The sequence below is a fragment of the Rousettus aegyptiacus genome, unplaced genomic scaffold, assembly GCF_014176215.1.
Source record: "Rousettus aegyptiacus isolate mRouAeg1 unplaced genomic scaffold, mRouAeg1.p scaffold_m13_p_4, whole genome shotgun sequence".
Classification (NCBI taxonomy): domain Eukaryota; kingdom Metazoa; phylum Chordata; class Mammalia; order Chiroptera; family Pteropodidae; genus Rousettus; species Rousettus aegyptiacus.
In genome coordinates, this window is record NW_023416307.1 from 132,986,447 (window position 1) to 133,038,390 (window position 51,944).

Sequence of the window (51,944 nt, forward strand, 5' to 3'; positions counted from 1 at the left end):
ACTTGTTAAGGCTGATTGCATTACTGAACACAAAGTGTGTGGCCAACTGAGCCCACACACTGTTCCATGTGCAAAGCAGGTGTGACCATTTAAAAAAATTGAGTCCTTCTTACTTTGCAATTATAGATTTTCTGCTTTCCTAGCTCAGTGGTTCTGAGCTTTGGCTACACATTAGAATCAACAGGGAGAGTTTTTAAAAATCCCGATGCTCTAACTGCACCCAGATCTATTAAATCAGACTCTCTCTGGGGGACCAATAGTTTTAAAGCTCCTCGGGTGCTGCCAAGTTTGAAAACCAGTTCTAGGACACTTTAGCTGCATCAGAATCATCTGGAGGGCCCCAGAGATATTCAGTAAGGTGTGGGCATGTCCAGTACTTCAAACTTCTCATATTCATTCAATGCTCAAAACAATGTTGAATTCTTTTTAAATTAGAATCTTTCTCTGCACATATGACAGGCATTGTGCTAAATATGTTATAGTCATTCACTTGTTTAGTCATTTTCATAGGCTTCCATTCTTACCCTTTAGGTTGGACCTGAGACACTTTCTGTTTATTTACCCTTTACAAAGGCACCTGCTGCAGCTATCACATTACCTGGTTTGTTTCCTTCTGGGCCCAAACCAGTCTGTAATCTTATTTCCTCTGTTCCAGTTGCACACAAGCTCCACAATGACAGAAACCCTGTGTGTCCTCACCTAGTGCCTAGCAGCTAATAGGCACTCCACACTTACCGAATGAATGAACCCACAGAGCAAACATAAACCTAGGAAAAGAGATACTAGCATGGTATTTCCCAGAGTAGGATCTGGTGCTACAAAAAGATTAAGGAACTTGTCCGAGATTTTAGTGGAGGAACTGAGACTCAAACTGACCAGGGCTGGGCTTTCAAACCACTGCAGGAATTGATCATCAGCCTTAAATATTTCTTTCCCAACACACACACACACACACACACACACACACACACACACACACACACACACACGCAATACCCCAAAAAGCAGGTTGGAGATTTCTATCTCACATACAATTACCCCAAATTTCTTAAATATAAAATGTTGGCATTTCAGGGAAGAAAAAAACACTTGAAAACAAATGGATCTGAATGATCTGACTTTATTTAGCCTGCCAATACAATTATTTTGGTAATAAATTAATATTTACAGTTACAAAAATGTCAAGTGGTAGGAAAATGCTTCTAAATGTGGAAAGGATATGTAAAATGCTTTAAACAGTTGACTTTATAATTTTCAAACTCAGAAGTGTAATAATATCAAGTTACTGAAGAATGGAGTCTCTGTAATTCATAATTGTTTTGAGTTTATAAAGGTTTCAATTACCACTTCAGCTCCTGCAAGTTACAAAGCCTGAAATTATGGAACTAACATTTTAGAAATTACCTGATCCAGTCTTATAAGTGTACAGATGAAGAATCCACTGGCCTTGCCAAAGATTATAAAGCTAGTAAGAGACAGAGGTTGGATTATAAATCAGTTCTCTGAGGTGGTCCAAAAATATCTGCTGAGCTAAATAAGGCACATATATCACACAGAACTCTAAAAGACCCTGCCTGGTTTTACTTTCTGCTTGACAGAAGTTTAAATTTAAATCCTGATGTGTTCTTTTGTAGTTAACAAATTTAGTGATTCAGTTGCTTTGGAAACAAAATCATTGCCATGATTGCAGCTCATCGCTGATCTCTGCTGTTTATGCTTCTTTTCTGCTGGGATGTTTGGACTAAGGCAATTTGTCTTCCTGTTCTTCTGTGCTCATTGACCTATATCAAGGGTGTCTGTTCTTGGTTGAAATTCATCATCAGCTGAAGGAGCCAATGTCATCAATACCTACAAAACCATCAACATTTGTGTATGGGACAGTTTGTTCCTCTTTGCAGCTCATTCCCACCAGGGTCAGCACCAGCTCTGTTCATCGGAGCCATCACTGGCTCCAAAGCAACTGTGGATTACTTCTAGGATGTAAGTGTCCCGAACAATGAGATTTCTCACCACATTAAGAATATGCCATATAATGCTTCATATCATGCACCAAGCACTTCTAGCACATTTTTAAATGATTTATGTCTTAGCCTAATGGCTGTGCATAGCCATGCTAGTAGGTAAAAAGAGGGCACTCATTTTAATTTAAACCTCGATGAGTGTGTGCAGCACATTTATCAATCAATAATAGAATGTTCATATTCTGGCAAGCTATTTTTCTTTCTAATTATAGGAGCCATTCCCAAAATAAACTGCCATTTTTTTTTTTGAAACTTTATATACACACAGCAAAATTATAAAGTGAATTTCCATGTAAGTGATTCTCATTTCTTGCTACTCTCAGCACTGCAGCAAAGGAAGACTGCTAGCCTATATTTATATATTTCTTTTTCTCCAGGGCAACATTTCTCTGTAAGAGCAAATGTTTGGTTTGGTTGCAATTTACAGAGGCTTATCAGATGTTCTCTCAGGGCCATACTTATTTAGAACAGGCATCTCATTTTCAAGTTCATCTTCAGCAAATACAAGAGTTTTGCCTTTTAGGAGTAGTGACTTGATTTTGCGATAATGCTAAAAGCACTACCACCACCCATGAAGACTTGTCATTACCTCTGATCTAGAATGCAATTTTATTAGCTATATCTAAAAATTAACGGACAAACAAGAACTCAGACACAGAAACATTTGCTCTGATCTGGCAACGACGTTCAAGCATTTAATTTACTACACTGGCATGCTTTTCACTTATTCTGTTACCAATTTCACTTCCTTTGGCTGCTTTGTTTGTTTGTTTGTTTTATCCTGTCCAGATTTTCAAGAAGCATGCAGAATATTGACAGAGAAATGCCATGCTCTTTGACCATTTCACTTTTTGACTTTTCTTTCTCACTAATTTTTAGCTCTGGAAAAATTGCGAGCTCAGTATATTTCCTAATACCATGACCAGAACACAAAGCATGAAGTACAACAGAAAAGGCATGCTTAATAACGGGAACATTCTAATAACGGCAAGACTGAGAAGACCGGATTGGAGTGGGAACTAATATTCCTAAGTTCAGAACAGCAAAGCTGATGCCAAATTTCAAAAACGACTAACTTTAATAATCTTAATAACCAATTCAAAAATAAAAATCCTTTTTTATTACGGAATCCTAATGACTTTGAGGTAGATGATGCTGTTATGAGATGATAATAATTAGTTATAAGATATAAAAATTAAACTAAGAGGAAAAAAGCACTGATTTGAAATTGCCTTCCTTTAAATTCATATGGAAAATTAAGAACACTTTTTCCAATTCAAAGTTCTAAGCACAAAATCCAGGTATGTCATATCCTGGACTTGCTCCTTTAATTGGAGATGAACTTGGTAGCCGATGGAATGAATCCACCCTCTAACGGAACAGCAAACTACAAAACAGTTGTCCTCATGAAGAAGCCAGTAACTCTGCATTCATTTTTTTTCAGCTTGGCTCATTCCCAAATGTTCAGGATTTGGATTCCTAGTGTTTTTCAGCATTTAACTAATTCTTTGCTGGTGGAAGGGGCTGGGATTGTTTCTCCATACATAAACTGCTCCTAAGAAAGAACAAACACAACATTAATCATTCAGTGTCTGTGTCACAAACATATTAATATTAAACTTTCATCTTGTCACAGAATCAATCCAGCTTTGAATTTTTCCATTGTTGTATCACTTCATCCTTGTTCAGAGTCAATGTCAATACCAGAATTATAAACTTAAAAATGTATCATTTTTTAGTCCTGAATTTATATTTAATGTAAAGCACCTTATCTTATAAACAAGCATGCTCACTTTCACTTACAGAGCATCCACTTCTCAGAAATCACATTTTTAAAGATATTGCCACACCTTTTAAGTTCCTGTATTAACTACTACTTATACTAAAACTTTTCCACTTCAGCATTTGGTCATTCAAATACCCGTCCTCTTTGAAGTATTTATTTCTTCCAACAAAAGGGACAACTCTTTGTGTGTTTCCCAACTGACATTATTTGCAACGTTAGCTGCTTTATAAATGAAATCCAATCTCTGATCATTTATTCTGTTTACGTCAGCTGCCACAAGAAATCTCTGCCTCCCAGGTTGCCCCAATCTCCTGCAATCTGGTCACCATAAGGATCAGCCTGTATCCTGCCCCTATCACTCCCTTACTCTTGCCTAGCACCTGGAACCTTCCCACTGTGCTCTTTGGAATTCATGGTCCATCATTAGAACAATGCTCCATATTCTCGACCTCTTTAAAACGTCCCTGCACATTCTTGCTCTAACACAGTGGTCTCAAAGTGTAGTGCTGGTGGTGGTGGTGGTGTGTGTGTTGATTTTGTCCCCAGGGGACATTTGGCGACATCTGGAGACATTTTGAGTTGACACCACTGTGCTACTGGCTAATGGGTACAGGCCAGGGATGTTACTAAACACCCTCCAATGCACAGGGCAGCTCTGTACAGCAAAGTTGTTCAGCCTAAAATGTCCATAATGCTGAGGCTGAGAAAAGGCCATTCTCTAAGGACACTGTTTCCTCTGTAACCCCTCAAGTAATGGCTCCGTGTTCTCTCAGAGCCCCAGTACCACAGAGACCGGAGGAGAAGCTGGTTGCTCCATTCTGCTACTGCTCTCCTTCCCTCAAAACCCCACCAACTTTGAATCTTACTCCACGAAACTCTATCATCACTACTGCTCTCTGTTGTTGTACCTGCCTTAGATCCCTCATTCCAACCCCTCTGGGATCTCTAGCATATTCATCCTACCACCTTTACATTGCTGCTCACTCCCTTAATGTTTTCTTTACCTAGTTTAAATTCCACGGTCAATTATCATAATTGCTCTTCTCTCACTCCTTCCTATTCACTTGGCAAATCCACAAACTGGTTAAACCCAACTTCCTGTGTCTCCATTCACCCATGTGGCTGAATGTCTACCACCATTAAGCCCTCATGAGCTCCACCAGTTACTGCTCCATGTCTCTCCTCCCCTTTGCAATAAACTTCTTGAAAGCAAAGTCTACACTTGCTGCTTCCTATTCTCCCATTCTTTCCCCGTTTTCCATCAATCAGGCTCTGTCTCCTTTACTACACTGAAACCGCTTTTATAACCATCACAAATGGCCACCCCGTTAAAGCCAATGGTTAATTTTCAGTTATCTTTCTATCAGTAGCATCTGACAAGGTTGAGTACTTCCTCTACCTTTTCTCATCTGGCTTCCAGGATATGACACTGGAATATGAATTCTCCTCCTTCAGTGGTTGCTCCTTCTCCCCCAGCTTTGCTGATTCCTCACTTCCCTCCCTGACTCATTACGTTTCAGTGCCCCGATGTTCAGTTCTTTCTTTTGTCCGTCTCTACCACATTCAAGGTCCTGGTGATCTCATCCAATCTCATGGCTCTAGATGCTATCTACATGCTGATAACTCGCAAATTTACGGTGCTTGCTGACCACTTTTTGAACTCCAAACTTGGATATCCAATTGGCTTCTCCCCAGCTCCACTTGGATAAAAAATACACCTCTCAAACATAGTACGTCCAATTTCTACCCCTACACCTGCAGTTACCCCCATCTTAGCTGGTAGTAAATCCTTCCACTTACAAAGGCCACAAGTGTTTAAATCATCCTCGGCTCCTCTCATATCCTATATCCAATCAGTAAAAAAATCCCTGTCCTTTAAAGTATATCCAGAATCCAACCATTTCTTACCACCTCTGTTGCTGCAGCTGGTTCACGCTACTCATTCCCTCCTTTGATAAGTCTAATGGCCTCTGACCTGGTTCTTCTGCCTCTGTCCCTGCTCCTTCACAGTCTACTCTGGACACAGCAGCCGGCATCCCTCTTTTAAAACGTGAGCTGGCCCATGGCACTCCCTTGTTCAAGGACCTTCCAACAGTTCCCTATATCATTCGCAGGAAAAGCCAAAGTCCTTAAAGTGGCCCACAAACATCTCCGTGATCTGCCCACTCCAGTAATTCATCTTAGACAGTTCTCACCCTTATTTACTCTGCTCTGGTCACACTGGCCTCCTTGGTATTCCTTGATAAAACCAAGCATGTTCCTGAACAAGGGCCCCTTCACTGAAAGTTCCTTTTGTCAGGTTGCTCTTACCCGTCACTCTTTCAATCTTTGCTCAACAAGGCCTGCCATGATCTCCCTATTTAAAACTATAACATCTTCTCATACAGCACTCCTGCTCTCCATTACCCTGTTCTCTTTTTGTTCTAGAATACATTTTAATATAAGAATAAGTCAGTAAACTTCTAAATTACAGTCTAAACTATCGTCTCATGAGGCTAAGTGCCTGGTCCCACCTTCCCTATACTCATTTTAGAGTTCATCCTTAAGAATGTTAATCTCTGTTTTATGTCAATTATATATCAAAAAGAGAAAAGAATGTTAAGTTTCTTACTTAAGACTATTCAAAGCACTGACCAAAAGTTGGGGGTATGGATGGGCAGTAACAACATTTTATTTTGTTTTCTAGTGTTAATATCTTTGGGTGAAAAACAACAGGACAACTAAAGATTAAAATGAAATTGTAAAAGTACAACTATGACTATTTTTCAAACAACATATTGCTGACATTCTATGTATATGCCAGGTAAGAAATGCTATACAACTTTTCCTTTGAAAATAAGTCTAGGAGCACTGAACGATTTTAATTACTTATTAAATAAAGTAGGACTAAAGACTGTCAATTAAATAATCTTTATAATTATTTTTTATTTAAGAAGCAATAATTTTCACTGGATACTGAGCAGTTTTCTTATTTCCTTGCTAAGACTAAAATGAGTTAATCTGAGCTTAAAATTTTTTAATTTACGATATGGCTGTTTATTAATGGCTTTTAAAATGTTTTTTAAAACATAGCATTTACCTAACACACTGTTTAGAAAACATTCTCCTGCACTAACATATAGACAGGTTGCTCTAGGTTCTTGCGTTGCAACCCTTCCCCCACCTTTTAAAACGTGTTCTCTTACTTTGTCATAAATCACTTTTATAATGAGAGAGCAGCTAGGACACGTTGCCACGTCTTCCCCATTCTCCAAATCTTCCTATAACAAAATCAAACACGTATGATCAGTACAATCTTCCCTTTGCAATCTCCTCCTCCCAAACCCTGCCACCCCTATGGGCAAGCTCCTTTGCGACTTGCCTCCCTTCTGCGAGGGCCAAAAGGGCCTTCCGAGAGAAACACCAAGCCCCTTTTTTTCCCTGGAAGCGTCACTTGGGGGAAATACCAGTAAGGTTAGTCAAGGTTCAGTCGCCTCAAAACCTCTGGGAAGACAAAACCGCGTCACTTCCTCCAAGGAACTCTCTCAGGAAGTGGGACCCGAAGTAGGACTCTAAATGCGGGAGAATGGCGATAAGTCTGAAGATGCTCATCCCCCACCCCCGCCTGACTAAAGGCCTCAACGATGTGCCCACCGACAGTATACAGAGTATCAACTTTGCAGAGATTCATAAACAAGACAAAAACGGCGTGAATACCTATGAGCCACGTGGGCGACTGGACGGCGGAAGGGACGTCGTACAGCGAAAACGCGTCAGCTCTAACAAGTCGCCCGGAGGGATTCAATCGGAAGTTACCTTGGTGATGCAGAAGTTATCCCCACACGGGCAGGGGTAGAAATACGTCTCCAGGTCCTCGTCATATTGGAAGTCCTCGATCTCCACCTCGTCGTGAAACACCGCCATTGTCACTGGGGTCAGCAGAGTGCCCGTCACCCCCTCCTCCCGACTCCGAGCCGGGTCGTTCTAAGGCAGCAGATGCTGCCCGCAGCCGGGCGCTGTCACCACGCACCGACAGCCCGAACTAGCGCTTCCGGCGAGGAGACAATGACGCCACTGCGGCCTCGGAGGCCAAATGGGTGACCCGGTAGCGGTCACCATGGAGATGCCTGAGCGAGGGGGCGGAGACACCGGAAGACGGCGCTCACTGCCGAGTTGCGGCGCACCGCTTCGCCCATTGGACGGAAGCGAGTAATGGACGTGATGACCGGTCGCGCTGCCGCTACGTCACGACGGGGACACCTGGAAGCTTCCAGGCACGGCCGTGGAATTTGGCCCGTGTCTGCAGGCTAGGTATCCGTAGGGATGGCGGCGCGGAGGCGTTCGACCGCGGCTGCTGTTGTGTGAGCTCATGTCCACCGACCTTAGGAGGCCCCCAACCAGACCTGGCTGGAGGCCGCCGCAGGCCTAGGTAGCAAACTCCCCGCGCCCGGCGCCCCTGGGGAAGAGCCATCTCTTTGGTCTTCGGCGGCGGCGCGAGCAGTTCAGCTTCCTCGGTCTCCCTCCGGGCCTTCCCGGTGACGGACATAAAGCAACCTTGGAATTTCGGTTCACCGGGTGACCTTGGGCTCAGGGCGACGCCTAGCTTGTATTTCCTCGCTGCACTCGTCTCTTCAGGTATATCTCCGCTTCTTCCTTACTCCCTATTATATCCAGATACCCTAAATTGTGTTGCTGAAAGGACCAAGACCTGGGAGACGGATTGAGTTCTACTCCTATGTTTGCCAAGCATATGATATTATTTACTATAGTGTTTTGTAATAACATTGATAACATCACCCTTTATTTAGAGAGTTTACTATGTGCGAGATGTTGCGCTAAGTATAATCTTCCATTAACCTTGGGAGTTTAGATGCTACTCCATATTATTAATCTTCAAATTAAGATACAGAGAGTTGGGAATCTTGACCAAAATCACATAACTAGAAAATGAAGAGCCTGTGTGTTGCCAGAACTTGGGAACAAATTCATTAACTTATGCGAACCACAATTTCTTTTTCATAAAAGTAATAGCATCAGCAGGCAGAAGTTATTACCACGAGGGCTATTTATATGGGAAACGAAATACAGATCAAAGGTGCTCTGTCTTGGAAGCAGTGCTCATGCCTGTTTTAGTACAACCATGGGCATGTTGCTTCATTACTAGGCATTAATTCAAATCTTGGAAGAGAAGGAATGCAGTGCAATTAAAAGAAGCTCTGCTGAGAAGCAGACCTGGGCTCAGAATCTGACTATTGTGGAACTAGCTCTGAGAGCTGGATATTTACATTCTTTGGTTCTTGTTTCTTCTGACTAAAAAAGGATTGGATTAGAGATGATTTGCAAGATCCATTTCAGATCTAACATTCTCCTTTTGTGTGGAAATGATGAGTTTTATTTGGTTCAGCAACTGCATGTACCATATTTAGTTTATGTTAATATAATGTATACGTAATACACATACACATATGTACACATCCCTATGCTTATTTATGTACACAAATGTTTGCATGAAGTTACCAATTTTATGCACAATGAAATGAAGTTCCACCTAGTTTAGCTCTTTTCAGGCTTGAAAACCTAAAGGCAGAGGAGTCTTTGGGAGAAGATTCAGAAGTTATGTTAAAGGAGTTTATAGATTGTTTCAAAGGCTCACAGACACTCCATTTTGCATAACTGGAGATCTACCCAGCAGTTAGGAAAGATTTTTAAACTTTTTGAGGGTTAAGTGGGATGATTCTGCTTTCTTTGAGCAAAGAAAGAATTCTAGCAAAGCCCATTTAGCCCAGTGACTGTTCCCTGTAGACACAGATATTCCCAGGTAGCCTCTTGGAGACAGAAGGGCAGGGGAGAATCTCCAGTGGCTATTTGGTAGTCCCAATGAGAATTTTGAGGTTGGGAACCATCTTTAGTTCTTCAGTGCTTCTTAGAATAAGTACGTACAAATTAAAGATGAGCCATTTTTGAGTGTATAGAAATGGGTGCAGTCATATTTGATTCATGAAAGTATAAATTGGTAGACCTTTTAGAAAGCAATTTGGATCTATCAAAAACAATTTTCTGGGGCATCTTAAAATCTGACGTTAGTAGTGCTACAAATTACAGGTGTTGTTGGGTAATTTTTTTTTTTTATAATTTCTTTGTAATTTACAATTTTTCTTTGACTACATATTACCTAAAATGGAAGAAGAAAAATTAATGAGACGTGAATTAATAATTAACACTATGTGCCAGGCACTGTGCCAAATGGTTTACATGCATTATTGTATCATTAAAATCTCCCAATGAGGTAATAGGGTATCATCAATACCATCTTCACTGCTGGGAAACTTGAGAGTTCAGGTCAGGGCTAAGGAGACTTGCCTAAACAGGCAAAGCTGGTGAGTGGCAGTAAGTTATGGTGCAAATTCAGATCCGTCTGATCCCAGAACCTAGGCTTTTCATAACTTTGATGCCATCTCGATATGATGGTGTTGAAGCAGAGCTAGATTAAACAAGTAGCCCCAAAGCTCTGCAGACTGCTGAGATTTTTGCTAGAGCAGTGCTGATTCCCTTGAGACCTAGATTTGGGTGTCTCCTTGGTCTTCCAGACTGTTTTCATCCTGCCATCTGTTGGCCATCCCCTTGTCTGGCTAGAGGTGGTTCCCTGTATGGTTCTGTGCAGTTCGAGTTCATTCTGTGCTGAAGAAAGTAAAAACATAGCCAAACATGTGGTGCGTTGTTTTTTTTTTTTTTTTTTTTTTTTTACTCCACCCAGTATTTTAAATAAAACATTACAGTAACTACTAAACTTTACATTTATTCCTGAAAGGTAATGGAAACATTTGGTAATGAGACATTTTGGGACCCTGGAAACGTGACAAAAGCAGATTTACTAGTTGCTATGGGATCCTTTGAGGTCAAAAATTTATGGCTTAAAATTTTTTCTTTTTTTTTAAATCATGAAATGTTAACACTACTGATCTGGAAATTAACAGTGACTGAAATAATTAGCATAAAATCAAATTTGGAAATAGATCATAATTATGTAATAGAAACTGTTTTATGAGTGGTGTTGTGTATCAGGCTAAGGGGAGTTTTTATTAGTAATATCAAACCACTACTTCTCTAGATTGTTTGGTAGGGAGGCAGGGGGTTAATGTATTTGGGTTAGATTTTTGGAACACTCTTCTTGCTTGCCAGATACTTCCATAGATATTTATTCCTCTAAGCAATCCAATGAGATAGTGTTGGCATTCCCATTTAAAATGGTAAAAGATGACTGGCCTAAGATCAAAAAGCAGGATGGAGTCAGACCTGAGCCCAGTACCACGGATTACAAGTCAAGCACTCTCGAAATAACTTGGATACTGCTAGGGTTCCCTTATCAAATGCCAAATGCCCAGAAGCCCCTTACTCCTTCAGTGGCACCGAGGATTCTAAATCAACAGGTGCTATGGTATTTCTGTAAATTTACTTTATTTCAGTGCATTAATGCTTTTCGAGTCATTTCTGGTTTTTCTTTCACTGCTCTCTCACACTTCATCCAATCTGTCAACACGTCCTAGGGCTCTAATTCCAAGATACGTTCCATGCTCATCTACTTACGTCATCTCTGTAGCTTTGTCCTACTCTCCCTTTAGACTGGGGCTTTCTAACTGGAGTTCCTGCTTAAACTCTTGCTCCTCTGTGATCAGTTCTTCCCTTAGCAGTGTGAGCGATCTTTTAATGTAGATTCAGTCATGTTCCTCTCCCGGTTTATTGAAACTCTTTAGTTCCTTCCAGTTGCCCTTAGAGTAAAGTACACCCTTACCATGGCCTGATGTGATCTGGGATGTGCTACCTGCTCGACTTCATGTCATATCACTCTCCCGTAGCTCACTGGCTGTGGTTCTTCTAACACACCAAATACACTTATTTCACTTATTTCCATGATTGGGCTTCCGCCAAAGTGCCATGCCCTTAATGTCTGCTTCGCCACCTCTTCATCATCATTCGGGTCTCAACTAAAATGTCTCTTGAGAGAGGGCTTTCCTGATGTTCCCTCACCCGCCCCTTCACTCTTATTTCCTCTTATCACACACAGTATTATATGAGATGATGTAATTATCTCATTATCTGTTTACTATTATCTGTTACATGCACTGTAATAAATACTGCATGATGGCAAGGACCTTGTGTCTGGTTCTTTATTCTGTCTCCATGGCCTGAAATAGTGCCTGGCATCCCATTAATTGTTAAATAAATTTTGTGTACTTATTGAACAGAAACCAGTATGGTTCATTTTAAATATCAAATTTGATCTATTGGTTGCAGTAATTTTTTTTTTACTGCATAAATGGATCTGTTTTATTTGGCATTTATGATAGTTTTCTCTGTTTTAGAAATAGAGCTAATTAAGAATATTTTTGGTGAGGTAAGGCCTATGAGAATACAAACATTTATGGAATATTCTTGTTTGTATGGTTTTAGAAAATAATATATGTTACTATTACATAGTTAATATTTACATCAAATATATGAAACCATTTGATATATTTTAAAAAACAGGTAGTTTTGTTTTTTAAATATCTTATTGCTTTGGAAGTCACTTTGAACACATTTTGATAAAAATACCCTTTGTTTACCAGTAGGTGGCACTCTTGGTCATGGTTACTATTATAAAACAAGATTTTAGAATTTTAAAGAGAACACCTTGTAAAAATAAACATTTCTTTGTTTTCTAGTTTAGTGGTAGGCCATTCAAACAGCATAATCACTAAAATATATATCTTATGTGAGGACAGCTTATTTTAGCAATAGTTGTCTAAAACTTTGAGCAGAACAATGTTTCATATTAAACTATATATATCAGTTAATTTTTATGAGGGAACTTGGCCTTAAATGACACTGGCTATATCATTCCAGCCATTGGTCTGGTTTTTCATGGGGTGGATATCCCGAGGAGCAGGAGTTAAAGGCCAAGAAAGATGAAAAGTGAAACAGTAAGAGAAGCAATTAGGAAAGTAAAAAAAAAAAAAAAAAAAAAAACGCTAAAAAAAAAAAGTGGAAACACGAGGAGGAAGAATTGATGGAAAGGGGATAATTGAGAATAGACTTGCTGTGAGGTGATTCCTGCTAATTATAATGAGCTTTCCTTCTGCAGCTAAGAAATAGTAGTGCTTTTTAAGTTTCCCAAAACGTTTTCTTATATGTCGTCTCTGCCATTACAGGAACTTTGTGAGAATGTCAATGTATGGAAACACTGTCTGTATTCCAACTGGTGTGTATCTGAAGGTCTCAGTATAATACCAGGACCAAAATATTGCGTGTCATTCAGTCAGCCAGCCATATACTTAATGACTCCTAGGATCTCATGGGCTTCTAAAGTAAGTTTCTTTCAGTGATTAACATGCCATTTTTGGTTTAGCACATTTTAAAGGAGAGAAACTACATTTAGTAGTCTTGCATGAGGTAAAGGGGCCTTATACTTTTTTCATTTACTAGGGAAAATATCAATTAACATATTCATCTACAAAGATGCTACATCATACAGTGGTATCTAAAGATTAGCTATGAAGCAGTGGCTTTTTGATATGATTTAATTATAACTGAATAAATTAGATATGACTTATATCAGCACCTGATTTAATTACTTTTATAAGCTCCCTAAGAAGTTTTTTGTTTTGTTCATGTCTGTATCCTCAGTGCCTGACACGTAATGGGTTCATGTCTGTATCCTTAGTGCCTGACACGTAATGGGCTCTTAATAAATATTTATCAAATGAAGGGCTAAATTAATGAATATAGAGTAGGAACCTAAGTCCACCTAGCCTGAATATTTTTCTAACACTAAGTTTATTGCCATTAATTTATATGGTGCCTTCAAAAGGTGTTCACATATGTCTCCATTTATTCTCAAGCTAACTAAGGTGGGTAAGGACAGATACAGCAGTATAATGTGTTAAAAGCAGCCATCTTGGGTATAGAAATATTTACAAATTAACTGAGGAAAACAAAATGGTAGAAACCAAAAACATATATCATCTGACTCCTAATTAGTGCTTTTGCTGATAGGCTAGTAGTTTTTAGAATTTGAAATGTTGGGAACCTTTCTGGGTTTTTGTGTTTTAAACTTTTATTGAAGTATGTAACGTACAAACAAAAAAGTACAAAAATCCTAAGAGGACAGCTTGATTAATTATATTACAACAATTTTTTTAGAGCAGCTTTGGGTTCATAGCAAAATTGAAGGGAAAGTACAGAGATTTCTAATATACCCCACCCCCACAGATGCATAGCCTTCCCCATATCAGCATTTCCCCCTGAAGTGGTACAGTTGTTAAAATTGATGAACCTACACTGACACATCATTATCACCCAAAGTCCATAGTTTACAGCTCACTCTTGGTGTTGTATGTTCTGTGGATTTGGGCAAATGTTTAATGACATGTGTCTATCATTACGGTGTCATACAGAGTGTTTTTACTGCCCTAAACATCCTTTGTGGTTTGATGAATTTTTACAAAATGAGAATACTCTTGCAGTCGGCGTTCAGATTAAAAAACAATGTTGTCACTTCTCCAAGGGTAACTGCTAACTTGATCTTCAACTTTGTAGATTAATTTTTTCTGTTTCTCTACTTTATGTGACTGGACTACTTTCATTCTTTTATTCAATATTTGTGGTATTTACCTGTGTTATGCATATAGTTGCAGTTTGTTCGTTCTCATTGCTGTAAACTTCAGACAATTTGTCTGCCCCTTGCACTTTAACAAGAAATGTTAAAACTTATTTGATGGGTGGAATAAAACTATCAGGCAATTAGAAAATCTCTCCTCTTCTGTAATAGCTTAAGATTAGTCATAGAACTTGGTCAGAGATTTTGGAGACTAATAGAGAACATGAATATTTGATGCCACCAATAATTACATATGTATGTACTGTGGAGATCTATTGAATCAGCTCTAAATAATGGCAGAAATTCAGGGTGAAGTTAGGCCCTTAATTGCTTTGTTGTTAGAGGAGTAAGATCATAAGCATGCCTAGCTTGAATATTGGCCCCTAAAATAGTTTGATATTTTTCTACTTTTTCTTAAAGTATTTTAACTTTTAGTTTTATGTTTGCTCAGGAAGCACCATGGCCTGTGCTGCTGTCGTGGTCCCTGGGTTTTTACGAAGCTCCGTTGGAGCCATCTGCACCCAGGCTGCTTCGTTGAGATTGATGCCCAGCACCTTGCGCCATCTTACTCTAGCCAGGTGAGCCATTGCCCTTCAGTGTCATTTGAGGTTGATTTTCAAAGAGACCTGACCTGCATGTTGGTTGCGAGAGGCATATCAAACTCCTAAAGTCATAACATAGCACTGCTTAAATGTGCATAACATCAGTAAATTGTTAAACTTTAGTTAGATGTGCAATTTTTCATTGACCATTTTCTAGGATCCATAATGTTATATTGTATTTCGGATAGTCATGATATTACAGGGGATAATAATTTAATGATTACTCATGAGGATAATTCTTAATAACTTAATTTTACTTTCTATTAAAGCATAATGAAATCCAAAAAGAAAACTGATCACTTGGAGAGAACTGCAAATGTCGTTCGACGGGAGGTTTGTATCTTTGGGCTGTGGCAAGTTTTCTTAGGCTGGACAGTTTGCACACAGTTTGACTGCCTTATGGAGAAGATATTAGATGAGCTTGACCTTTGAAGGACAGAGGTTATTTTTTTGTTCAGAACTTTTCTGAACAGGACATAGGACAACTGATTTGAAAAGATGACAGTGAAATACTCAAATTGTTCCCTTTGAACTTGGAATGAATGGATTAATTTTTGGTGAAAGAAGTATAGCAGCAGTTCAGGGAACTGTCCTCACAGGTATGTGTAGGGTTGTGTTTTAGGGATAGAACTTCTTTTAGAGCCTACACTTTATGAATAGCTTAGTTTTCTTTCCTTCCTTCCTTCCTTCCTTCCTTCCTTCCTTCCTTCCTTCCTTCCTTCCTTTTTCTTTTTCTTTTTCTTTTTCTTTTTCTTTTTCTTATTTTTTTTGACATTATGTCTTAAGGTCCTTTTCTTATCCCTGCTTTAGAACAACTGTTTTATCCAGGGAGAAAACAATAACCTCTGAGAAAGGAAGGTGGGCGAGCTCTTGGTACTGTTCCCATGTGCAGACTTTTCCCCACCATATTCAGACTGTAGAATGTTAATCCACCGTCTGAAGGGGTGTCAAGGGCTGGGGAATAAGGATCCTCACCCTTTAACTCAGTGAGTAACCACATTTCCTTTTACAAACATAAATTGGAACTTTGTTTTGCTTTTTGAGTGATTTTTTCAAGTATTTAGATACATTTAGCTTAGTGTTAAAAGTTAAAAAAATTTCACATAAAGAATGATTTATACACTTCTATAACACGGTTAGACATTGTATTGTCACAGTAGCTTTGAGTAATAATAGCAGGATACTATTTTATGTTCAAGAGTATTGTTTAGGCCCCACTTTTCAAACTAAATCTATTTTCAGAAAATTGCTTTGGCACTAAGGGTGGTGTGTTTGTGGATTAAGCTCTAAGCCGATGTTTTGTGAAGTCTATGTACAATTAGTTCTGCATAACATTTTTGGAAGTGTGGGAAAATATACTTTTCCCACCAATAATAAATCCAAAAATACTTTTTTGGGGGATTTGTTCAACACACAAAAATGCTGACTCTGTAAATGTAAGATTTCTTAGAATTTTTTTTTTTTGAAAAGTGAAACCTTGCCAGTTTTTAAGAAAAAGAAGTTTAACAGTTGTAGACTGTACTCTTTTCTATTATATTTTGAGGCGGGTAGAACTGGTGCAGAATTTGGCAGACTTTCTGTAAGGGGCTAGATAGTATTTTAGACTTCATGAGCCATGCTGTCTATCTTAGCTCTAACTACAAAACTCTGCCTTTATAGTGTGAAAATAGCCATAGATAACACATAGACAAATCAATGTGGCTGGATTCCAATAATATGTTCTTTACCAAAACGTTCAGATTTGGTCTGTGGATTGTAGTTTGCCAACCCCCGAATTAGCTATTTCTGAATTTTATAGGACAAAATTATTGAGACTTTTTGGGGGCGTTATTTTGAGCCAAGTTTAAGAAGACTACACAGAATGTTAATGTAAACTCTTAATAGTGTGATTGAAAAGTTGAGGATTTTAATTCCCAGAAGTCATAAAATTACAGGGCTAATTCCAACCATGCTCTTACCTTGGTGGAAGAGTTTTCCAATTGCAACTCTTATCTTTTTCTTCTGTTACTAATATCCACTCCTTTCCTAAAGAGAAAAAGATCTGGGAGCTAGGAGGAGCTGAATAAAGCTAGATGATGTCTGGGGCCACTACCTGAGTGGTATAAAGTCATCGGGGCTCACCCCAGTCCTTCCACAGGGAAGCTCCTGGCCATAGAGCAGAAGCTCAGCCTTGGACTTGCTGAAATGAATAGCACTTCAGGTTGAGATGTAACAGAACTGGCTCACCTCATGGTCTTGTCTGTATTGCAGATATACTTTACAAAACTCCCCACCTGCTACTTGCTCTTCAGTTAAAATCTGAAGTAGCCTAAGGGTAAGATTCCGTCTTCATCTTGCAAAAGACGAAGCAGAGTCTAGGAGCTATCTAGTGGCTTCTCCCAGGGCCAGAGGGAAGCTCCAGACCAGGTCTGTGATTCTTAGGCCAAAGAACCCTGCTGCCCCTTCCGGAGTGGGTAGAGAATGGAGCACTCATCCACCCAGAAATGTCCTTTCCTTATTATGCACTGGGTTCCCTTTAGAGAACTTACTCAATGATCATGATATGATGTTAATGCTTCTTACTTAGGGCTGTAAATAAATGTAACCAGTTTGGGATCATGCTGATGCAGTAAACTGAGCTCTGAATTGAATGACATTGGACTGTGTTGCGCTCACATTTTTTTCTTAGGGATCAACGAATAAGCAGTCTGGGTAACAGAAATGTCAAGGAGGTAAGAGTAGAAATACTGTAGTGCAGCAAGATTGTTCAGGTAAAACTAAGATTTCATTGGCGGAGTCACTGTGTGCTTGGTCCCTGTAGAGGGCTGACCCACTGAGCAAGATGTACTCTATTCATCAATTTGATGAGAGAGTTTGGTAATGAAAGAATATTTTAAATTACTAATTCTTATGCAATACTTTGAAAATATGCCAGGTCCTGGGGTTACAGCATTGAAAATGATAAATAAGATCCCTTACCTTAGATTCTAGTGGAACTCTGATCAGAAGGAACTGGTTTTGTGCATTTAACTGACTTTGGAAAAACTGCTAATGCTTTTTCAGTTGTACTAGTTTGCCCCTTCTAGAAGTCTGTGCTTACAGATGCCTCATGTGTATTGTTACCTTTTTCTTTATAAAACACTCGGTGATGTAATAAGTTGTTACTTGATTCTCACAACCACCCTGGGAGAGAAGTACAGGGGTCCTTATCCCCATTTCACAGATGATGAAGTTAAGACTTCAGAGATGTAGACAGGGTGGCTCTGCTTCCTGACTTGCCTTGGATAGTCCTAGCTTGTCCTGGTAGAATTATCAATAGCACCCACTTTCACTCTCAAAATACCCTGTTTTGGATAATAAATTACATTTTCAGCCTAAGTTTGAAAGACTTGTTCAAGTAAGTGGAGGATTCAGTCTTGAACTCAGATTTTTGACATCAAGTTGGTTTTTCTACTACAAAAAAAAAAAATGTGACACGACTTAGATAAAGTTTAACTGAGCGACACAGTGGAAAATACATTTCACGTATCCTCTTCATCGTTCCAAATCAAAACTTCACTTAGGTGTTACTGGGCGGAAGAAAGGAAGCACAGTAGTTAGCTAACAAATCAAATGGCTGGGCTCCTGGGGCAGGGACCTTTGGGGATCGTGTGGATCCCGGTGCCGATTATTAAGGACTGATAAACTGCTGGACTCGTTTTTCTGAGGCCTAGGTTTGAGTGAGATGGGCTGTTTGGCTGGAGAGCTGGCCCATATCCTGAGTTTAACGTTTACTGTTTGTTATCACCTACACATTTTGGGAAGAGTGTATGCTGGAGTGGCCATCTTCATCTTGGTGGGAGAGGAGAGCATCTCTTTAATATGGAACATTTCCCAGTAGTTGGACACCTGATTTGCTTTGATTGTCAGAGTCTGTTGGTTGGAGAATCTGGGACAAGCAGTGCTTGGCTTTCTAGTATCATGGCACTGTCAACTCTGGCTGAGCGGAGAGAGCTAGGGAGAAACCTCAGGCACCCACCACCTAGACGTAACTGCGAGCATGTAGAGGGCCTGGGCCCTGGGCCCCAGTTTCTTGGAGAAACTTCCAGGGAAGTTCAGTCTGATGGCCCTGGCAGCTGGCCTCGGGGTCCTCGGTACACAGCTCATCCTGCAAAGAGGGAGTCCCCCTGGGGGAAGACCCAGCTTAACAGTGCTGTAGCCACAGTGTCTAGCACAGTGTTGACATGCCATAGGCATTCAATATGTTTCCTTGAGCAGCATCAACAGGTGTCAATCTCACCTCTGTGGCTTACATTACCTGTACTACCTCTGGTGAGTCACTTTGTAAAGTAGCAGCAGTGACAATAAGGTGATGATGCAAGTGTACTCTATGGTTCTGTATAGATATGAGCTGTGAAAAATGAGGACCCGCCTCTACTTCTGCTTAACTATGTCCAGAACTTAATTTGTTCATGTCTAAAATGTATAGTGTTAGTGCTTTTCAGTGACATACTTTCGTTCAATAAATTGAGTAATCTAAGAGGCAAGGCTTTTTTCCATTTTACCTCTAGGAATCTAGTCAAATGAAATGGATTTTATTTTAATATCAGCAGACATGTGTTGAGTGCCTACTTTGTGCCCAACCCTGTCATAGGTGCAGGGGACACCGCAGTGCATGAGGCAGGTAAAGTCCCTGCTGTACATGGAACTTACTGTGGTACAGATGAGCCAGAGACTGTCACATGTGATGTGCGCTACGAAGGAAATAAAACAGGGCAAAGCCTGGGGACAGGGTGCTATTGTAAATGGGTGTGTAACATTTGAGCTGAGACTTGAATAAGAAAAAGAGCCGGCCAGGTGCACAGCATTCCTGGCAGAGGGACTGGCAAGAGCCAAGGCTTCGAGGCAGGAAGGAGCTCGGCATGTTCAGGGGAAGGTGGTAGGATGAGAGGTAGGCAGGGCCCAGCTTGTATAAACTGCTGTGGGCTTGGATTAGGAGTTGGACGGCTTTAAGCAGGGAAATGACATATGATTTACATTTTAAATTGGTCATCTATTTGCTTGGGAAAGCACTGTTTTTTGTTGTTGTTGTTGTTGTACTTTGACACCAGATTGGAGGCTATTGACCTAGTCCCAGAAGAGGTGATGGTGGTTTAGAGTAGGATGGTAGTGGTGGAGATGAAGAGCATTGGGTGGATCTAGGAGGGAGGTAGGGCTAGTGGGGTTCACAGATTGAGGGTACAGGTGCAATTAATGAGAGGAGAGGAAACAGATATTTCTAGCTTTGGGATTTGAATAATCTGGATAGATGATGATGGTGACATATATTTGCTAACGTGGAGAAGAATAAGTTTGGAGAAGGGGAAATAACTCAGTTTTGGAATAATCTGGGATGGGAGGTGGGAAGTGGATGGAGTTACAGATGAAACAATATTAGCCATGAGTTATATCAACTTACATTAACTGTTGAATCTGGAACATGGGTTCAATGGAGGTTCATTATATTATTTTTACTAGTTTTATATGTTCGAAATTTCTCATAATAATAAAAAGGAAGAAACTTTGGGAGATAAGAGAGTTCTGTGTTGGATGTGTTGTTTGAAAAGGAAATTCAAATTGGCAGTTGGATATATGAGTTTGGAGTTCACTGCTGGAAATAAAAAAAGTTTAAGCCGTGTAGAGAGTAAGGGAAGAAGGCTCAGGCCTCAGGCCTGGGTGTGTTGACGTTTAGTGGTTAAGCGAGTAGACAGTGAGGCAAGAGGGGAGTCAGCAGGGTGCTGGTGAAACCAAGAGAAAACACGTTTCAGGGAAGGAGGGGCCACCCGTGCTGGATTGTCGTTGGATTTAGCCAATCAGGGAGTGGGTGACCAGAATGACCGGCTTTAGTACATTGCTGAGTGTAAAAGCCTGACTGTATTGTGTTGGAGAGAGAACGGGAGATAAGAAAGTGGAGCCAGGACCATGTATCACTCTTGAGAGCCTTTCACGTGAATGGGAGCAGAGAAATGGGGCAATAGCTGGGTTAAGGGAGGGGATTTTTGGGGGGAGGTGGGGAGTTGTTTGATTTTTTGTTTTTGGTATTTGGAGAAACATTAAAGCACAGTGGTCAAGTGCCTGGATTCCAGTCTCTGCCACTTACTAGCTCTGGGACCTCAAGTTTTCTCATATGTAAAATAGGGATAATAGTAATACTTACCTTTTAGGGTTTTTGTGAAGATCGAATGAATTAAGGTATGTAAAGTACCTGGAACACAGTAAGCTCTCTATATAGGTGTTTGGTGCTGCTGCTGCCGTTATTCAAGGTGGAAGGTCTGAGTGCGCACACATGTTTTTGTGGAGGGAGGAGAAGGGGTGATGTGTGAGAGAGAAGGGGTGATACTTGCTCGAGTGAAAACCTGAGAAGGCAGAGTGGAGGTTGGCCCAGCGGACAGGTTAGCCTTTGGTAGGAACAAAGAAAGTTCATTTGCCAGAATGTAGTGTTGATGGGCATGGGCCACTTAAGTTGTACAGTTGACAGATTTCGTGGTCTTTCCTTGTCAGGAAATCACTTCAGTAAAACCAGTTTCTTTTCGTCAGGGTCCTACTCATCAGATTGGTCCTCTGCCCTAATTTAAATAATGTCTCTGGGCCTTGGTGTCCTTATGTGTAGAATGGTATTTTTGATGATGAGTAAATTTTCCTTCAACTCTGAAATTCTCTGTGCCCTCTTTTGCTTAAGGTCATCTCTAACCTTGGCTTTGTTTAAATTTTTAAGCCAGCAAATGAATGAATGGGAATGAACAGAGGAAGCCAGTCAAGTTTCCCAAAGAAAGACCCATTTCCTGTACAGAGACTTTTGCAGCAGCATCAAGATATCCTACATAAAACCTGCTTTTTAAACCAGTGTGATGGAATTTCCTTTTAGATGCTGACTTCGTCAAAGCATTGAAAATGCGTGCTAGTAAAAGGTTGGCAAATGTATTGTTATTTTATTGAACAGTAGAAGACTCTAAATGTTATTTTATGGAAAACTTCATTTCCTGCCATATGTTTTAACTTAGGACATGGCCAGCTGAGGTTTCAGTTGCGAAATCTTTTGATCCATTAAGTATGAGAACAAGTACAAGTTAAATCATAAAGTTTCTCCATCATGTTTTACTTATTCAGTAAATGTAAGGAAAGAATGGCATACAAGGGCCATGACTACAGATCGTAATCATTCGAAACTAGCTTCAGAATAAAGACGCGGCCTTCAAAAAGATTTTGTTAATGTTTTTAATCCACATTGCTAGAAACCTTTATATAGTGTACATTATTTGTATTAATTAAATAGAATGAAGTGTTCAGAGGGAGGCATGTCTTTAAAGGTATTTCGTGTCACCAGTTAGCAGTTTTGCTCAGGTTATTAGGACAAATAGTGACAGGTATATATTACTGTTTATATTGATGCCAATAAGCATAAAGCGTCTGGGAACATTTTTGGTCAGAGACAATCCAAGTAAAAGTAAGACTTTTTCAATAGAAAGTGTAACGTTTTTCCCTTCTTCATTGAATTTTATATTTAGACATTGGCCAATTTTGGTGATTTTATTTCACGTAGACTGGCATTTGACTGTGAAGAGTGCAAACATGTTTCAGCTGAAATTCTGTGTTCCTCTCCCCCCTCCCTCCAGTGGTTTTGAAAGTTGACTTTTCTGCTACCAGGTGACTCTTTGGGATGTTTTTAAAGCTATGTATCTAGTTTGGTTCATGAATCTGACAGATGCCAGTTAGCTCTCATAGATGAAATAATCTAGCTCTCTGTTTTGTTGTTAACAGATTATTATATTGAAAGAAAATAACTATTGTTTAAAAAATAAACATGTCTTTTTGTAAACCAAAAAAAAATGAGAGCAATAATGTAAGGGAGAATCTTCTGATGATGCTTATTACTTGTCTTTGTAATAACATTTAAAATTGAATGTGTGGCAAACAAAGAAGATTCCTTGTCAAAAAGACATTTTTATGAGTATTTATATTTACATTAACATGTGCTAAGTATGATAAGAAAGGCTGAAATATTTTATGGGTAGAGTTGAAAGGGTGGAGAGAAGAGGAAAGACCTCAGGCGGAGGGTAGGTGGGTAGTGTTTGAGCAAGGCCTGGATAGTGGTTGAGGGATTGTTACACAGGATGGAGAGAGTATGATACCTGCTGAGTGACCTAGGCAGCATTTTGGGAGGCAGGCAAGTGTCAGGTGCCTTTGAGGACCAGCGAGTTATTCAGTTTGGCTGGTAAACCTCTAGCACAGGGATTGAGGAGGAGCTTAAGCTGGAATGAATTACAAAGGCCTTTTAATGTTTTTTCATTTTGTTTTGTTTGTTTCTTTGGTAATTGAATGTTGGAGAGCCCTTGAAGGTTTTTGAGAGTTAGTCAGTGAAGTCAGAACATTAGGAATATTCACCTGTTGGCTTCTTTGAGAGAGACAAGGAGGCTAAGGCAGCAGTTCAAGTGAAAAGAAAAATTTTTTGGCTTAGGATGGTGGCGGGTGTACAAGTGGCAGAAAAGACATGAGCCGAGTTTATGGAACTTGGCTGTGTTAGGGACGTAATGCCTGGAAGAGCCAAAGACTCTGTGTGTGTGTGTGTGTGTGTGCGTGCGCGCGCGCGCGCGTGTCCATGTGCTCATGTACTGATTGAAAATAGATTTGACATTACTGAGTCCAAGATGGGTCTGGAATTAAAATCCTGGTGATGGAAAGCAGCTGATTTTAGGGGGCTTTCAGTAAGGGGTAGCCTTTTCCATCTCTGCATCATGCTCTGCAGCATGGACACCATGCTCAAGAAATGTCTGAATTAATATGGTGGATTTAGTTCTACAAATAAGTGAGTTTATTGTTGGGACAAGACTATCAGGTGATTAAGGGCCAAGCATACCTAAGTTTGGATCCTGACTCAGCTGTTCCTGAGTCATCTTGAACAAGTTGTTGAACCCTTCCATTTCTTCATCTGCAGAATAGAGATGACAGTATTGTGTCTTGGAATATAATATAATTATTCATATTAGCTGAATGGATCAGTGCACATAAAACGTTTAACTCAACATCTGGTGTACACCTGAGATAAATGCTCCCCAGACATTGGCTTTTGTTACTCACAGAAGAATGTAGATGTGAGCCTGTGATGAGCAAAAAAAAACCTAATGAGTTAGGGGTGGGAGGTTAGAGCTTCGGGATGTTTGAGGGCCTCAGCCTTGAGGTGGGAGAGGGAGTAGGAGTGAGGCCGATTAGAGAAAGTCCCATCGACGAAGTGGGAGGAGGAATGGTAAAGAAGGATCGGGTCGTAGGGGCAGGAGAGGACCCGAAGCATTCAATGTCGGGTCTCCCAGGCGAGGAAATGCGTCAGGATGGAAAAGAAGTAAAAAGCATCAAGTTCAGAGAGATCAGAGAGTGTGAGAACTGAGACCAGATATTGAATTTGTTCAGGAAGACATCCACCAACCTTGGAAGGAGAAGTTGTAGGAGAGCGGAGGCCAGGTTACCCATGGTTATGGAGGACATCAGGGAAAAGGGAAGATTCTATCAGATAAAGAAGTATCAGAGGCAGGGATTAAAGGCCAAATTTCTAAAGTAGCTTCAAGACAGTATGGCTTTTAAATTTGTTTTAGCAAAGTAATTGATAGAATGTGTTACAAAGACATTGTCATCCATGAGAACAGTCCCCGTGGGGGTCTGTGAGGTCCTGCATGGCAACACTCATGTGATGGTAAGTACAATAGTAAGTGAAAAAGTGTAATATGTAAGGTAATAACAATAAGGATAAATTCATTATAATTAATGCAATAAGATATATCTGACATAATGAATATGTGCTTACTATGGGCCAGCAGTGTTATAAATGCTTTGCATATATTATATCGTTTAATCCTCCCAGCAGCTCCGAAGTATAGGTGTTGTTATTCTCATTTTATAACTGAGGCGGGCTAGGGTAACGTGCCCAGAGTCACTCAGGTGATAAGTACATTGCGGAGCCAGGATTAAATAGCAGGCGATCTAGAAATAGAGCCCACGCTGTTAATAGCCATACTATGCTGCTTTTATTCTGTCGCTGTATTGTTTAGGACAGGCAAACAGCGTTGGATATCACGTCTGGTGAAGCAGAAGGTCTAGAGGGGGAAAGAACATGAAGGAAAGGGCTGGTAGGAGCCGATGAAGCAGTGTTTCAGAGAGGATAGGCAGGACTAGCATCAGCAGTGCAGGTCAGTGGAGGAAAATCACCCCACTTGCTCCCAGGGAGAGGAGAGAGAGAAGATTAGCAAAATAAAGAGAAAGAGAGCCAAGGGACTTCATAGGTGTAAGAGAAAGACATTTTTAACAGATTTTGAAGTGGTGAGGGAGACCACCATCCATCCTGAGAATTCTCCGGTGGATTGTTAAGAATGTTTCCCGCTGATAGTTTGGTTAGACCTAATCCTATTGGAGACAAGGGGCTGAATGAGCTAGTGTTAGGGTAGAAGGGTCACTGACCTTGAACAGATTTTCAAGGCACCCTTTGGTGGAGCCCTGACAGTAACACCGTCCAAGGAAAATGACTGTATTTTGATCACCTGCTACTGCTCTTGATTTGCTGCCGGAAGTGGAGCCGAACAGCAATAGGACATTGAAGAAGGAGTCATGCTGTCTTTTTTTGCCCATTGTGAAGATATCCCAGGTTTAGGGAGAAAGAGAAACCCAAAGACAGAAGAAACAGAATGAAGGAAATAGAGACATTTTGAATTTGAGGGTTGCTGGCACTTGACTGAAGAGTACCTAACTCAGACCTTTTTAGGATTTTCTGGAAACCAGATACATTGTTTAGAATAGTGCTCCTCAAACTATCTGTAGTGAAGAGCTTTTGTTTTAAGGTTGTAGACCATTTATATTTTGTAAAATATAATTAAAAAGGGATTATAAAAAATAAGTTAAAAAAACAAAGACTTAAGGAGTACAAACCTGCTTTCTATTATTAGATTCAACAGGCACACAATTTACTCTAAAATTATGAAAATAAAGTTTCTAAGTGGTTACTATTTTCACTTCTGAAATTTGCTTGTCATGGATTTCTCGCAGGTTCAGAACAAACACAGACTCACAGCTAATGGTGGGCCTCACTTCGAGGCTGTAGTACTGACAGGATTTAGAAGCCAAACTGACAGGATTGAGAAGCCAAACAGACTCCAAATCCCATTGCCCTTCCCAGAGTGTCCAGCCTGGTGCATGACACATGGCAGACACTCAACAAATAAATGCTTGTTAAATCGTCCCTTTGAGATGATTTTGGTACGCAGAATAAAAGTCAATTTATATTTTAGCAAGTCTCTCAAAAACAAGATAATTAAAATTCATTCACCTGGTGATAGGCAGACTTTTAAAGCAGAGTGTGGTTTACCTTGTTTTGCAATGTTCAAAAACCACATCTTCATAATACCTGAGTTACCAGAAAGCCGCAATTTGTTCTTTGCATGTGTACACACTAACCTCAGCCACGGTTCATCTTTTGACTCAAGGTTGTGTCAGCAGCAAAGGTGTGTGGAGCTGCCAATGAGTCGCCGTCTGTGAAGAGGCTCTGCCTGCTTGTTGCTGATAAGGATTTTTCTTTTAAAGCTGGCCAGTGGTAAGTGGCTCTTGTTTCCTAAGTGTCATGAGTGTTCACGAAGGTGCCATCAGATAGAAGAGCTTGTTTTATTTTCTGGAAAGGGCTTCTGTGGCCAGCTATTTCTCCCGAGGAGTAAGAATTCTAGACCATCTCCATTCAGGGGGAGCCTTTTTTTTTTTTGGCACAGAGAATATGATTTCTTTCCTGGCCCCAGAGCTTACCTCGGTTTTTAGCCCGTGACTCTCTTAGTTATATATGAAAATTGCTGCCTTGAGTTTTCCAGATTGAAACAAAGCATCTAATTCTGGTCCATGGAGCTCACAACTCTGATAATTTTGCTCTGCAAGAATGGTTGCTTATAGAATGCACTGCAGTAATCTAATCTGCTAGAATTATGAGTTGCCGGGTATTGATACGTTTTCAAAAATGAGTCTTCTTTATGTGGAATACAAAATAAACACAGCAGTCTGAGAATAATAACCAGTGATATCACAGAGCTAACTAAACTACCAACTGAATTCCTGCATCACTCCTATTTTATCTGGGTTGAGTTTATTATTGGTGCTGAATTTATCATTAGGAGCCCCCAGTCAGGCCCAGCCCACACCCACTCATGAGTCCACTCCATTCTCTGTGGACTGGTCAGTATGCTGATAGCGTAACAGCCCAGGTGTCCCACTGTTCCTGGGAATGGCCTCAACTGAGCTGAAATTCAGGCTGAATTGTAAATAAAGCAACTTGTATTTCCTTAGGAAAGGTGTGTTTGGGTGTATGTTTCCTTTATTTAAATAAAGCATTCATTTTTAAATGAATTTCTGGCATGTCAATCTCGGTAGTATTTCTTAGGAGTCACTTGACTAAATTTGGCAGTCCATCTGGAAATGTGGTTTTGTTAGAAGGAGGATGTGTGATAATAGCAAGTGTGATAATAGCAAGAGTTAGCAGTCTTGTGTTAATAGTTTGCCTTTGAATTTAGAACTAGAAAACAAGATGCTGATTGCAATAATTTATGTTTGTGAAGCAATTTACTGCAATCTTTGCACATGTTCAGTGATACATATTAAATTCATTTGGGCTGTTTTTTTGGGGGGGTTGGGCAACATTTTTACCCTTCGAAAATAGTTTAGCAGTTATTACATTGAAAAGTAGGAACTTTAATTGTAGTGATCTGTCTTTCCGTATTTTCCTGCTGTGGGACTGTTTGTGTCCTGTGCACAGCATTGTCTCTGTGCCTTCAACTCCGAATCATGCCAACACCCTGTCTCCTGACTAGAAAAAGCCTGCGCACTAGTTTATAATGCTGCTGCTATGGTGTGCCTGCAAGTGTATTAGCACTTACAAACTGTAGTTAGCTGATGAGAGAAACATCATTTCTCTAGTGGTAGATATAGAAATAGGGTCCTATTGTGATCCTCAGGATAAAATTATTCACTGTTGGGTGTTACATATCCTGTATCAGTGAATGGATTTAGTTGCATCACTGACGTTAGGACTGGCTTTAGTGTGTGCCTCTGGCAGACTCCTGCTTCAGAGGGCAGGCATGGGGGTGGTCATCTCCGGCTGGATAGGGGTGCCCTTTCCCCTGCCAGGTGTCCCATCGGCACTCATTCCTGGCTTGTGGACCTTTTTTTTTTTTTTTTTTTTAAAGATTACTCCCTTAGCACTGACTTATTGCATGGCTCTAGGGGCTGTGAGTTCCTTTGGACACTTGACGTGGTGATAGAATGGGCATTTGCTTAGGTTGGTGGCATCCACACCTTCAGTGCGGTTGCTGGGACGGCTTGCACTGTAGGCTCCCTTAGATCATCATCCTGGTAGTAACCTTGTGTGGCACTTTGGGGAGGGGGCAAGGATCAGAGAGTGGATGTGGCTGCCATGCCGTCTGTGTAGTCAGGGTTATCAGAGAGGACTGCTGCTTATGAGGGGGAAGATTGCTTTTGGGTTTATCTTTCCTGTTGGGCCTATGTCTGGGCCATGATCCCACATCTCTGAATCCTCTGACACCTGCTAAAGGGTGACAGGGAGACCTCAGACCTGCCTCAGTGCTCTGGAGCTTTGGTCACAGATCCCAGGTGGACACCTTTGACATAGACCAGAGGCACCGTGTTCTTACTGGGCCCTCCCGAGGGGACTGGTTCCTGTACAAGGAAACCAGTTCCAAGATCTCAAGTAATCCAATCCAGAGAGAAGAAACGGCCTCAAAACCGTCTCTCTCATGAGCAGGGCTAAACCTTTTGGGCTTCTCTCGCCAGTAGTTCCACCACTTAGCCCCTAACTCTTTGGCGAGTCCTGCCCTTGACTTTCTCAGAATTCCTCCTTCCCGAGGACAGAAAGATTGGGACTCCCTCTTGGGGCCAGAGTGTGCCACCCACAGTCCTCATGCGGTGTATGAGTGTCCAGAGTTGTCAGATTCAGTGTTACGTGTGGTGCTCACTGCTGTGGGCCAGGCCCTTCCTCTGAGGGAGGCTGTATCACACTCCTAGTGCTCTGGAGACTGCCCAGCTCACATGTTTGCTTTTCTGTCTGCCCTGTGGCATAGGCATTTTCTGTCTTTCTCTGGGTTTCGGTTTCTGTGTCTTTAAAGAAAGCAGAATGATATTCATATGTCTTGGGAAATGTCAGACACTTAGCACAGTCCCCGATGTTTAACTTTATTAGTTTCCTTTTGTTTTTGTTCCAGCCAGTGTTTCACCCGGTCAGTCAGATCATTTGTGCCGGTGAGGCCCAGGGTCCAGATTCCAATTCTTAGTTCCTCGGCTAGTTCTCCTGCAGTGACGCTGTTGGTTGGAAGAGCAGCAGGCTACGTAGGAGTGGCTGAGCGCGCGTCTCCGCTCTTACGATGCCCCTCGTGCTGCGTGCTCCACATGGGGGCTCCACATGGGGGCTGTGCACAGGACATCACCGGAAGGGAGCAAAGGCAAAGGGGTTTGGAGAGAGAATGGTGTATCTCTGACTTTGTACAAGATAATGTAAGTTTTTATGCTTGAAGGTGACTGGGCTGTACCGAGAGGAGGAGGACACCAAGAAGAAACAGATTAGAGGAGCAAAATTAGAGAAATAAGACTCTACCCCTAGCCTCTAGCATGGCTGCTGCATTGTAGACACAATACAACCTACACAGCTGTGTTCGGCAGCCCTGACTCACACATGACCACATGTAGAAAGTGCTACATTCGTCGATGTCATTGTTCAGATTGTGTCCTCCTCCACTGCTTGTCTGGTGAGTTCTGTGTGTATTTAAGACTCCTCTGCGAAGTCTTTCTTAGTTCTTCTACCCTTGGTAAAATTGACGACTTCTTCCTCTGCTGTCCTTCCTACTACCCATAACTGACCCCCCAGCAATTTTTTTTTAAATAAAACAATGGCTTTATTAATATTTTCCTGGTAAAATCAGTATCACATATGTTGGAGCTAAGAAGAAATCTCTCCTAGGTACAGTATAGGTACTTCTAGACAGATCTCAAATGATGAGCATTTTCTCTCTTTTGCCAAGCAGATTTTGTTGTGGCCCATTTAATTGTATTTATTTGTTAATTTTTCTCCCATTATGATGAGTTTATTGATGGCCGGGACCAAGACCTACTTGCAACCTTTATTTCTAACAGGAGCCACAGTCCCTATACATTGTAGGCAGGTGCCGTCTATAGTGTTTGCACGAGGTGTGAACGAAGGGCTCCGAGTGCTAGAGCTGAGAACTGAGGACTTTTGGGATCTCATAGTAAATAAAGCATCGTCATTCAGCCACCGTTCGCGTGCATGCTGTGTGCTGGGCATTGGGCTGCGTCAGTGGGCAGGACAAGGCTACCTCGTGTGTCACAGCTGGATATGGGTATGTGCCCTTCACCGCAGGATTAGGCTGTTTCTCTCAGTTCTTCATATACTTATGCATCTGGAGGTGCAGTAGTTGTCTCAGCTGTTGGCTCCAAGAGTGCTAATCCTGCAAAGGGCATTTTTAAAGGCACGCGTGTGTGTACAATTCTTTCTTGGACAGATGTTTTATTAAATATGTATTGTGCATATTTCCTTAAATTCATTCAGATGTAGTTTTTATGTCATTCAAATCCCATAGCATTTAATGAAGGAGTCTTTTTTTCCTAAGGGTATCTTTCTAAAGTTTCTAGAGAAGAGGGATTCTCTTTCACTCACCTGAAAATGGTCTTTATCAGCATCAAGCAGCAGAGGGCACTATAGTTCAGGAGATGAAGCAGCAAAAGTAGCTCATTGGTTTTTTTTTAATCATGAACACTGGAGATACTATTAGAACTCCTCTCTAAAAGCATATAGCAATTGTGTTAATAAAATGTTAACTATAATCTTTTAAAATTTGTATCTTGCCTGCAACAAAAGTGAAATTAAGGTATTCATGGAAAAAGTCAAGGAAATATAGGTGAAAGTAGCCTAGGGACCTTTTCTGGAGCAATTCCAGCACAGAACAGCTTTATTTATTTATTTATTTATTTATCTATCTATCTATCTATTTATTTATTTATTTATATTTATTTATTTATTTATTTATTTATTTATTTATTTATTTTAATCCCCCCCGCCTCCCCCAAAAAAGGCCAGATCTTTAAGGTCATAGATCAAAAGAGAACATCTTTCAAGGTCATAGATCAAATCAATAGAGAACATTGTGTGCTTTTCATGTAAGCCTGCTAGTAGGAAAACAACTGAGGAAAATGATACTTTTTCTCTTTGGTGGTGAATTAACATCTAGATTAGATGTTTGTGTTTCCTGGACACTAGGATGAGAATTTTTTGTGGTCCCAGTTTCTCACAAATTTCTTTCCTTGGTGTATGTTACTAGATTTATTGCACTTCCTAGAATTTTCACCAAAAAAGAGTTTCCGTGGCATAGAACTATTGAAGGCTTGAAACTTTTACAAGAGTTCTGGACTTTAGGAGTGTGGTTAGAAGAAATAAATCAGTGGATTTATACAGTATGTAGTCTTTTCTGTGGCTGGCTTCTTTCTCTTAACATGATTTCAGTGTCCATATGTTGTAGTATGTGTTACTACTTTATTCCATGATGTGGCTATACCACATTTTGTTTATACAGTCATCAGTTGATAAACATTTAGATTTTCACTTTTAGGCTATTATCAATAATGCTACTATGAACATTTGTGTGCAAGTGTTTGTGTGAACATATATTTTCATTTCTCTTGGGTATATTTTGTGAATTTAAAAGTGTGATAAAGATCGTCCTCACTGAGTGGAGTTGTGGGTCATACGGTAACTCTGTTTAAGCTTTTCAGGCACTGCCAAACTTTTCCAAAGTGGCCGTGCCATTTTACAATCCTACCACCATGTATAAGGGTTCCAATTCCTGTAGATCCTCCCAAACACTCGCTATTGTCTTTTTGATTAGCCATTCATTCCAGTGTGTGTGAAGTGATAACTCATTGTGATTTTGATTTGCACTTCCCTAATAACATACAATGTTGAACATCTTTTCATGTGTTTATTAGCCATATATATTGTCTTTGAAGATATGTTTTATTCAAATCCTTTGCCCACTTTTTTTGAGTTTTTTTTTTATTACTGAGTTGTAAGAGTTCTTTATATATTCTATATACAAGTTTCTTATCAGATATATGATTTGAAAATACTTTCTCAGTCTGTTGGTTGTCTTTTAACTCTCATGATGGTATCATTTGTAGCAGAAAGTTTTTAATTTTGATGCAGTCTAGTTTATTTATTTTTTTGATCCTTGTGTTTTGGCGTCGTTGCCATGAAGAGTTACTCTTGTGTAAGTCTTCTAAGAGCTTATAATTTTAGCTTTTACATTTATGTCTGTGATCCATTTTAAGTTAATTTTTGTATATGGTGTGAGGTAGGGGTCAAACTTCATTCTTTTTACATGTAGATATTCAGTTGCCCGAGCACCATTTGTTGAAAAGACTTTTCATTGAACTGTGTTGTTATCCTTGTTGAAAATCAACTGGCCATACATTTGAGCATTTGTTTCCAGACTCTCAATTCTTTTTCACTGATCCGTAGGCCTATTTTTATGCCAGTTCCACAGTGTCCATCACTGTACCTTGATAGTAGGTTTTGAAATCAGAAGGTGTGTGTCCTCCAAATTTGTTTTTTTTTTTTTTCAGGATTGTTTTTGATGATTTGGGTTCCTTGAATTTCCATATTAATTTTATGATCAACTTGTAAATTTCTGCAAAGAAACCAGCTGGATTTTGATACATAGTGCATTGAATCTGGAGATCAATTTTGGGAGTATTGCTGTCTTAACAGTATTAAGTCTCCCAATTCATGGTCATGATTTATCTTTGTTTATTTAAATCATTCATATTTTTTCAATAGAGTTTTGTGGTTTTTATTGTCCACATCTTATGCTTCTTTTGCTAAATTTATTCTCAATTAATTTATTCTTTTTATGCTATTACAAATAGAATTATTTTCCTTAATTTCATATTTAGATTGTTCATTACTAGTATATAGAAATACAATTGGTTTTTGTTATTGACCTTGTATTCTGCAACCTTATTTCACTTGTTAATCAGTCTAATATCTTTACAGTCAGTTCCTTAGGATTTTCTATATACAGTATCATGTCATCTGTAACCTCTTTCTCTCGAATCTGGATGCCTTTTATTTTATTTTTTTATTTAATTGTCTTGGTTAGAGCCTCTAACACAGTGTAGATAGAGGTGGTAGGAACAGACATCCTTGTCTTGTTTCTGTTCTTGGAGTAGGGGACTCTAAGCCTTTCACCATTAAATATGATGTTAGCTGTGGATATTTTGTAAATGGCCTTTGTCAGGTCGAGGAAGTTCCCATTTAGTCCTCATTTGTTGAGCATTTTTATTATGTAAAGGTGTTGAATTTTATCAGATGCCTTTTCTGCATATATTGATCATGTGTGTTCTGTCCTTTATTCTACTAGTTGGTGTATTCCATTGATTGATTCTCAGATATTAAACCCACCTTATATTTCTGGAATTTTTGCATCTGTATTCACAAGGGCCATTGATTTATAGTTTCTTTTCATGTGGTATCTTTCTCTGGTTTTTATAGCAAGGTAGTAGCAATACTGGCCTCATAGAATGAGTCGGGAAGTCTTTACTGTTTTGGGGGGAAAAGTTTATGAAAGATTAGTATTCTTTAAATGTTTGGTAGTATTCACGGGTGATGTCACCTGAACCTATTCTTTTCTTTGTGGGAAGTTTTAAAATTACTAATTTAATTCATTTACTTGTTATGGGTCTGTCAGATTTTCTGTTTCTTCTTAAGTCCAATTTCGTAGTTTGCATCTTTCTGGGAATTTGTCCATTTCATCAAAGTAATCTAATTTTTTTGTCAAACTGTTGTTCATAGAATTCCTTTTAATCTTTTATTTTTGTAAGGCTGGTGATGATGTCCCCTCTTTCATTCTTGAATTTAGTAATTTTATCTTTTCTCTTTTTTACTTAGTCTAGTTAAGTTTGTCAGTTTTGTTTACCTTGTTACTCACTTTTTAAATTGCTTCAACAGTAATAATTTATTTGCCTTTCCTTTTAGGATTGATTTCTTTATCCCAGGAGTCTCTGTGGTTGGTGGGTTCTCAATATGCTCTAGCCCCAGACTGCTAGAACAAGAGAGGATGATAGAATTGGCAGTGAAATATACAAACCACCCTCCTGCTCTCTGGATTCACAATCAGGTGAGCAAACCTGTGTTTAAACTTAAAAGGTTAGAACATCTCTACTTCCCAGAAAATTTGTGTTCAGATCACTTAATCTAAGAAATCTAGGCTTGAGTGAAAAGGGTACATGTTCACAGAAAGCCCCTTATTCCAAGAATTCAGACTCTAAAAGGTCAGGGGAGCAGAATCTTTTTGATGCATTAAGGCTGACTCAAAGATACTTAGGGGTCTGGAAATATCTTCTGGGTCACCAAACTCCATTCAGTTGAATACTACTTGAGGAGTAAAACATTCAACTTTATATGTAAGTTTTTTGAAAATTGGCTCTTTGTACATCTTGTAATTGGTAAATCTACAAATCAGATTATTTTGTCCTAACCGTCCTAAATTAAGGGCATTAAACTATCATTCTGTTACTATTTGGAGGAGAAACAGTCTCTGATTATATATTACTCATGCCCAGAGCTGAGCCAGTGCTAATCCTGTGGTGCCACTGCCTCTTCATTTTAGTCTCTAGAGAGTTCTTCACATGGGATTCTGAGAGGGAATCTACATTTGCTGCTAATAACCCATGCTTCCTCATGGGGCTCAAACACAATCCTACATAAGCTGCCCGTTGATTCCCTACTAGAAGTCCGATAGCAAAGAATGAACTCGGAGCAGATCAGTTATTGTCTTCTTAGGTTTTGACCCATTTCTTTCTTTCTTTTTTATTGCCATCCGCTTTACTTCTAGAGTGTGTCTACTTTATTTACCAGCAACTGATCCCATCCCAGGCATTTTCTTTTCCCCTTTACCAAAAAGGAATATACCAGTACAGATATTGTAGATCTATATAGATAAACTGATTTTCGAATTTACATGGAAGAGCAGAGGAACTCAAATAGGTGAAATAATTTTGAAAAAGAAGACTAAAGTGGAAAGAATCACAAAATTCAAATTTAAGGTTAAAATAAAGCTACATAATCAGAACAATGTGGTTTTGGTAAAGGGATAGACAATACAGATCGATGGAACAGAATAAAGAGCTCAGAGATAGACTGGCACCCATGTAGCCATTTGATTTTTGACAAAGGTGCTAAAGAAATTCAATGTTGAAAGGATAACTTTTTCAATAACTAGTGTTGGAACAATTGTTTATCCATATGCAAAAAAAAAAATAAATAAAACTTGACCTAAATCTCATACTTTATAGTCAAGATTAACTCAAAATAGGTTTTAGATCTAAGTATAAAACATGAAACTATAAAAAATTTTAGAAGAAAACAGAAAATATTCTGAACTTGAGGGTAGGCAAACAGTTCTTAGATATGATACCAAAAGCAAGATCCATAAAAGACTGATGTCTAGGACTTAATCAAAAATAAAAGTTTTTTTTCTGCAAAAGACACTATTAACAGAATTTAAGAAAACAAGCTACAGACTAGGAGAAAGTATTTACAAATTAGATATCCAACAAAGGACTTGTATCCAGAATATATAAAGAATTCTCAAAAAATCAGCAAAAAGAAAACAACGAACAATTTTAAAATGGCCAAAGGGTCGAATAGACACTTCACTAAAAAGGATATAAAGGTGGCAAATAAGCAATGAAAAGATGTTTAACATCTTATAACGTTAACCATTAGGGAAATGCAGAGTAAAACCATATGTAGTGGGATATCTCTACAGACCTATTAGAATGACTAAAATTAAAAATATTGACAATACCAAGTGCCAACAAGGTTGGGGAGCAACTGGAACTCACTTGTATTGCTGACAGGAATGCAAGATACTTCAGCCATTCCGGAAGTTTCATGTGAAATTACATATACACTTACCATAAGACCCAGCAGTTCCACAGACATGAAAGCTCTGTTCATATTAAAACCTGTATGTGAATGTTTGTAGTGGTTCTAGTTCTAATTATCAAAAATTGGAAATACCCCAAGCGTCCCTCAGTAGGTGAATGTATAAACAACACATTCACACAACGTATTGTTATTCAGCAATAAAAACAGATGGACTATTTATTAATGACATCCAACACTTTGGGTGAATCTCAGAGGCATTATGTTGAATGAAAGAAGGCAGTCTCAAAGGTTACGTGCTATATAATCCCACTTATGTCACATTCTGGAAGACAAAAATACAATGATGGAAAATAGATCAGTGGCTGGCAGGTATTGGGGTGGGGAAGGGTGTAAGTATAAAAGGGTAGCACAAGGGATTTTTTTGGGGGTAAGAAACTTATATCTTGATTCTCATGGTTGGTAGTTACACAGATTCATGTATCCGTTAGAATTCATAGAACTATGCACAAAAGAAAGTTTTATTGTAATTTTTTTAAAAAAGGATTTTTAAATATATGGATACATCAAAAAAAAAAAGTATGTTCTGCTTTTGGTTTACATGTCAAGTTGTGTCTGTTCGGAATAACCCTTAGCTGCTTGCCTTAACATTTCCATTGTAAATGTATCCTGTCACATTTTTATCTTCCGACCTCTAAGTTCTTCCTTTGGTGTGCTTTTAGATGCATCATTCCTTTTTAGGTTTTCTTTGGATTTTTCACCCATTACTCTCTCTAGGCTACATCCTGAGTCTCTAAAATATGCTGCCGGCACCAGCAAGGTGTTCACATGCCCTGCACTCACTGTCAGAATGAGCTTAGCCATCCCAGCTCCTAGTTCCATGAGCTCCTCCATTTGTCGGCCTCCCATGTGACCTGACCTGGTCCTGGTCCATAGCTCCCTGCTTGGTTTCATGCCTCATTGGCATTTCAGTGAAGGAACTGTAGAAAATTTCCAAGTAGCATTGCTTGAATGCACATCCTAATTGTAGTGCCTGCTCCACTCTGCCCAGTGGGAGTTGCAAACAGCCTTTATGAAGTCAGGTTTTTCTTGGAACCTTCTCAGGTGGCTGTAGTCCTCCTGAGGAATTGTCTTATTAAACTATTAGAGTGGACAATGGAGGCATGCGTATGTCTGGGTGGCAGCAGGCTGCTCCGTTGGGATGTGGGATAAAGTGCCATAAATGGCTTCCTTTGTTTTATCTGCTTTGGCTCAAGCTCCTGGCAGAGGAAAGGGTTCTAGACAGGTATTGTGTTCCTGCTCCAGTTGCTGTGGACAAGTTGTTTTATAAGTAGAAAATCTATACCTAAATTAGATACATTGCTATGTAACTGAAGGTAATATCTTTTAACTTGCTTCCATATTATAGTGTACAATACTTTTTGTGTTCATACTACCCTAGCGGTTTTTATTGATCAACAAAAGACAAGGATGGCTTTTGATTTTTTTCCAGATGCTGCAAATTAGAAGATAGATCTACTGGAGATTATTTTGTCACTAAGGAGACACAGGCTTCTTGAGTATTATCTTTCCCCTGGGGCGTGTTATCTTGTCAATTTTAGGGTTGAAAATACTGTGGCTTCTGAAAACAATAACCTAAAGGCTTTCATTGCTGTCATTCCTAAGCATGCTGAAGATGACCACTGGAGAAACTTATTTCTCTTACATTTCTTAATCTCTTTTACACTTAGATTCTTAGAGATAAAGAAGTGTACAGGCAAGCAAGCGGGGGAGGCAGGGCATAAAGAGAAGAAATCCATTATCATTGTTAGGCAGAGCCTCTCGTATCATAAAGTCTATTTTCAAGACTTGAAAAGAAGGAGCATTTTAAAGCACTTTGGTAGCCAGTGTAGTGATGCCTAGATTTTAGTTATTACTAACAGAATGCTCCTTGCTGCTAATTTCTTTTGTCAAAAATGAAAACCCACTTACCACCGTCATGTGAAAATCTGCATATTTAAAATAGCTAAGTTCAGATGTGTTTATCCCTCCTCAGAGAAAGGATTTCTGTTTATTTAACAGTTCTTTACCAAAAAAAAAAAAAAAAAAAAAAAAAAAAAGATCTATTTTGTGAATTCAAATAATTTTCATATTTTTCCTTAGATTTTCTGTAAGATTAACTATTCTTTAAGATGTAGAACCCCAAATGAAATTCATGTCCAAAAGTACTTAGTGCCTGTTTGCCATGCAAAGTGCCAAGGTGTGAATGCTGAAGGTTTGGTCTTCGAAAAGCACATGGTACATTATTACTTTTTGGGAGGGAGTTTGTTTAGTTGGTTTATGTCAAGAATGTGTAATGGAACAAGCCCATGCTCTTATTTAAGTTTCTCTATACTTAGATTCTGTTCTTTAGAGACAAGGAAGAAGGAAGCGGGCACCCCAACACCTTTTCTTCTGGACAGCCACAGTGACCAGATACCCTCCTCTATGGAGCTGGATGCCAGCAGGCTGTTTTCTCCCACAGTGTGTCATGTGATGCCCACCACAGCCCTGTGGGGTGAGCAGGACAGGTGCTGGCACCCGTTTTCCAGATGCGGCAGCAGAGGCAGAGAAGGGAAGAGACTTGCTGGATATCATAGGGGCTGGGATTAAAATTCAGTCTTCTGGCTCCTAGATCAGTACATTTTTTCTCCAAACTAGTTGTTTTCAACTGTGTCTGACCCAGTGGCCCCTTTCTAGAACTGTCCTGAAATGAAATTCAGAGTTAATGTAATCAACACAAACATTTTTTTAGAGGCAGCATAATTCTCTTAAGTGGGATACAAAGGAGAAATAAAGGAAAATGATTCATAACCAAAGACTATGTACTTCAATATATAAATGGTTAGGTATATCTAAACTAGAAGATAGAATGAAGTAGTCAGTAGAACATGGAATCACCATGAATATACTGTCTACAGATGCGGGTGGTACTTACAGGTCGTATGGTGACAGAAGGACCATGCACACATGTTACCACCTGGGATGTGGTTTCCCAGAAGAGCATACATGTGTGGTAAAGTTCTGAGCACAACGAGTACAGTCTGCATGGTAGTTACCTTCTGGAAAACTCAGCTGTGTTAAGTTTGTGCAAAAAATACCCTGGTTTTTTTTTTTTTTTTTTTTTTGGTAAGATGAGGGTCTAGTTTCAGATCATTACGGAACAGTTGTTGTCAGCTACATGTATGTCTCATGGGTCAGAGAGCAGTCCGTGCAGGGAAGTCCTGTGCATCGCAGTTAGTGGTATACTGCTACACCAGCTCTCTGGGTAAGACAAGCCCTGATCTGCAGCATTTGCTGATTTCTGTGCTGTAAATAATGCCAAAGTGGCTGATTTCAAGCTGCTGATAGATGCTCGCTCACAAAATTCCTGCAGATTTAACCATCAGCTTAGTAGGAGCCAGCTCCTGGACAATGCTAACGTCACAGGACATCTAGCATCTCTGGCCCTGCCTTCTGAATGTTAGTTGGGTTCTGCATATCACTGTGATAATAGAGAAGTGTCACCACAAGTTTCCAAAACAGCCCCCTCGGGCAGTATCACCTCCATGGAGAACCAGTGCATTCAACTCTGATGGTATTTCTGGTGTAAGTGACCTCACCAAGTAGCAGGTGCTTTGTGTAGTACCCCCTGTAGTATGTGGTACTCACCCCCTCGCGTAGGTGGTACTCACCGCCTAGAGTACGTGGTACTCACCCCCTAGTGTGAAGTATCAGTCTCCTGTCCCTGCTCCAGGAAGGCACGAAAAGTACTGAACGTGCTGCAGTGCTGGCCTCCGTCTGTGGAGTCGGTCTGGCTGTGCCTTGCTGGTAACCAGGAGGAAGCCCTCAGTACCCACACTCCTCAGCCCCCGTGAGGCCAGGGCAGCCGCAGTTAGTGACACTTGCCCCGTCCTGCCCCTCCTATTCCATGGCTTTGATCGGAACAGGAGCGCCACTCAGAAAAGGAAACTCACGCTTCAGAGCTGTCCCCCGAGTCCAGTGCCTCTTTCCACAGCCCAGTTCCTCACCTAAGAAGTTAACAAATGACAAAATTACTCGAGTTTCCTTTCCTCAGTACCGGAGTGGCTGTGCAGTATGGATCACAAAGGCAGAGCGGCAAGTGGCCTGTATAATGGACAAGTGGAGTCAGTTCACAGGGCCCTGGGAAACTTGAGAGCAAGCTGCAGAAATAGTCCTAAATACTGATAAAAATGCAGGAGGTAGACACCGTCAGTTTTATTAAATAAGAAGATTTGATTTAAGACCTGAGCTACAAAGGACTAAAGGGTCTTTTCTTTCTTCCTTAGTGTACACTTGACTCTGAAGTGGCCGTGAGAGTGGGAGGAGAGTTCTTCTTCGACCCTGAGCCTTCAGATGTCTCCAGAAACCTCGTGTTGATTGCAGGAGGAGTCGGAATTAACCCTCTGCTTTCCATCCTGCGGCACTCGGCAGATCTCCACAGAGAACGGGCAAACAAAGGAAGTGGATACGAGATCGGAACAATAAAATTATTCTACAGTGCAAAAAACACCAGTGAACTCCTGTTTAAGGTAAGGGGGAGATGTATGTTTCACAGCTTGCTGTGAACAAACTCATGTTATCATAACTGTTCATGGAACTTTCCTCTCAGTTGTCTTCTCTGTAACAGTTAAAACAAGAAACCTGACCAGGCTTAGTCATGTTTAAATGGGAATTAATCACCACGTCTTACCCAGGACAGTTAAAATAGCTGGTGTTGAGGAGGCTCCCGGTGGCGTGACAGGGCAGGGCGGGTGGGCTTCAGTCTGGAGGTGGATCAACATTGGAGTCTCCATGGCCCTGAGACTCCAGAGTCAAGCGACCTGCACGGGCGCTCGAATCACGAGGGCGGGTGAGATGGCCACAGTTTGGATCCGTCTGGGTAAATGAAACCCCCACCGGTCGCATCTGTTGAAACCGAGTACGCTCGATGGAGAAGGCTTTCACTCTGGATTGCTCTGCAGCTGCAAGGATGAACAAAAGAACAGAAACAGCTAAAAGACACAACTGTGGTCAGTGAAACCGCTGCTTAATTGCCAAGGCTTGAGAAAAAGGGAAAAGAGAAAACTCCCGGAGAGTTAGTAACATGCTTGTTAGCATATTCAGATTTCAATTAAAGCCAAATAGCCCTCTGTACTCTGAATGCTCTGGCCTGCTAGGCTGCAAACAATATCTCTCTAAGTGGAGAGTGAGAGCCGCAGACGTGCGCAGAATGGGAGGCGAGGTTCGGCGTCAGTGGTTGTACACATCTGTTTTGATTTTTTTAAATTGTAGTGTGACCAAATATGTTTGACATTCCAGAAAAATATCCTCGATTTAGTAAATGAATTTCCTGAGAAGATTGCATGCAGTTTGCACGTTACAAAACAGACTACACAAATCAGTGCAGAACTCAAGCCATACATCACGGGTGAGTCCCCTAAAGATATTTTGACTATCTCCACACAGTTATTTGATGGACATACCAGTTGGTTGAGTGTCGATGCTTTATTGTTGGGAGTTGCTGGCTGGGCATGTCACTACCTGGGGAATTGAGAGGCGATTCATCATGAAAAAATAAGGAGAGATTCAGTTGGATTTACTTATTTTATACAGGTTTCCTGTCGCCCATATTAAAAATTGATTTTCACATTTTTTAGGGGACCTTTGCATCATCACTGTAGTATGCATACAAAGAATTTATATTCCAGCTTTGACTGATCAATGCCATTAATGGTAATTTAAATTACTTGTGGTTTCCCCTGCCTGGAAGGGTTTTTCACAAAAGTTTCTTTGCTGAAGGCAGTTTTGAATCTCTACCAGAGTCAGTAAGTTAACTGGCACTGCCAGAAGGCAACATGATTAGTGTCCCACTCCACTTGCCATAAGTTTAGGAAAACAGAAGGTGCACTCTGCTGGGTCTGGTCCCACATGCCAACGGGAGCCGTCGTGTGAGTGACTTAAGACCTGAGTCACTAAGTTTGAGTTACTGAAAATAAACACTGTTGCTGAGTTGTGATTAGTCTTTCCACATTTCAATACAAACATGTCTGGCTTAATTTGGCATTTATTCTGTTTCTTGGTAGAAGGAAGAATAACGGAGAAGGAGATTAGAGATCATATTTCAAAAGAGACTTTGTTCTATATTTGCGGCCCACCTCCGATGACAGACTTTTTCTCCAAGCAACTGGAAAACAGCCATGTTCCCAAAGAACACATTTGCTTTGAGAAATGGTGGTAGGGAGTGGGCAAAGGTAGAAAAGAGAATGCTGTGAGATCCACTCAGGACAGTAACAAGTAGTACATGATTTGTGAGAAGATGAATTTACTTCTACTCAGCCTTGTTTTGCAAGACTGTGAACTAAGTGACCCACTGGAGAGTAACAGAAAACCCAGCTGAGAGACTTAAATAATAAACTTTTTGCAAAGACTTCATCGATTAAACTTTTTTATTGTATTGATTTTCTTTTATTAATAACTGTTTGATTATCTCATGATGTGCCTTGAATTGGTCAATGTAGATTTTCTTTCCTCTGAGGGAAAAAAAGACAGATACTTACATTTAATCATACGAAAATATAGTTTTGTGTGTGAAATGTAGGCTATCTTTAAATTATTTGACAGCAGTCTATATATCTCATTTTCAATAAACTTGTAATTTAAACACATTCTTAATAATGTTACTTTGAAAATTCTTTATACATAATGTCTTAGTTGACCTTACTGTGGCCTCTTCAGATCATCGAAGTCAGGTTTGGAAATAGAAAATTATTAGGAAAAGTGCTTTAGGGAATTGAGTAACCAGCATGTTTGCTTAATGTTAATGACTATCTTAAGTATGCATCCTGAATAATTGTTAAGTTTATTCTCAAATGAAACCTTCTCTGTGTTCTGTGTCTTGGCTGCCTGACTTCCCTGTACATGGAGGAGGAGGCTTCTCGTTGGGGACAAAGGTATTGGTGACTGCTGTGTTCCATGTTGAATCTGCCTCTGATGGCTGGGCTGGCTGGCTGTCGGAGTATGCTTAGGATCAATTAGGGGACATACCGCTATTTCAAAATCCCGCTCTGCCTTTTATTTCATTCCTTTGCCCAGGGTCTTTCCTGGCAATAGCAAGCTCCTCGACACATACTTTTGTCGAGTGACTGAAAGAAAACAAAGAAAGTTGCACACCTTGCTAAGCGTGGGGTGGGGAGGCAGTTTCCCGGATGGGTGAGAGAATGGTGGGACCAGGCCATCCCTTCTGACAACCAGTCTGCCTGCTTGGAGAACATTATGGATACAGGTGTCTGGGAAGAAGGACAGATCAGTGGTGGAGACCCACGAGCTCCAGGCAAGGAGATTCTGTTCTTGAGCTGGTGAGAGAAGAGAGGTTGCCCCATCTAATCCTGGCTGCAGGCCTCACAGGGGCTTAAACACATTGATTTATGGACCTGATGATGGCTGGCATCTCCATTCTAGCCTTTACCTTGTTTTGAATTTTGTCAAGATTTAAGCAGAGGTCATCTGTCAACTATTTCAATCCCAAATATGAATTCAGTGGGAGGAAAGAGGGGCCATTGATCTGATGGGAATTTCAAAGTTTATTCAAGGCAGTGATCAGCATTTCAGAGGCGAGGAGACTGAGAAGCTCTGGCCAGTGTAAGGGGCCCTGACTCATCAGTTGGCCCCATAGTGTCCAGACCAAGGGCTGGGCTTTAGGGCTGAGTACTCAAAAGCTTAGTAGCCTAGAGCGATGAAATTCAGAGATGTAGGAGCAGCGAGGGGCTCTTCTGCCAACTGGCAAAGGCAGCTGGTAGGGGAGGAGCCACAAAGGTATGGAGAAAGTGGCCTCCCGAGGCCTTTCTGTGTTGGGAGTGGAGGTGCAAGGTGAGCATCTTCAGTAGCAAGGGAGGAGTGCCAGCCACTGCCGCCATCCCACCAACACCATCGCCTGTGTGCCTGCTGTTGTCATAGAGCAAGGACCACCTGTCCTGGATCCCAGCTCAGCCCGCCACCCTGCCAGTGACTCACTATCACTATCTGTAAACTGTGGAGATGGGCCAGGTCGTGACCTTCACCTGGACCGTAGTTCCTTCCAGTTCTTTCATTTCTGGTGCTGGTCTTCTGGCCTGACTGTCTTGTTGACCTTGCAGTCAGGATCTCTTTGATACTCTCACTGAGCTAACTCTACCACCAAGGCGCTTTGGAATTTATAGTGTGGTGCCTGCGATTGGAGAGAGCCCTTTAGCCAGACTACCTGGGTTCAAGTCTCAGCTATGCCACTTACTAGGAAAAGGACCTTGAGCCAGTCACCTAACCGTGTTATGCTTTGGTTTCTAATTACATGTGCACACACTTGCCCCTGCATGTAAAAGAGAGCTAATACTACCTACCTCACAGGGCTGTTAGTTAGGATGAAGTGTGATGATAAAAATATAGTACTTGGCAGAGCACTACATGAGTGTCACTAATTTGCCCTTCCTTGTTCTGTTCAGAAAGGATTTCAGGAGGCCAAGTGGCTTCGGTTTAGTTCACTAACCTGTAACCTTCATGTGGGTGAGGCCCTGTCTTGTTCAGCACTGTGCCTGGCACATAATAAGTATGTAATAAATATTTCTTATGTAGGTGAAAGGGCCTGCCCAGAGCCAATGAGCTGTATTAAAGGAATTGTTAAAGATTCTTTTGAGCCTATGAGTTTATGAAAAGATGTTTCTTGTAACATGAAACCTTTTCACAGTCTACTCAAGAGATGTGTGAACCTTTCCCAAATTTTAAGTGTTGCTATGAGTACTAGTGCTCACCAGAATGAATCAAATACCTAGTATTTGCCAAATAGCCCACCATCAGGGAGGCGTTCTGCAAGGCACAGATCACTTCTTCACCAATGGATGTCTGCAGGTGGATGTCAAGCTTTGAGATAAAGATATTCCCTGGGACCCTGGTTTTAGTCAGTAGCCTCTACTTAAAAAAAGAAATCTTACAAAAGTTTTCAAAGATATATCAAAGTAGAGGAAACAGTAAAATGAACTCCTATGCATACATTACCCCAATGTCAGCAGTTATCAACTTTCTGCTATTTTGGTCTGTGTTTTTTGTTGCCTAGTGTATTTTGAAGCAAATCCTAGAAATTACGTCACCTGTAAATTCTTCAGTATATATCTCTTAACAGATGACATCACCTCAGCATGACCACAGGGCCACCATCGTAATCAACACAAGTAACAATGATTCCTTCACATCATCTAAGACCTTTCTGTGTTGTTTTCCCCCGTTGCCTCCAAATCCACACATTGAATTCAGTTGCTATTTTTCAAGTTTCTTTTAATCTATCACCCTCTCCCCACTGCACACACATACATAGATACTTCCCCCCCCGCCCCCATCATTTCTCGAAACTGGGTCATTTGTCCTATATAGACTCCCGTATTTTGGACCCAATTACCATATCCTCAAAAGTGTCACTTAATATGATCCTGTCTGTATTTCATATGAACTGGTGATTAGATCTAGAGTTTAGATTTTAAATTCAAGATATTCTTTGCAAGCCTACATTCTAAGTAGTAGTGTTGCGTACTTCATATATCACACGTGAGGAAGTATGTAATATCTGATTATCTCACTTTCAGTGTTAAGATCGAGCAGTGGGTTCAGGTTTTGTTAGTTTGATTCATCAAATAAAGTTCTCTATCAACTTTTTACTTAATTATCTTAGTAGCTGTTGATCATTGCCTATACCTACTATGTCTATCATTTTTTCCTGCATCTATTACCTGTGATTCTTCTATAAAGAACTTTTTCTCATTGACTTTGCCCTGAAATGAGTCTGAACAGGAAAGACAGGATCAATGTTTGATTCTTTCCCTTTATTTATCAATTAGCCTATTATGGAGTTGGTGCTCTAGCAATCTTTAAAGATAAGCAGTGAAAAAATTTTTTTTAAAGCATCATTATGAACTCATGGCTTTTTCTACATTATTTTCATCTGTTATGGTCAGTTTTTCAATGTTCAACTTGTTTCAGGTTTCCTCTGCTATGTTAGTGGTCCACACTGAGGAAGTTTGGTGAGGTTTGAAATTTTTATTAGAATTGCAAAAGGTGTTCTAATAAACAGGAAGAAGGAAAAGGAGATGAGTGTGGTGTCAGGAAGCCACATGAAGAAAGTGTCTCAAGGAGGATGAACTGGTCAGCTGTCATGCTGCTGATATGACAGGAGAGGAGTTCTGATGAGCAGCCGTTGGTTTAGCAATTGGACGGTCACTGATAAGATGGGAATTAAGAGTGAAAACATTGGAGTGGGTTTAAGAACAGCTGGGAGGAAATAAATTGTAATGAGTGAATATAGATAAAAGTTTCAAATGATGTAACTATAAAGGGAAGAAGAAAGGATGGTAGCTGGAAAGGGAATTGGGGTTAAGAGAACTTTATTGTTTTATTCATTTTAAAAAATGTGTTTTGTTTTTAAAACTTTTTATTTGAAAATTGACTTGAGTTACAAAGGAAATACAAGGTTTCCATTTCTCCTTTATACGGCTTCCGTGAATGTCAACATCTTACACAGCTGTGGCATATTTACGAAAGTAAGAGGTTAACAATAGAGTTAAATTAATACAGAACTATTAACTAAACCAGTCTTTTTAAACTATGAAACTATGAAAGAGTCATTCAGTGGCACTGCAGTTGGGGAAGTGACAACTTTTTCTAGAGGATGATAGATTTGTTGACTGTCATTTATTGAGCATCTATGATGTGCAATCGCTGTGCTTAAAATTGAAAATAGAAAAATAAAAGACAAAGGTTATCTTAAGAGTTAAATACTTTGGAGAACTATTTTTTTATGAGGCTAAAAAGTGATAAAAGCCGTCTTCTATGAAATGTATTGAGTACCGAGAACATTTCAACAAGATTGAAAGTAAAAATGCTCTGAGGAAAATGTTTTTTCGCAACTCTCACTGGTTGAAAGAGAAGCTGTGGAAGATGGACGTCTGGGTGAGTCACTGGAGTGATGGTATCCTGCAGGTAAGGGCGGGAGGGGGTGATGGGAATGGTTGTGCCCACGCCTTGGAGACAGTGCTCAGGAGAATTGATATAATGGGATGCATAGCCGCAAGTGTGCATACATGAGCAAGTCCGAGAACAAATACATGTGTGCATGCAGTGATTGTAAAACAGTACCCAATGTCATGTGCCTCTGCCTGAGGTTTTTTCTTTTTCTTTCTGAATGGAAAACAGCAATTTCCTTTATTCCTGGTATTGCAGATGATCATATGCTGATAATTTAACCTGAGAGCTGTTATTTCATTTTATTTTAAATGAAACTCGAAGAAGTATACCGTTCTCATCTTAGAGAAATAGTGAGATCTTTAATATTACTCTTTCATAATATGTGCATTTGCAGCACATGTGGTGATGACAGATACAGATACCTACTAACACACCGTCGATTCAACACATGCATTTTAAAATGGTTTGTGCTCAGGAACTCAGGCTTTCCTAGTTGTTGAGAACCATCTTGATCAGTCTGTTCTGAGTTATTAAAAATGCTACAGGTGCCCATTAATCTACCTTAGTCTCTTCCATCTTACCTCATGTTCATTTTGCAATGCTTGAGCCTACCAAAATTTTGTCTGTTCTTTTGTTATTTTTTAATTACCTGATAAATAGGATTGTAAAAAATCGAATAATAGAAAAGCATGTCCACTCAATGACGAAGTCCTCTGATCTCCTACTCCATTCCCTCTCTTCGGATGAACTGCTGCTAGGTATCCTATTGGACGTTTTACAGCGTATTAACCTTGTACACATGAAGAGGCATGTGTGCTTGTGGGTTTCATTCTTTTAACACTCCAGATGATGGATATACACCACAATGCGTTTAACCATATTGCTCTGATGTACGTTTAGATTGTTCTCAGTTTGGGGCTATTTAAGCATCATTGCAGCCAACACACTAGTTCATATAATTTTTGTGTATTTATTCCTGTAGAGTTTCTGAAAGTGTCATTTCTGGATCAAAAATCGGTTAGTATTGCCAAATTACCCTATAAAATACCTAATTGATTTATACTCTAATGGAGTATGAAAGTGTTCATTTTCCTACCTTCTGGCAACACTAGAAGTTCTAAGTCTTTAAACTGTTTTTCTTCGTTAGGTAAAAAGATGAGTTTTAAAAATAATAATTTTGTGTTCTCTCTAGCATTTTTTTCCTAAAGCATTTTAGCCATTTCTCTTTCTTTTGAGAATGGTGTGTTTGTTCACATTTTATGTCTATTTTGATGTCTGACTGATTTATAACTCTTTATAAAATAGGGCTAATGCTAATCCTTTGTCTGTTATATATATTACAAATATTTTTCCAGTCTATTACTTGTCACTGAATTCTGTTTGCTCTTATACCAGAGTTTAAGTTTATATATAATCAATTATGTCAGCCTTTTTACTTTTTTATGGATATATTTTCTTCTAATACTTGTACAGGTTTTTAATCCATTGGGGATTTTTTTGTGTGTGTGCTTGATGGGGGGACAAAGATCTGGCTTTTTCCATATGGCTCTTTAGTTGCTTGACACCATTTATCAAATATTCCACACTTTCCTAATAATTCGAAATGCCTCCTTTATGCTTCTAAATTCTTACCTACAGAGGATTTCCCCCTAGACTCTGTACTCTGTTCCATAGGTCTTTTATTTGTTCCAGCTCTGATATCACATTGTTTTAATCACTCTAGCTTTTTAGTATGGTCTGTGTTCCCTTCCCGCTCCCCACAGCACACACTTTTTTTTTTTTTTAATCTCCAGGTTATTTAAACACAAAACCTTATGCATAACAATATAACTTCACTTTCACAAATAAAGCTATAAAGGAAAAGTGACAGGAAATAGTGATTCTGGAGTTACCTGAATTCATTGGTGGTCTAGATTTTGGTCGGAGTTCTATTATCAATTAAACGTTAGATCAGTACTTGGTACTTAATGTATACTTCATTTTATCTCATTAAATTACAACAATTATGTGAAGTAGGCAGGATGAATGAGGTTTTACCAATAAGGGAAATGAGGCAGAGTGGTTGGATGGTTTGCCCAATCTCACAGGGCTGGAGAGTGACAAAGCCAGACCTATAGGCCTCGGTCTCTTTCCTGTCCTATTTCTCTCCATGGACTCAGCTTTGGGCTTTTCCCCAAATCTTCCCCACCACAAAGGGGTGGGCTCTACATTTTTTTTTTTTTTTTTGGAAAGACCCAACCAAAACACCACACCACCAGAGAATTCCAGTTAGAATGGCTTTTAAAATCCTACTGGCCTCTCTGTTTTTAGTGACTGTAGGAGCCTAGAGAAAAGAAACAAAGACTGGGTCAAAGTTTAATCAGCTGGGTGATATGATCGAAGAACATGGCACCAGGTATCAAGACACCTAAATCATCTCTATTCTGCAACTTGCTTCCTTCATGATTCGATCTTTGTCTGTAACTTGCTTTCCTTATCTGTCAAGTGGGTAGGACTATGAATTTAATATCTCTTTTGGCTTTGCTATTCTACAATTTCATGATGGGAAAGTGGGCCTTAGAGATCCAAGGGCGTCGAGGTTGACCATTCTGACAAGAGATGACAAAGGAGTGTCTTAACTGTCTCCAAAGTTTTGATTAGTCGTTGCGGTGACTGTTGTTTGCATCTCCAATGCTGACAGAATAAGAAGAAATTGCCTTGGACTGTGAAGCAAGGGAAATGTTAGGTTTGATATAGAGGACTTTTGGACTACACTGCTGATTAAATTCTAGAGTTGGGGCCCAAGAGAAATGGTGGATAAACCATTAATAAGAAAGGAAACTGACAACATTTGCCTATTGGGGCTTCAGGTGGGCTGGACTGAGACATGAGCTGAATTGATAGCTTGTTCCCTAGTGTCAGGAAAAGGAAGAGTTTTAGACAGTTGTCTGGCGTTTTGTAGATTCAGAAACTGGTGAGCTTGCTGGTTGTCCTTCTTCCAAGATGATTTTCTTGTTCTCTTCATTGAAAAATCAACAAGATATGAGATATCCAGGACCGAAGGTTCACGAACATAGAGGTCCCATTACAGGAAACATTTTAACATTCACCCTGATGACTGAAATATATTTCTTACCAGCATTAAGTCTTTATATTATTTAGAGGCAGCAGAAAAATCTAGAGCCAGACTGAGCTTAAAGACTAGTGAGCAACACATTTAAATATGTTAGTGTAAGTTTTTACTGCATTAGTTAGAGGGTGAAAACCTTTTTCTTTCATCAGTCGACCCAAATAAGATTTGTGTTCTTAAACCGTCTCTGTGGTGAATCGTTTTAGCCCATTTTCAAGACGTGGTCCGTACAGTTGATAGCCATGGCCGTAATTGCCAGCATCACCATTAGAAACCCCTCAGACCCGAGCTGGATAATTCCCTTTGTACAACCACATGCCTTACCCATGGTGTCTCCCCATCGGCTGCTTCTGTTTCCCTACAACTCCAAAAATGAAAGAATGAGCTCTTTGGGTCTTAAGGAGGGTATCATGACTTATGTTTTAGCGATTTTGTAAAATAGTGTTGAATTAGTCTTTCAAGTTCTGAAAAATAATCCACGAGCCTGGTAAAAGTTCCACACAATGGCGGTATCACTGGAGTATTAATTACTCTGAGGAAATGACTCTGAGAAGAATGGGACTCACATGTTTCTTCACTCTATGGCTTCGACACCTCCATCCTTCACCAACCAATTGCAAAATTCAGTCAATTTTTGCCCCTAAATTATTATCAAATCTGCCTCCTTCTCCCCTTCTTCACTGAGGCGCAAACCATCAGCACTGCCCCCTGGACTAAAGCACTGGCCTCCTAACTTGGACCTCTGCCCCCTCCCTGGCCTCCCTACACTCCAACTTTCTCATCTAGCAGCAGAGACTTTTTTTACAAATACAAATCTTATGTCATTCTTCTGTTTAAAGTTGATCAACGGCCTCCCTTCTAGCCATTCTGTAAGCATCTTGTATATATTAATTCGTTTAATTCTCACAATTATTACCCCCGTGTTACAGATGAGCTGAGGCACAGAGAAGTTAAGTAACTTACCCAAGGCCACACACTTGGTGAGTGGACGAGTTAGGATTCTAGCCAAGGAGTCTGGCTCCAGAGTCCACACTCTTAGCAGCGAGGCACACCACCTCCCGGTGGGCTGCTCCCTGTGCTCATCTCTCAGGGCTCAGCCTAACTCCGGCTTCCTCCACGAAGCCTTCCCTCAGCAGGTTACATCTCCCTGTTCCATACCTCACAGCAGCCTGCACTTCTCCAAAGCACTTACCACAGTTGTAACTACTGGGGCAACTACTCAGTGTTTGTTGTAAGCTTCAAAAGAGCCAGGATTGGGTCTGTCTCATTCATTGCTGTCTTTCCCAGCACAGAGCACAGTGGTGTAGGCATTAAAAACTATACATCTGTATAGTGAATGATCCGGTCCTTCATGCCGCATAAACGGGCAGGTCTCCTGCGAGGCTGGCTGCCTCTGCTGGAGGGAAATGCCAAGCCACATTGTCTTGCAGGGGCTGGGGAGGCGAGCACCTGCTGGTTCAGAGAGCCAGCCATCTGTAACCAGAGCTAGTTTTCTTAGTCCGACCGCAGAAACGGTCGTTATCAACAGGAACCTGCGGTGAACATCGCTTTGCTTCCTTCTCTGGTAACAGCCATGTCAGAAATCCCAGCCCAAGGTTTGTTAGGGCTTATACTTAGGTCTAAAGTTCACATGCTTCCTTGTCACAAACTCTGGGAGCCAGGTACAGGAAACCCAGATTCTCCTGGGAAGCTGCACCAGTCATTTTGGCAGGTCACTGAACGGGCAGAGTGCTAATAATGGCCAGGGGCACACCGCGCGCTGCTCACTCAGTTAGCTCCCAGCTCTTCCGGGACGACTGCTGGATACCGGACCCATTGAAATAACTGGGGAGTCGCCGCTGAGCTGCTTCC

At 40.2% G+C, this 51,944-nt stretch overlaps 2 protein-coding genes across 5 annotated transcripts; one reads left to right on the forward strand and one right to left on the reverse strand.

The window, feature by feature from the left end:
• Positions 1-1,100: 1,100 nt before the first annotated feature.
• Positions 1,101-7,850, reverse strand: DPH3 (diphthamide biosynthesis 3). Of its 2 annotated transcripts, none has more exons than XM_016140226.2 (3): positions 7,603-7,850; positions 6,993-7,067; positions 1,101-3,576 (listed from the first exon to the last, which is right to left on the reverse strand). In XM_016140226.2, exons 1-3 carry the CDS (start codon positions 7,708-7,710, stop codon positions 3,511-3,513), a joined length of 249 nt encoding a protein of 82 aa, XP_015995712.2. In that variant the 5' UTR covers positions 7,711-7,850; the 3' UTR covers positions 1,101-3,510. The 2 variants fall into 2 exon arrangements, with proteins under 2 accessions (XP_015995712.2, XP_015995711.1); XM_016140225.2 differs by having other exon boundaries at positions 6,971-7,067.
• Positions 7,851-7,885: 35 nt separating this feature from the next.
• On the forward strand, positions 7,886-42,669 carry OXNAD1 (oxidoreductase NAD binding domain containing 1). Of its 3 annotated transcripts, XM_016140223.2 has the most exons (9): positions 7,886-8,421; positions 12,975-13,130; positions 14,874-15,000; positions 15,294-15,357; positions 26,484-26,590; positions 34,091-34,232; positions 40,312-40,554; positions 41,324-41,432; positions 42,088-42,669. In XM_016140223.2, exons 3-9 carry the CDS (start codon positions 14,882-14,884, stop codon positions 42,240-42,242), a joined length of 939 nt encoding a protein of 312 aa, XP_015995709.2. In that variant the 5' UTR covers positions 7,886-8,421; positions 12,975-13,130; positions 14,874-14,881; the 3' UTR covers positions 42,243-42,669. The 3 variants fall into 3 exon arrangements, 2 of the variants coding, with proteins under 2 accessions (XP_015995709.2, XP_015995710.2); XR_001596317.2 differs by lacking the exon at positions 15,294-15,357; XM_016140224.2 differs by lacking the exon at positions 12,975-13,130.
• The last annotated feature ends 9,275 nt before the right edge of the window (positions 42,670-51,944 follow it).

Coding starts and splice junctions, on each gene's coding strand:
- OXNAD1 (XM_016140223.2), top strand. CDS start 14,882: ATGGCCTGTGCTGCTGTCGTGGTCCCTGGGTTTTTACGAAGCTCCGTT. Junction 15,001..15,293: donor CGCCATCTTACTCTAGCCAG/GTGAGCCATTGC, acceptor TTTCTATTAAAG/CATAATGAAATCCAAAAAGA. Junction 40,555..41,323: donor CCAGTGAACTCCTGTTTAAG/GTAAGGGGGAGA, acceptor TTGACATTCCAG/AAAAATATCCTCGATTTAGT.
- DPH3 (XM_016140225.2), bottom strand. CDS start 7,710: ATGGCGGTGTTTCACGACGAGGTGGAGATCGAGGACTTCCAATATGAC. Junction 7,068..7,602: donor ATAACTTCTGCATCACCAAG/GTAACTTCCGAT, acceptor ATTTTGTTATAG/GAAGATTTGGAGAATGGGGA. Junction 3,577..6,970: donor AAGAGAACACGTTTTAAAAG/GTGGGGGAAGGG, acceptor GTTCTTTCTTAG/GAGCAGTTTATGTATGGAGA.